A 72,089-nucleotide genomic window follows, 5' to 3' on the forward strand; every position below is an offset into this window, starting at 1 on the left:
TCTCAAATCAGACAGTTAGGTGGCTTCACTGAGAAAAAGCTTATTCTCTTTCTTTCTTTTTCTGTGTCATAATTTCCCATTGTCAACCTCTTGACATGAGTTTTAATTTCCCTGTGGCTGCTTCATAGGAGTGCTGTGAAGATTAAATGAGATAACCAGGGAAAAGAGTTTCCCACAGTGCCTGACATATACCGAGGGCTTAATAAATACTAACTACAGAAATGATCATTATTAGAGATCTCATCTTTCCCAAGTAGGAGCAGAGAGGAGCATTCTTCAAGCCCTTACACCACCTCTTCACAACCTACATTTCATGTTCGTATAATTGGTGTCTCCGTGAGGCAGTGGGCTTCCTGGCTGCCATTGGCTGTCCTCAAAATCCCACAGAGCAAGTGGGATTTTGCAACCCCTATTTGTTGTTTCTTTTTCTCCTCAAGGCTCCTGGTGGAGGAGGTGCTTGACCAGGAACAACTGATTTGAATTAGGATTAAATCATTTTGTATCAATAAATGACAGCAGGAAAATCAGGGTTGCTCAGGAGAAATGATTTGTTGTTGTTTCTCTGCTCAAAGAAAATGTTTTGATGGTTTAACTACTTTATAAAAGTGTATAACGTAAGTCATATTATTGCAGTTAACACCTTCTGATCAGTCTAGGGCAAATTGTGGATAAGTCATGTTTGGTTTTCCCATTCTCACCTCTTGTTCTTATTATTTCCTCCACCTTTCTAGCTATTCTGCATTTCTTTTACCTCTACTCTTAGCTGCCTCTATCGCTCCTTCTAAAGAACTAGATGATAAAATTTTAGAAGTGTTAATCATTTCAGTTATGTTTGAACTCACACATATTTGTGAAATAAAATGAAAAAGAAAATTCTTCGGGTCTGGACTCCAAGAGGACACCATTAACATAGTGTGTTTACATGTAGTTTTCTCTCTTTTTCCTCCAGAAAATTAAACACAATGTCTGGGAATTTTGCTATAGATATGTAGTTTGCCATATCTTACAATGCATCTCCATCGCATTAGAAATGGTAATTGAATAAAGCTACATGGACTCAAGCAACTCTCTGAACTTCTTAACTTCTTCAAGTTTCATTTTAATCATGTGTAAAAGAAGGTAGTTACACTAGGTGACTTTGAAGGCCCCTCACACCTAACTTTCTCTAGCAGGATGATCCTTAAATATTCATTATCTCTAGATGGCTATTTGGTGATCTGCATACCAGGTAGACATAAGACTTCTAAATCTAAAACTTTTTTTCAAAGATTGTGTGTGTGTTTATGTGTGTGTGAGAGAGAGAGAGAGAGAGAGAGGGAAGGAGACGGGGAGAGAGAGAGAGATGATGATGATGATGATGATGATGACGATGATGATGATGTCTGCTTAGGGTTCCTCTTACTGGGGAAGAATCTTGCCTCTCATGGCCAGGCTTTTGCCAGTTCAGTTTCAGCATCTCTATAGGACATATAATGACAAGTGGAAGGCTTTCTTAAGAAGGACTCAACCCAAATTCTGGAATGAGAATTATGTGCAACTCCAAATGCTACATGATATTATTATCACGTTGCCCTTGATGTCCTCCTTAATTCGGACCTGGTTTGCCTTTAGTTACTGTGGCTAACAGGATAGTCTGGACATTCTCTGGATCCTGTGAAAATGCCAAGGTACTTAAACATTTACAACAGGAAGATTATTTCTTGCCTGGGGACCAAGGTGAAAATCATCTTGCTATTCCCTGGAAGTGGCAGTTTGGGACTTTCATAACCATTTCATGCCCATATCCTTGAAGGCTGTGCTTGCTTCAGGGTGTAGAAGGTCCTTAGGTTGTGTCCTAATCCAATCTGACTGGTGTCTTTTAAAGAAGAGGAGAGTAGGGCACACGGGGTGCCAGGGGTGGGCATGCACAGAGGCAAATGATATGTGTGATGGTTAATGTTATGTGTCAACTTGGCTGGACCATGGTGCCCAGATATTTGGTCAAACATTATTCTGTATGTGTCTGTGAGTGTATTTTTGGACAAAGTTAACATTTAAATCAGTGGATTTTGAGTGAAGCAGATGGCTCTCCATTATGTAGGTAATCCTCATCCAATCAGTTGATGACCTGAATAGAAAACTGACTAACCTCTTCATAGAAGGAAGGAGTTCTGCCAGCAGACAGCCTTCGAACTTGAACTGCAACACTGGCTTTTTCTGGTCTCCTGCCTGCTGGTCCACCCTGTAGATATTGGGCTTGCTCCATAATCTTGTGAACCAATCCCTTAAAATCTATCTATCTATCTCTCTATCTATCTATCTGTCTACCTATCTATCTATCTATTTATCTATCTATCTATCTATCTATCATCTATTGGTACATCCTACTTGTTCTGTTTCTCTGGAGAACTCTGACTAATACAGGGTGGTTACAGGAAGGAGTGGAGAACTGAGATCCCTAAATGCAGTTTTCTTCACTGCCCGTCACAAGCTAAAAGAGGAGAAGTCCTGGAAATAGTTTCATTAACAACCCAATGCTTTAGTCTTCAAAACAGGTTGCACAGGAAGAATTGCAAGGGGGAAGAAAAGAAATAACACATACTAAGAAGAAAGAAATTGTGAAGAAAATGGAGAGCAGGCTGAAGTTCTGTTAGATAGTGAATTAACAACTATGACAATATATTTTAAAATATTGAGCCCATGCCAGTTTAACTTTGAAGTAAAAAATTGGGGTTTCAACAAATAGCTTTAAATGAAGGAGATAGCTTAGGTAAAAACTCAATGCTTTTCCTTATCTAGGATTTCGATTTTCTTTTCTCTGAAACCATTAGTGAGTGTGCTAGATAGTGAAAGAAGACAGGGTACCATTGGAACGACTTGAGTTTGCTTGCACTAGTGTGCGGATTGGCTAAGTACAAATAAACCTTCTGCTATTAATAGCTGAAGGAGTCTAAGGTGATGCCATGAAAGGAATAGGAAGTTAGTGTTTAAAATTCTTATCTATTTCCAAAACAACTCGTTTGATAAAGCTTGGAAATTTCTCTAACTCAAATCTAATTCCTTAGGGTACAGAAAATGGTGAGAGAAAAATAGCATTCTAAGACTCTCTCTAGGAAGAATCAAAACTGAATAGACCATGAAACAGAACAAAAACAATATTGGAAATAGGAAATACTTGAAGGTGACTTTCAACGGTGAACTAGAATTTCTAGAATGGATTCAAACTTTAAATATGATTCTAAGGAAGATGCAGCAGATTGACATGAAAGGGAGAATATTTCTTTTTTGTTATTTTTGGAAGACGGATATTAGGAGTTGTTTCTGAAATATGCAAAGTAAATAAAAGATTTCAGAATGGCGGGACCTCTGTATATATTCTCTAGTGTTAGAAAACACAGAATGCATTTATGAAGATGAAGAGAGCAAGACATTTCTAACACAGGAACCCATAAGATAAATAACCTCTTGAAACAAAGATTCAAAGTTAAATGGATTAGTATGAAAGAAGTCTTCATTATTGACAGGCATATAAATATAAAGAAGAATATAATACTATATTATGAAAAAAATAAGCCTGAGTCCATCTCTGAAGTTTGTAATAAAAAATAGTTAAGTTTACATTTCCTGGTCCTAAATCTTGGAGTTAAAGAATTGGGACTTTATGTATTGCTGCCAAGTTGCCAATTAGATAAATATCTTGGTAACAAGATTTGTGTCATTTTCTTAACTCTTGAAAGCCCTGCAGTCAGAATTTACTTCATACATCAAACATTTGAGAAAATAGATGAAAGAAAAGAGAGTGATGGTTTAACACACCAAAGAGGGCGATTTTAGCTTTCCTTTGTCATGGAAAACAAGCGGGGTCCTGTCTTTTAGCTGGTGGCATTAAATCAGTGATGGTGTTGTGACATCAAGCAGTTGATGGTGCAAGAGTTTTGCCTGCTGACACCACACATAGCATAAGAGGAATTGCCCACCAGAACCCACAGGTCTACTCAGCACGTGGGCACACCAGATACCTCAGACATTTCAGTACTCTGTTCAGGACCTAAAAAAACCAAATGGAATTTTAAGTCAATGTATTAGTCACTAATACAGAAAACAGATTTGCTTCTGTCCATTTTTTTTTAACATCCAGAAAGAAAGTTGGATTATACATCTTCTTGGAATTCCTCAAAATGTAGTTGCAGTCACCCTGAGATTTGGAATGTGCTGCGAAATACATAAGGTTACTGATTGTCATGAGTAACGAGAGGTGGATTGTAGACTGTGCTATGAAGAAGTCTTTTACGTTGGACTTACTGACAAAATACACCATGACGGCTCTTGAGTCACACCATCTCTGTGCTAATAAGCAAAGCATTATACCTTATTATTTTCCCATTTGTTCCTCTTTTGCATCTTCCTTTTAAAATATTTGGATTCTTTGAATAAAATAACCTAGAAAAATGTTCTGATTGAAATATACAAACCATTCAATTCACACAAATATTATCTAAAATGTAAATTTATTACTCAATAGTGCAAACAGCAGACCTGAATAACTAATAAATGTAAATACAGTTATTTTTCTGGAGCGCTGATTGAAAATTCATTTTATGCTCATTACTGCTGGTTAACTATTCCTTCACAAAGACTTTCTGGATTTTTCCTGATCCTAAAAACAATTGTAGAAAATACGGAACATGCTAAAAACAGTATAGAGCAATATAATAGAAACAACCTATAACCTCAACAATCAGAAAGAACAAATACCTATCCTAGATTAAAAGAGTGAAAATCAGGTTGGATGGAGGAAGAAAACACAGCAGCTCATAAATCAGGCCCCAGGACAGAGGTAGATAAAGCCAGCTGCAAAGTTAACAAGAAACGTGGTTTCTCATGGATCATGCATCAACTGTGAAATGCCATGATGACCCCCTCTTGGGGTCTATTTTCTTGTCAATGATACCACCAGACCTGCTTTGCTTTCCCATAATTACTAGAATACCATTGCTAAACTGCTCTCACTTGTCGGTATCCAATTCCTAATTAGTCCCACTTCTATTGCTGCCTCAGAAATAGTAACCAGCAAAAAGTACAAACTTCCAGTTATAAGGTAAATAAGCCCTGGAGTTGTGACATCCAGCATGGTGACTATAGCTAGCAATGCTTTATTGTATATTTGAAAGTTGCTAAGAGAGCAGATCTTAAAAGTTCTTATCACAAGAAAAAAAATTTTCTAACTATGTGTGGTGATAGATGGTAACTAGACTTATTGCCATATTGTATATATTGAAATTTCTCAATATATACACGTACAAATTCATAATGTTGTACATCTAAAACTAATCCAATGTGATATATAGCAATTATATTCCCAAAACCCATTAGAAAAATTTAAAAATTATATGATGTGATTGAAATTGCTATCATATTTGAGATGGGGCATTATACAATTGCTGCTCTAACTTTGCCTTTAAGTCTCATCCAATATTAAAGCATGCAGTGGGCACTTAATCAATGTTGGACTTAATGAGTGAAAAAAACAATGAATCAAGAATGGATCCTGCTCCCCTTCTGGCTCTTTCAGGGGAACTCGAACTTTACAAAAAACACCTCCTTCTCTCTTTTATCTTGGTTAACACTGAGGTTCTCCTGGAGTGTCCTTTCTCACTGTATCAAGTCAATAAATCTACTTTTGCATTTTTTTCTATTCAATGGCTTTCAGACTAATATTTAATGACAAAATACAAAGTACTGAAAGTTAACTGGAAATATAAGGCAGATTCTTAGTGTCAGCATTAACATGGTTTCTAGATAAATGGAAATCATACTTGGCTTTTTATTTTTATTTTAAAATTTTTTTTATTTTTTCTTATTAATTAATTTATTTATGGCTGTGTTGGGTCTTCGTTTCTGTGCGAGGGCTTTCTCTAGTTGCGGCAAGCGGGGGCCACTCTTCATCGCGGTGCGTGGGCCTCTCATTATCGCGGCCTCTCTCGTTGCGGAGCACAGGCTCCAGACGCACAGGCTCAGTAACTGTGGCTCACGGGCCCAGTTGCTCTGCGGCATGTGGGATCTTCCCAGACCAGGGCTCGAACCCGTGTCCCCTGCATTGGCAGGCAGATTCTCAACCACTGTGCCACCAGGGAAGCCCATACTTGGCTTTTTAAAACTACAGCAAGGTGAAATCTTATCATTAAGATATCAAGAAACAATTATGAGGAATGTATATTTTTCTAAATGAAAAAATATATAGTTGTTTTTGTTATAATCAAACTAATTAACAGAAGGGAATAATAAGAAAGGGTATGGCAGAGTGAGAAGGATGTCTGTGGAATTAGTCAAACCTGGGTGCTATAGACTGAATGTTTATGTCTCCACCCACTCCTGAAAATTCATATGCTGAAGCCCTAATCCCCAACGCGAAATATTTGGAGGTGAGGCCTCTAGGTACGTCATGAGGGTTGAGCCCTCATGAATGGGACGAATGCCTTTATAAGAAGAGACACCACCTTGAGCTCCTCTACCCCTGACCATGTGAGGACATAGTGAGAAGGTGGCCACTTGCAAACCAGGAAGAGAGTCTTCACCGGAAACTGAATCTGCCAGCACCTTGATCTTGGACTTCCCAGCTTCTACAACTGTGAGAAATAAGTGTTTGTTGCTTAAGCCGCCTGGTGTATGGTATTTCTTATAGCAGCCCTAACTAACTCAGACACTGGATTTAAGTCATAGATATGCAACTCATTACTGTGTGATTCTGGGGGGAGTTCCATTAATTTCTCTTATTCCCAGTTTCCTTCTAGATAATATCTGCCTCTCCAGGTGGTTTGTAAAGTAGAGAAAGAATGTGTGCAAAAAAGCTAACGTAGTGCAGTTAACCATTAGGGAATGGATAAATGGCATGTTTCCTATTGTTATAACCATAAGGTTAGCAATCATTTGTGCACATTTACTTGCAGCTCTGTGTGCATGCACACACACATATCAACACTCAGGCTTTGTTCTTCATGAGATCAATGACTTAGCATGCACGTACACACATTTACATCTTCTTTCCAGCATTTGAAGACATAGTTCTCATTTCTATAAAAGTTAGGCTTTTAAAAAGCAGAGAGATGTGAAATCCAACACCTATTGTATAGCTTTTTGGACTTCATCTATTCAGTGATGCAAAATATGTACTATAAGACAAAAGTTCCAGAAGGTTTTAGAATTTCTATCTTTAGATTAGTTTTAGAATCAGGAAACCTGTACTACTTGCATAATTATTTCCTTTCAACTAAGAACTCACCTTGTAATAACAGAAGCATTATCAATGAAAATGTATTAACTAGACAATATTATACATTAGCTATACATTAATTAACTTAAGTGGTCTTTATATTTCATACTATATTGACAGTTTATTTTCTAGTTATTGTAAACACAAGTCTCTAAGTAAGTTTGGTTTTAGTTATAGATGATTAGATATAATTTTCAGGGTGTGTGGGGAAGAATCTTCCTTCCTCTCAGCATTGACAATTCTTTATTCGCTCAATAACTGGTGCCTACATGAGATTTGCTCATTTCTTTTAGAATTTTGGGGTATTTAAAATGCGAATCTCTGTGGGAAGGTAGCTCTATATGTGCTATAATTCTTTATTTGGTACCTGAGAGTAAGCTTTAATTGGAGAAAAGGAGAACTAGTGTGAAGATACTGGACATCAGAGAATGGTGGACTAGTTCTCTGACTACGGGAAGAAAACTTTTTACCAAATCAGTCAGGTGATGACTCCAGAATGCAATCTTCACTATTTCATAATTTACTGGTGAATTTCTACTTCAAGAGGTATTTTCTTTTTTTTTTTTTTCTCTTTTAATGTGTTGTTGGATTCTGTTTGTTAGTATTTTGTTGAGGATTTTTGCATCTATATTCATCAGTGATATTGGTCTGTAATTTTCTTTTTTTGTAGTGTCTTTGTCTGGTTTTGGTATCAGGGTGATGGTGGCCTCACAGAACGAGTTTGGGAGTGTTCCTTCCTCTGCAATTTTTTGGAAGAGTGTGAGAAGGATAGGTGTTAGCTCTTCTCTAAATGTTTGATAGAATTCACCTGTGAAGCCATCTGGTCCTGGACTTTTGTTTGTTGGAAGATTTTTAATCACAGTTTCAATTTCATTACTTGTGATTGGTCTGTTCATATTTTCTGTTTCTTCCTGGTTCAGTCTTGGAAGGTTATACCTTTCTAAAAATTTGTCCATTTCTTCCAAGTTGTCCATTTTATTGGCATAAAGTTGCTTGTAGTAGTCTCTTAGGATGCTTCGTATTTCTGCGGTGTCTGTTGTAACTTCTCCTTTTTCATTTCTGATTATATTGATTTGAGTCCTCTCCCTATTTTTCTTGATGAGTCTGGCTAATGGCTTATCAATTTTGTTTATCTTCTCAAAGAACCAGCTTTTAGTTTTATTGATCTTTGCTATTGTTTTCTTTGTTTCTATTTCATTTATTTCTGCTCTGATCTTTATGATTTCTTTCCTTCTGCTAACTTTGGGTTTTGTTTGTTCTTCTTTCTCTAGTTTCTTTAGGTGTAAGGTTAGATTGTTTACTTGAGATTTTTCTTGTTTCTTGAGGTAGGCTTGTATAGCTATAAACTTCCCTCTTAGAACTGCTTTCGCTGCATCCCATAGGCTTTGGGTCTTCGTGTTTTTATTGTCATTTGTCTCTAGGTATTTTTTTATTTCCTCTTTGATTTCTTCAGTGATCTCTTGGTTATTTAGTAACGTATTGTTTAGCCTCCATGTGTTTGTCTTTTTTACGTTTTTTTTCCCTGTAATTCATTTCTAATCTCATAGCGTTGGGGTCAGAAAAGATGCTTGATATGATTTCAATTTTCTTAAATTTACTGAGGCTTGATTTGTGACCCAAGATGTGATCTATCCTGGAGAATGTTCCGTGCGCACTTGAGAAGAACGTGTAATCTGCTGTTTTTGGATGGAATGTCCTATATATATCAATTAAATCTATCTGGTCTATTGTGTCATTTAAAGCTTCTGTTTCCTTATTTATTTTCATTTTGGATGATTTGTCCATTGGTGTAAGTGAGGTGTTAAAGTCTCCCACTATGATTGTGTTACTGTCAATTTCCTCTTTTATAGCTGTTAGCAGTTGCCTTATGTATTGAGGTGCTCCTATGTTGGGTGCATATATATTTATAATTGTTATATCTTCTTCTTGGATTGATCCCTGGATCATTATGTAGTGTCCTTCCTTGTCTCTTGTAACATTCTTTATTTTAAAGTCTATTTTATCTGATATGGGTATAGCTACTCCAGCTTTCTTTTGATTTCCATTTGCATGGAATATCTTTTTCCATCCCCTCACTTTCAGTCTGTATGTGTCCCTAGGTCTAAAGTGGGTCTCTTGTAGACAGCATATATATGGGTCTTGTTTTTGTATCCATTCAGCCAGTCTATGTCTTTTGGTTGGGGCATTTAATCCATTCACGTTTAAGGTAATTATCGATATGTATGTTCCTATGACCATTTTCTTAATTGTTTTGGGTTTGTTTTTGTAGGTCCTTTTCTTCTCTTGTGTTTCCCACTTAGAGAAGTTCCTTTAGCATTTGTTGTAGAGCTGGTTTGGTGGTGCTGAATTCTTTTAGCTTTTGCTTGTCTCTAAAGCTTTTGATTTCTCCATCAAATCTAAATGAGATCCTTGCCGGGTAGAGTAATCTTGGTTGTAGGTCCTTCCCTTTCATCACTTTAAGTATATCATGCCACTCCCTTCTGGCTTGTAGAGTTTCTGCTGAGAAATCAGCTGTTAACCTTATGGGAGTTCCCTTGTATGTTATTTGTCGTTTTTCCCATGCTGCTTTCAATAATTTTTCTTTGTCTTTAATTTTTGCCACTTTGATTACTATGTGTCTCGGCGTGTTTCTCCTTGGGTTTATCCTGTATGGGACTCTCTGCGCTTCCTGGACTTGGGTGGCTATTTCCTTTCCCTTGTTAGGGAAGTTTTCGACTATAATCTCTTCAAATATTTTCTCGGGTCCTTTCTCTCTCTCTTCTCCTTCTGGGACCCCTATAATGTGAATGTTGTTGCGTTTAATGTTGTCCCAGAGGTGTCTTAGGCTGTCTTCATTTCTTTTCATTCTTTTTTCTTTAGTCTGTTCCGCAGCAGTGAATTCCACCATTCTGTCTTCCAGGTCACTTATCCGTTCTTCTGCCTCAGTTATTCTGCTATTGATTCCTTCTAGTGTAGTTTTCATTTCAGTTATTGTATTGGTCATCTCTGTTTGTTTGTTCTTTAATTCTTCTAGGTCTTTGTTAATCATTTCTTGCATCTTCTCAATCTTTGCCTCCATTCTTATTCCGAGGTCTTGGATCATCTTCACTATCATTATTCTGAATTCTTTCTCTGGAAGGTTGCCTATCTCCATTTCATTTAGTTGTTTTTCTGGGGTTTTTTCTTGTTCCTTCATCTGGTACATAGCCCTCTGCCTTTTCATCTTGTCTATCTTTCTCTAACTGTGGTTTTTGGTCCACAGGCTGCAGGATTGTAGTTTTTCTTGCTTCTGCTGTCTGCCCTCTGGTGGTTGAGGCTATCTATGAGGCTTGATCAAGAGGTATTTTCTGTCCAATGAACAGAGACGTTGGGTTTGTCCGTAAGACATGATTATTTATGTATAGCTGCCTATGTGTAATGCTGCAGACACCACCATAGGTTAATTTTCATCATTTAGAAATTTTACCAACATTATCTTCCTGGTAGGTAATATCTATATAGTACTACATTCTAGGCATTAGGATAACTATGATGCAGATATTTTCTCAATAACACTACTTGCAAATAACTCAGTGAAGAAGGTATATATCATTCTCAGTTTACAGATGTGGACCAGACACAGAATATTTACATAACTTGCTATTATTATCACGGATATAAAGTGTGAACACTAACCTAATTGTATATGAATACGAAACTTGTGTGCTTTTTTTTTTACCACCTTGATATGCTGTTTTATCCCCTCTGATAATTTCCTTCAATCTGATTTCATTTGTTTAAACCTGAAGCTATGTCTCAGAGTTAATGCCTGGGAAATGGGGTTTGGAACTTTACCATTACTATGCCATCTTGCTGGGAAACCCACTTCATTCTTTTCATGATATAATACTATCAGATTTACAAAATACTTATTTGAATAAGTGTTTTGAATTTTCAGTGAACTGCAGACTACTTGAGACAGACACCAAGTGTTATTCATATGTATCTCACTTTCATCTAGCAAGAAGACTTTAAATTAGATGGTGCTGCAGAAATCCATTTCTATTTATTCATACGTATCCGTGTAAATTCTAATAATGGATGGATCTAGGTGAGCCTGAAATTTTGCCTAAACTGAGGCTACAAAACCTTACATAATGTGGCTTGATAACATTCATCTTCCTTCAGGAAAAGATCTCTAAATAGGATGGATAGGAGTTGCATATAAGTAGATGTAAAACAATAATTAATTTAAGGCCCTTTTTTGAAATGAAGCCCAGAAACTGACAGTGAGTTAGTTTCAATGGAACTAATCAACCTTTTATAGAATGTATTAACAGTTTATTCTGATAAGACTCAGAGTGATCAGTTGTTCTCATGTATTTCCTAGAAAATTAAAGAACAAAATACCTGGTAACTTTGCCAAGAATGGTCTGTAAGTCTTTGAAAGACACATAGTTCATGAGTGATAAATTAGTGCAAAGAATGTCATGAATATACAATTTTGGCTTAAGATTTTTCCGAAATTTAAAAAATATGATACATGCCTTTTCCCTTCATATAGTCACATATCCTTAAACATGTAATAATTTTATAGGCAATAGATACAATTTAAATCATAGAACTGGAAAGAGACCAGTTAGTATAATCTCTTCATTTTCAGATGGGAAACTGACATCTATAGAGTCCAAAAGACCGGCCCAGGGTTACAGGGCTAATTAGTGACGCAACAACTCACAATTTCTGACCTCTAATTCCCTATGCTTTTGGCTATACCATACCAAATAGAAAACCTTATTAAAGAAAATGTTTTTACTTGTAGTTTTGCTTTACTTTTTCTGTAATACATTTTACCCCAAACTTGGTCCTGATCCCCTCTTGTATGTTACAGGCCCATAGACCTTCCCTCAATGACACTCATTTTTGCGATCATTTGCTTGGTCTCCCACTGTCCTCACTAAACTTTAAGCTCCAGGAGGGCAGCAAGTATGTATTCCACCATCTATTGCTGTGGAAATATCCTCTGAAAGCTTAGTTGCTTAGAAGACCAATTTATTACTATTCCCTGTAGTTCAGGGAATTGATGGACTCCACTGGGAAATTCATGCTTTGGGTCCTTCATATAGTTGAAGTCAAATGTCAGGTGAGACAGACTCATCTGAAGACATCTTCACACAGTATGGTGCTGGTGCTAGAGTAGCCAGAGACTGACCAAGGCTGACCCCTGCCACCCCCATCCCTGCCCTTCTCTGTTTCTCTCTTCCCATGGTTTCTACACATGGCTAGCTTTGGGCTTCCTCAAGAATGGGAACCTCAGGATAGTTGGAATTCTTACATGACGGGCTCAAGATTCCACAAGCCAGTGCTCCAACAGGCAGGAAGTAGAAGTTTTCAGTCTCTTAAAGCCTGGGCCCAGAATCTGTCACCATATCAATTTTATTATATTCTATTGGGCAATTATTTAGAGCCTATCTATATTCAAGGGGAGGGGAAATTGATTCCATCTTGCAATGGGGAAAATGAACATGTGGGGAGGGAAAAAACTGATGACGGCTATCTTGAAGACCAGCTACCATAATCTGTTTAGGGTAATCATTGTATTGTTAGTATCTAGCACTGTACAGAGCCTGGAGAAGACACTCAATGAATATTTGTTTAATAAGTGAATAAATGAGAATACTGAATACCAGAGCATTTAGGTGAACAGCACAGGGTCTGGCATCTGGTAAATGGTGGGGATAAGAAAATAAGTCTTTTCACCTTAAATCTAATGCTATTTCCATGACACTGTACTGTATAGCTAAGGGGTCAGTGACGTAAGGATGATCTGAAAGAGTTTAGAGACATTCCTGTGAGATAAATGCTTGAGCTGGGATTATTGTTAGACTATCCAGCACAGGAATAGACTAGAAAGAGGCATGGAGACAACAAGAGTCTCAGGGAACACTTACTTAGCACAATACTCTTTTTCAACACTTTCTCCCCCTTCAATTAGTACAATAGGCACTACCCACAAATTCCTTTAAATGGTTTCCCCCTCAAAGGAAATTGATGAGATATTATCTATTAAACAGTTCAAGTCTTCAGACTGGAACACTGAGTGAAAGCATTATTCTCAGCCAGTGAAGGTAGCAGGATGTGTTGCTCACTCTGAAATTCATATCCTTGTCTATAAACCAACCCGGACTCCACAGGGGAGGAAAGAGTATAATGCACTGTTCTTACATAGGATGCAGAGCTTAAGGGCTGCCTGTGAAGATTTTCCCAATTCATTCAAATCTGGAAATGTGAGAGACCTTTCCAAAAACCTGTCCTTGAAAGATTTCTGGCCTAGTTTGAAAAAATATTTCATTGTGTGAAACTTCCAGCTTCATGAGCTTTTAACCAAACCAAATTTACTCCCAGGAAATTGTCACATGGCCAATAAGCATTCACTTTTGCCATCATGTCTTTTGTTGGGGATTTGGGGGAGATGAAAAGGAGATTTTAAGTGGATAGTGCTTGTAAATCACCACATTTGACACTTTAAAACATCCTCTGACTGATCATGCCAGATTTCTTTACAAAATGTAGGAATTAATCCCCATGAATAGCAGGGTTACATGGAAATAGAGGTCTGTAGATGTTGCTCTACTTCACTCAAGCAGAAACTCTTGTTAGTCTAAGCACTGACTGGGGAGCATTTTAACTGAGCCATTTATGTTTACTGATGATGTGCAGATGCACCCATGGGAAACATAAAGCTCAGTGTCCCAGATTGGAAACTTGAAGGTCAATGTCAGCTCTAGTATATTTGTAAACTACTTTCATTCCCTAATTCACAACCTAGTTTTGCTTCAAAGAACAACCTGTAAAATCCCAGATTTAGATTTTTTTTTTTTTCTTTTGGCAAAGCAATACTCACCAGGGCATCAAACTGTCTTCTACGGCTAAAGAACAAGATGACACAGGAGGCTGATTTCCATGAGGCAGGTGGATCCTGCCTAAATGATCCACCCTCATCTTGAATGCAGTTTCAGATTTTTCAATAGCTGTCTGAGATATTCCTAATATCTGTGATGACATGAATAGGATGTCTCAGGAACACAACCTGCTGACCAACATAAAATAGCTTTTAGCACAGATGGTAGTCTGTTGAGTCAACAGTGATAAAACCTCATACCCTGCACTTCTTTGTTGGAAGACCAGCATACAAACATTTGTGCTCCACGTTGAAAGGTTTGCTCATATCACAGCTAAGCTTGGGCACTGCTGCTAGATATTTTCTTGGTAATAAGGATGCATTTTAGTTTATATAGAAAGAAGTCAGAGAAATGAAAAACGTTCCCACTGGTTTACAGAAAAAATTCTGATTGATTTGCAAACTTTAATAAAAATTTCTATACATTTTCTAAAGGCAGATGTAACTAAGGGGTTCCTTCAAATTGCAGTCTGTGGTAAAAAGACGGGGGGGTCAGTTTCTTTAATTTATTCAGTCAACAAATATTTATTAAGCATCTAGTATATACTCACTGTGTTATTAGAGTTGCTGGAAACTACAATGTGAATAAGATACAGTCCAAGACAAGAAAGGGTTTATAATCTAATTAGATCATTAAATGAGTTACAAATTTAAGGTTAAAAATTTATGAGTCATTTTATAAAGTTGTTTCATACGTATGATTTCTTGTGGTGTTCACTACCTTTTGTGATCTTAGTAAAACAGATATAATTCCTATTTTATGGATGAGGAAAGAAAGAGAAATTAACCTTAATGGTGATACCAGAACTGGAGCCAAGCATTAGTTTTTCTTTTTTTAAAAACAATTCTTAATATTAATTCTTTTAGTTACAAAAAGATAATTATATTACTCTAGGTTACATCAGGAATATGGTATTTTTTCAGGCATAATTATTTTCAGCCACTCTTTTTTATTCTTAAGGTAAAAAAACCCAATAAATTTCATAAAATAACACAAGCATATTCCATAGAATCTGTCATCTTTATAGCTAATAATTTTCTTAACTTTAAAACTTACCTTTATTGAGATCTAACACATAGATAAGATAACACTCCTTTAAAGGGTAAAATTCAATGGATTTTGGCAAATGTATACACCCCATCTAACCACCTCTCAAATCAAGGTGTAAAATATAGGACACATTTTAATCTTTGAGTTTTCCCACTGTCCTCTCTTGGACTTGAACTCAGTGCTTGAATGTAGGTTTCTGAGGACCATATGGAGCAATAACTCTGGTTACCCATTGCTTAAAAGGAGATGAGCTCTCTCATTTTATCTTTTTCTGTTTGGAGACACATATAGCAGACAATTTTAGATAGGGAAGTGATAGGTAATTGAGGTGATATTTCTGCCAAACACAAATGAAAATATACCTGTAGGCAGGAGGTTTAGAATGTAACTGCTGACCTACCATCAGGAAGCTGTTCTGCAAATTATTCCTGCATGAGAATGGGAATTACAGTCTTTTACATGAGATGTCAAATGAAAGTAATGTGCGAGTCATATTAGATGACTCACAAAGGAAAATTCTCCCCGCAAACCAAAGGAAGTCAACCAGAAACAAAGAGCATTTCTATAGTAGTAGCATTTGTCACTTAAGCAAGCAACATGAAAGTTCTGCCTGTCCTTCCCTATGCGTGAAAATAAGATATTTCTGCTGTTGCAAACGTGCACTGCTGCTTGTTGATGAAAAGCAAATGAGGAAAACTTTGACTATCGATTACATTCATAGCACATGAAGTGGTTATTATTTACTGTGAAGCTAGGAGTGGGAAACACACATGAAGCATGAAAATAAAAAGCCTTTGTTTTTGCTCCTTTATAAAATATACTAAGCCCACCAAGGGGATCATTTCCAAAGATGTGTCAAGCTGTGGACTGAGCAATTGAAACGAGAATTAGGAGATTAAAAATAGCAGAGGTGATGTTCTGCATTTAAGAAGAGATCATGATGTGTTCTGTAAATAGAAACAATAGAAAGGAAGGTCTGTTTGAAAATTGATTACTTGGACTTGAAAAATTAGAACTTTTCCTTCCAATTATCTACATGAGATATACTTAACCTATGTTTTCAAGAGATGTGATAGGCTTCTTAAACCATAATTGATAGCTTTAGTTTTTAAAAGCAATATAGGAAAACTATATATAAATATAAATAAATATATATGGATATATAAACATATATAAATGCACAAATATATATGAATATATGTGTATATATATATGCACACACATATATAAAGATGTCTAAGAGGCCATATTATTATCGAAATAAAAAGAACACGTGCATTATTAAATACAAGCAACTATATCTTTATTTTATTGTCCATATCATGTTCTTTTCTACCCTTCTGATTTCAAAAATGAAGTGTCTGGGATAATTTGAGTGAAAAATCTCAGGAATTTCATGTATCTAACTATGAACACTCAGCCCAGCTAAAGTGACATTGTTGGGTAGTTGAGGTTCGTCTTTGTCAACCCTTCAGCCTGTGCACCCTCCTTCTTTGGGGGTAGTATTTTGTACATAGTAGATGCTCAGCAAGCTGTATTATTAGATGTGTTCTCCCATATAAACTTGCTCTCCCAATCTTTACACATTTTACCAAAAAAAAAAAAAAAAACTTTTTCAAAACTTCTTCATTCTCCTTAAATCTACCACCCATTCCCATCTCTACTTGTACCCTTCATAGAAAGTCTCATCTTTTACTCCACAGAGAGAACAGAAATCATGAAACTGGAGCTCTCTCCATTCCTGCCTAAACATCCTAAAAGTCTTCCTGAGTTCATACTTGTCTGACAGTCACTGCCGCTCTTGTCCCTATGGGACAAGCCTCTCTCCTCCTTTCTATTGAATGCTAAAAATGTCCCAATGCTAAAAAAGGTGAGAAGTTTTCCTCTGTGCTAATGTGACCATATAAGAGCTCACCCCACGGCATACTACAAGTTGATCATACCAGTTCTGAGACTTGCCACCCAACTGGCCTAACCAGTAGACTTAACCAGTAGAGAACAAACAGCCTAACGATGAACCCCCCTAAAAAAATGAAAAAACCCTGAGCAAGACTGAGATTCCAAGCAAGAATAAGAGATGAGTACTGTACTACTGGATAGAAACGTGCTGTAGAAAACCACCCATGCATATTTGGGTCTGCTGTGCATGGAATTTGGGGAGAGCCTCATTGGCACATCCTGGAGTTGGGGTGTACGTGAACACCAAGACAGGTACCTGATACTCTGGAGAATTCTGTAAGCAGGAGAAGAAGAACAAGTAGCATGCAGGCAGCCCATATTCCTGCTATTTGTGATGGCAAGAATTCATGGATTTTCCTTGGTCTTAGTGGACACAAAAATTACAGCTTGTTCCCTACCCAAGAGGATGGTCTGCCAGCATAAGGAGACTCCAGCTTGGAAGACCATGGTATATACTTCCAAATACAAATCAAGGTGGGAGAGTGATAAAATAATGGTCACAGATCACGTTGGCCACGTCAGGAAACTGTCCAGATCAGAGCTCCGGAAGAGCTTCTCAAGGACACTTAGTCCTGGCGCCCATGAAACATCACTGTTTCCCAGAGGATATCAAACGTCAAGCACAGACTCCAGCAGGTTGACAGGAAGCAGTGAATTTTGGTCCTTTTCTTTAATCTTGTTTCTCACCCCTTGGAGGTACTAGAAGTAATGAGATGGAAGAAGAAATACAGAACAAGGAGGAATAATTCAAGAAAAAAGAGGCACATTCTTGTCTATGATATAACTGATAGCGACACTTGGACCAGATCCGTTTTTTAACACCATCCTCCATATGAAAAGGTTGTTTTCAGTAATAATACTTTTGAAAAAAATTATATGGCAAGAAAAGACATGCAGAAAGTGAAAATTTTCTTTAATTGAATTTCATATATATGTACATAATCAAGCCAATTAAAAAAATTAAAGAAATTAAAAATTAAATAAATGTTAAGATACAAAAGAGGAAAAAGTAATGGATTGATACATTTAAATTACATTACTGTATTTTTAAAAAGAAAAAACCTACACCAATATATTAGTCTATCACCGTAATGAATATTATAATTTCAGTTTTCTCCAAATTTTCAATGACTGTTAAAATTATTCTTTGCCTAGATATACTCATATCTGATTGATGAATGCATGTTATTCATTTTAATTATGAAATGTTTCTTTCACATGTAGCAACAGATCTAAAAATAGTTAACAAAAGTCTTAAACATAAGTATGTTTGGCAGAAATTCATAAAAATTCCAGAAGTTACAACACTATTTAGATCTTTATTTCATCAGAGTCAATTCTAGAAGCAATCAAATATCTCTATAGTTGAAACATTTCCACTAAAATATCTTAGCCAAAAATTCATTTTACACTTCTGTTATATTTGGAAGAAACCTCCACCTGTTCTTTCTTCTGCAAAAGGCAGAATAAATGGCTAAATGACTTTACTTGGTTCATTAATTGAGAACAAGTGTCCAGTTTTAGTGAAAATGATCAAAGCGTTTAAACATTGTCTTTTTGATATCTCTGGCAATGCAAGGCCAGCACCTTTTGTCATTTCTCCTGGCATTTTTGGAAATTATTTTCTGAATATAAATTCTGTTTCCTTACATTTATTGTTACATAGTGACATTCTCCACAAGGAACATTTTTAAAGCCCAATGTATCACTGTACATTGTTCAAGTTTGATTCTGGCTGTTTGCAAATTTGTGTCTGAATAGCCTCGTCTAAAACTTCACATTGGAAGAAAAAATAACTTAGAAAAAAATATAAGCTACCACTTATGGTAGTATACATCTACCACTATACTGAATCTCCTGCTCACACCCAAGAATACGTAGGGTTTGGAGACATGAACTGTGCCTAATCAAGCCGGCAAAACTTCCCTAACTTACTCTTGTAACGAATGTGTGTCTCTGAGGCTGTGTGTGTTAGGAGTCGACGCCATAACTGGAAGTTCCCCAAGTTAGCTTCCACGTAGAATACTATGTTTATTAATACCATATTTACTAAAGGAAAGTAAGACACATGTGCTCATTTGAAGCTTATATGTGTATTATTAAAACTTGTCAGTAACCTTGGCAAGTGTTTACATGTTGGAAGATTTTTGGGGGACAGGAATATTTCATTACTGGTCTTGTTTAAAATTACTTATTGATGGTGATTGAAAAACTGAATTTTCATTGGTTGTATTATTGCCTGCATACTGTTCTCATCTCCTTGATCAAAGTATTCCACTGCCTCAGCTCACTACTGGTCCCCATGCTGGACTGAGCTTGAGCTGCAGGTGGTGGAAGATTTGGACTGGATGTGTAAAGGAAGTTTTGACTTAGATAAATGCACCTTTTATATCTGAGATTTGGCATTAGCACAAAAATGAGACTACTATAACTTAGAGTTATCAAAAAGCTATAACATCTACCTGAGATGTCATCAAGAGATAGAGAAGAAAGTTACAATAGAGCAGCGATGCATGTAGTGAAAGGGAAAAAATGAAGACTTTTCCTGTGAATTATTATTATTCAATAAAATGATTACAAAACTATACTATTTTCTAGAGTTGCAAAGTATTTTCTAATCCTATATCAATTATTCTACCCACATGAAGCATAAAATAAATGTCAAAATTAAAACATATCAATAATGTTAACTGGAATGTTAGTATTCCCATTCTTAATTCCATACTATTAAATCATCATCGTATGGTTGCCTAATAACAAGATATAAGTGGAGAACTTAAAGAGCTTTCTAGATCTTTAGGGTCAGGATCAAAAGTAAAAGGGGAAAGTATTGCTTAATGTGTGTCATAAACTGAGTATGTATTTTCAAATAATGGACCATAATATTTATGTATGTGCCTGGGAGAAAAAAAAGGAGAGAGGGAGCAAGCTTGATTGACTAATGACTGATTTATGGGTAAACAATATATATTTGTATAATAGTTATCAGATAAAGAATCTCTAACCAAGTTGTCTTCGGCAACTTTTAAAGGTGCCTGTGCTGTTTACTCTCCATTTGTTGTCCCCTCTCCCTGAGATCTATTCTCCACCCTTCTCTGCCCTGGTCAGTGCCCCAAGGAGACTGACCCAAACATATCAACTTATCCAGATCCCATGACCCTGCTTTGACCCTAGGGAGATTTCTCCGCATCCCACGTTGATTTCTTTGAGCTTTCCCATAACTCTTTTAATACTCCATTCCTTAAGGTTGAGCCAGGATCTCAGCTGAAAACATCTTCTGTCTCCTGCTGGGACTCTGATTAATGCAATGCCTTTTGTTCCCTTTCAGCAATCCCTTTATAAGACCCCTGATCTGACTGCCTAAAGGTCTCTCAGTTATAGCTATTCTGTCTGCCCCTTAGATGTCATCTCTGCTACATTCTGGGCTGGATCCTTAGGCAAAATAAACTCTTTGAATGTCAGTTTTCTTGTCTGTCCAATGGAAAAAGTGATATGTATCAAGTAACAAGGATTAAATCGGATAATGCATGTAAATACATCTATCAGTGTGTCTGGTACCTCAGAGGTCCTGAGGGTGGAGGAAAGCTAGCTGGTAATATTACTGTAGAAAATCCCAAAGAGCCATCTTCAATACCTTACGTTGTCCTCAGTTTGAAACACCCTACTCCATTTCTTTGTTTTGAGTCTTAGTTCCCTCAGCCCCTACAAGGATCGTAGTGTTTCTTCTTTGGAATTAAGGTGCACAAGAATTGGGTAATTATAAATTTCATGGTCATGGCACACTGTCTTCATTTGGCCAACGTATGGTCCCCTTGTATTTATTTAGTCAGTTACTTCTAATGGTATAATAAGCACCCTTAAGCTGACCACTCGGAAGTGAAGTTCTTGATGTAACAGTTGATACATCTAACCTTCCGGTCCATCCTGCTTCCACCCATCTGATATGAACATTATCTTGAGTCTAAAATCCATCATTCCTTTGTTTCCACTTTTGTCTAGATTTAGTACATCTATATATACTTCTGAAAAAGTTAGTACATTTTATTTTAGTTGTTTTTAATTTATAAAAATGGTGTGTGGTATGTAATATTTTGATCTTTTCAGATTCTTTTTTTCACTCACTTTTATTTTTCTAAGATTCTTCCATGTTGTTGCATGTCGTTACAGTTCATAAATGTTGACCATTATGCAGCATTCCAGAGTATGAACAGTTCATTCATTTACTCTCTTTGGGTGGACACTTGGGTTGTCTCGAAGTTTTTATCGTCGTGAACAGTAATGTTATTGATATACCGTTACTGACTCCTCTGGTTCTTGTGCAAGAATTTCTCTTGGGATATTCCCAACAGTGAAATTACTGGGCCTTAGGTGTATGAATATTCAACTTTAGGAGGTATTGCCATGATATTTTCCAAAGTACTTGAACCGATTATCACTTCTAGTAGCAATGCACAGAAGATTCTGTGATTCAGAATCCCATTCAGTCTTTGGTTTTGTCAGCCTTAAAATTTACCAATTGAATGGTATGTACTTATATCTCATGAAATGATAACAAGTCATTGTGTTTATAATGTACTTTTTCACTAATGATGTTAAACATCTCTTCTTAGAGATGTTTCTTAGCTTAATGGAATTATTTTTTCCTGGAACTGATTTTTTTAGAAATACTTTTCTTTTTATTGTGTTATTTGTGCTTTTAAAATTGAGTTTTAGTGTTCTTAAAGTTCTTGGAGTTAGCCCTTTTTTGGTTGTGTGTACAGCTTGTAAGTCATGTTTTTTATGTTCTTTAAAGCATTTTTGATGCACAAAATTAATTTTAATGCAAACAATTGATTGCTATTCCCACTCAGTGAATGTTTTTGTGTCACGTTTAAAAAAATCTTTCTTTACCTGAAATCTAAAAGATATTCATCTATATTTCTGCTAGGGGGTTTAAAATGTTGTTCTTGACATTTAAGCAATGACCATCATTTTAAAAACAAAAATTAGGGGTATCTGAATACACATTTTCATTGCACAGTAAGAAAGCTTGTAAAATGTAGCTTGAATATCCAGATATAATAATTTTAGACACGTGTTGATTTGAGAATAGAGCTGATTGTTGAAACTATAGTTATCACTGTTCCTATTTGTGAATGATGATAAACATTTGTCTAATTATTAAGCAAATATTTAAGATTTTAAACATTTGTCCAAATGCAGTCATATTCTTTTGAATTTTCCTATGAGTATTTTTATTTATTATGACCATTAGATTGCTCTCATTTCAGCTCACTTAATGCTACTGAATACCAATTCTGGGTCATCACAGTTCCATTAAATGCCCATTAAGTCTTGTCTCATGGTTAATGAATACACCTGTATTTGAACTAATCAAAAATTTTGTATGAAAAAAGAAATATATTTCTTTTCATAGATTTTCAAATTTGAAATGCAAATTTTTTTTAATGCTGCAGCTGAACATATTTGAATATATTTTGGAAGAATCAGAAAATAATTACCTATCTTCCAATAGATTTTCCTTACTGCTTGGTCCTCCTCACTTCCTTTTTAGTTCTTATCTTTCTTCAACCTATATTCATATGTGCTTTTCTTTTTTTTTTTTAACATCTTTATTGGAGTATAATTGCTTTACAATGGTGTGTTAGTTTCTGCTTTATAACAAAGTGAATCAGTTATACATATACATATGTTTCCATATCTCTTCCCTCTTGCATCTCCCTCCCTCCCACCCTCCCTATCCCATCCCTCTAGGTGGTCACAAAGCACCGAGCTGATCTCCCTGTGCTATGCGGCTGCTTCCCACTAGCTATCTATTTTATATTTGGTAGCGTATATATGTCCATGCCACTCTCTCAGCCTGTCACATCTTACCCCTCCCCCTCCCCATATCCTCAAGTCCATTCTCTAGTAGGTCTGTGTCTTTATTCCCGTCTTGCCACTAGGTTCTTCATGACCTTTTTTTTTTTTTTTTTCTCCTTAGAGTCCATATATATGTGTTAGCCTACTGTATTTGTTTTTCTCTTTCTGACTTACTTCACTCTGTATGACAGACTCTAACTCCATCCACCTCACTACAAATACCTCCATTTCGTTTCTTTTTATGGCTGAGTAATATTCCATTGTATATATGTGCCACATCTTCTTTATCCATTCATCCGATGATGGACACATAGGTTGCTTCCATGTCCTGGCTATTGTAAATAGAGCTGCAATGAACATTTTGGTACATGACTCTTTTTGAATTATGTTTTTCTCAGGGTTTATGCCCAGTAGTGGGATTGCTGGGTTGTATGGTAGTTCTATTTGTAGTTTTTTAAGGAACCTCCATACTCATATGTGCTTTTCTAATTGTAAGTTTGAGATGTACAAAAAAATTCTTTAATGCAAGTACTTCAGTATTTTTTCATTTTGTTGAAGGTGATTATTTTAATCACCTTTTGATTATTTTAATCTACCTGCTACTGAGACTTGATGAATCAACAATTATATACATAAATAGATGCAGAGCATTTGTTTATCAGATTCCTTTTCTAAGACAAAGCATTCTTTTTAACAAGAATTCACTTTATCTAGCTACTGGTCTGAGTTCTGAGATAACTTTGAAATAGAATTAAATGAAAAAACAAATAAAGTTGTATTCCATTATGATATATTTAATGTTTATAAAGTCAAATAGTTTAATTTTCATGTCAAAAAATGGCAAGGATCAGACTATAGTTCGTACCATGTGCTGAACTTCTGAACCTAAACACGCACGCACACACACACACACACACACACACACCACACACACACATTCTCAGAGACTGAGATTGTTCTTGCCAATAATTTATTTAACACAGGTTCACTGAGGGAATTATAATAATTTCACAAGCCAGTAGCATACAGAAAGATGGTTCTTAAGCCAATAATGAAATAACATACTCCAAACAAATAATAGATTAATTATGCTATTATTGTTCCAGGCAAAGGAAGATGAAAGGAATACAGCCCAAATTTAATTTGCGATGTATCTTTATATGAGTTGGGACTAGGGAGAGGCAGCTTAACCAACTAAGAGCTGATGTCCAGCTGTCGGGAAAGGAAAGTGAAAAGCCTTCTGTCGCTAGAGAAAGTTGCTAAGGAACAATGACATGGGCATTGACTGGCAAGATGATCTTCATGGTTTATGGGGCTGCGGCACAGTTTTCACCGCTGCTGGTAAAAGAGTCACTTTTACCACGGTGGGAGCTAACGCAAGGCTTTTAGAGAGCTATTTAGATCAGCAAAGGGTGGCCTTGCCCAGACTGGACACTCTCAGATTGTCCTAACAACTCTGGGTATTTATAGGAAATAACGATGTATACTTATTGTATATACAAATAAAATTATTTATAGCATAATTTAAATAATATTTCTATTATAAATAAATATAAAATATGCTGGGTCTCCTAACCATAGTTGCTTCTTCATGTTCTTATTTTTGGTAAAAATATATATATTTATTTTTTTCTTGAAGTATAGTTGATTTACAATGTTGTGTTAGCTTCAGGTGTACAGCAAAGTGATTCAGTTTTATATACGCATATATGATATAGTTCCCTGTGCTATACAGTAAGTCCTCGTTGTTTATCTATTTTACATATAGTAGTATGTGTCTGTTAATCCGAAACACCTAATTTATCCCTCCCCTTTTTCCCCTTTGGTAACCATAAGTTGGTTTTCTATGTCAGTGATTCTATTTCCATTTTATAAATAAGTTCATTTGTATCATTTTTTTTTTAGATGCCACATATAAGTGATATCATATGGTATTTTTCTTTCTCTTACTGATTTACTTGACTTAGTATGATAATCTCTAGGTCCTTCCATGTTGCTGCAAATGGCATTATTTCATTCTTTTTCACGGCTGAGTAATATTCCACTGTGTATACATACCACATCTTCTTTATCAATTCATCTGTCGATGATAAGCCCCCAGCAGGACCTTCAGCAGCTGAGCCACCACAGATGTGGCTGATGACATCCGGACACACAATACAAAATTAAAGGAATAGAAAAAAACTTTTTTCTTGTGATGAGAACTCAGGATTTACTCTCAACAACTTTCATATATAACATACAGTAGTGTCAAATATATTATCATGGTGTATATTACATCCCAGTACTTATTTATCTTACAACTGAAAGTCTGTACCCCTTGAATACCTTTATCCAATTTCCCCTCCCACTATGCCCTGCCTCTGGTAACCACAAATCTAATCTCTTTTTCTACGAGTTTGCTTGATTTTGAAGTACAATTGACCTACAACATTATGTTAGTTCCTGGTGCACGACATAGGGATTCACTATTTCTATAACATTACAAAATGTTCACCACAATAAATCTAGTTACCGTCTGTCAACATACAAAGATATTACATTATTCTTGACTGTATTCCCCACACTGTTCATTTCATCCCCGTCACTCATTTATTTTATAACGAAGTTTGCACCTCTTAATCTCCCTCACCTGTTTCTCTTATCCTCCCCACCCCTCCTACCCTCCAGCAACAACCTGTTTTAAATGTTTGTTGAGTGAATGAAGTTAGGAGCTTAAGTGCAGAGCTTCTAGGGCAGAGCAAGCATGGCACGTTTGGGGGACCTGAAAAGAGGCCAATATGGTGAGAAGGTGAAGAGCCAGCGTGGTGCCAGAAGAGGCTGGGAAGGTAAGCAGGAAGCCCGGTCAGGGTCACAAAGTGGCATGATTGCGAGAAGGACCTTCCATATTATGGTTTATGTAAATGGCACTCCTGGAGCACGACTCAACTGTGAATGGCGCCCTCTGGACTGTATAATGCAGCCTACCTGGGACAGGGGATGAAGAAGGGGGAAGAGCACCAAGTTACTTCCAGACCCAAGGAAATGAGGCAGAGACATCTTTGTTGCAAGGGAAATCTCATAGGCTGCTGAGGGCATCTTTTCCATACCCATCATTGTTTGTGGTTGACCCATTTATCCATTCTGAATGCACACATAATCAGCAATTGCTACTGCCAGGAACCATCAACACATGTGATTTACTTTAGCACATACAGAAACATTTATGTATGCAATCCAGTTTTCAGGACTACAAGATGCCAAGTGTCCAGATGCAATGAATTCTCAAAAGTAACTAACTAAATAATTAACTAACTAAATAAAACCATTCTACATGCACTGCTACAAACTAATGGCAAGGCTCCCAGTAAGGTTTTGAATGAGTTTTTGTATTTTTTTGTTGAGAATATTTTTTCACACTTCACTTTCAACTCTTTTTGGTCTATTAAAATGAAACCATTTTATTGCCTCTCACCTTCCTTACAAATATTGCCAAAAAATCATAATAAAACCCACATGTGTTTCCTGAATGTTATGTAACTTTCTAGTAAATAAGCAGAGTAAGATACGCAATCTCAACTTTACTCGCTCCTGAAATTATTTGCCTGATGTGTGTTCTTCCATGAAAGAGCTTTTAAGCAATCATATGTGAGATTAGCACACGTGAAAAGAAGAGCAGAAGTTTGCTTTTCCACTAGCTTAACAGAGAGTTGCACTGGTGACTTAAAGAGAAATCCAATTTCTCTTTGTTTTATATAACCAGTGATCTCTCAAAGGACATTCTTCACTCATTGAGTCAGAGTAAAGTTAATTCTTTGGCTCATTTGCTGCAGTAGCCAAATATATCTAGGTTCAAATTATGCCTCGGCCATGTTCAACCTCTATCACCTACATTTAATGCTGCTTAATCTCAGTGCCCTCAACTGTAAATGGGGATAACAATGATATTATTGTAGGGTTTTTAACAGATGTGAAAATATAAATACCTAATGTAGTGGTTGGTATAGATGTTATCATTTTATTACTGCATTTAATGGTATTTTATCTATTTGTAACTAAATTGCAAACATATTCCATTTATATGTAGTACACCTGAAACTAACTTAATATTGTAAGTTAACTATATATATTTTAAAATTCCATCTATTATCTAAATCTTGACCCCTTTGGGATATACATGTATCTTAGGATGTCAAATCCTGTCCTCTTGAGCATATTCTCCCTCCCAACTTGATGTGCTTCTTCAAACTGAAGATTTTTAATTTTCTTTCAAGAATCAACAATTCTTAACCATATTGATGCCTGCCTTGACATCTTTTTCTTTTTATTCTGAAATATAGAGCATGTCAAACCTGTCGTCTTATCCTTTGTGTTTCTTAATCTTGCATTCATTTTTTCCTTCTCTCTTTTTGTGCTACATTCTGTTAATTTCCTCAGTTACAGTGTACAGTTCACTAATTTTCTTTTCTACTCTAACATACACAAGGAATTTTAATTAGTCAGTGGCAAGTGTATCATGAAGCTATTTAGGGATGGGCAAGGTGGTGGCTTTCAACCCTGACTGCACATAGAACCTCTTTAAAAGTTCTGATTTTAGGGTTTCATCTCAGACAATGAAACAGAATCTCTGGGAATGAGGACCCAGACACCAGTAGTTTTTAAAGCTCTGTGGGTGATTTCAGTGAGAATCCAATTGTGAGGATTCCTGGCAAAGCAAAGAGGAAGGTCTAGTTTCCACATCATAGTGTGCAGGTGACCCAGTGGAGACTAATGACTAACCAAATAAAAGAGCAAAATCCACTTAACTTGAGCTCTTACATTTTTCAAAAGATAATAACTGACTTCAAAAGTATTTATCATGTTTTTCAGCATGTAAAAGGAAAAATGTTCAGGAAACGTTTATTTATAATTTAAATTCCTTTTAGATCTACATTTCCCCAGATGAAAATTCTGTATTGAAACTACTTTATTGTGTTATGATTTTCTTCCTTTAACTCCGTGGATATGATGTTCTGCTATGTTAGAGGAAGTTTTAGGTACATGACTGGAAAGTTTAGGGAGAGTAAAAATAATAGTAGTAATCGTAGTGTTTGCGTATCTCCTGTATGTCTGACACTTTATATGATTTCTTCTAATTTTTACAAGAAATTGAGTGTTATTATTATTGTCTTGTTTTAGAGCTGAGGAAACAAACATGCAAAGGTTCAGCTAATTGTTAAAGTTTGCACAGCTCGTGAATGGCAGAGCTCTGATTCCAAACCCAACCTTTATAACTCCAGAGCCACCTCCTACCCCTTCAGTTGGTATTGGCCTTGAAATAAGGCCAGTCTTGGTTTGAAGCTACATGCTTATACTCATAAATTCTGTACGTGTAAATTGTTTAGCTTTCTGAGCTTGGGCTTCCTAATCTGTAAGTGGGCTTAATAACAATGATCTTTAAGGGTTGTTTTACAGACAAAAAATCAGCATATGTAGACTGCCTAACATAAATAACTTCTCAAAATGTGGTCTCTATGTTCATGGTTATGTTTTGACCTATGAAGTTAATAAATGTCTATAACCTGCTGACTTTTAGAACTGGAAGGAAATTGATGTATTTTCTGCAGAGATTTCCATCACGTATTCTGGATGGTCTTTTAGTAGCATTGAGCACAGTGGAACTCTCACTGGAGCTAATTGGTAACATAAAAGATTTAAATTATATATATATATGCAGTTAAAAATTAAAATTACTTCTGACTTTTGTTCAGAATTTTGTGCTTTTTTTGAGACTAATAATACTTTTTTATTATGCTTATTTGCCTAATAAAATACCTGCCTGGATTTTCACTAAGTGACTTAAAATAAATATTTTTAGAAAAAAGAATAGTCATGATCCCAGGTCTGATAGATAGAGAATAATTTCCTATGATTTTCTGAGCAAAAACAGGAGAAAAAACATTGACCTAAATATGAGAGATATACAAAGAAGATAGTTTAACCAGTGACCCCAAGCAAGTAAATACTTAAGCCCTTGTTCCCTTTCTCTTTCTGCAGTCCAAGTTTTTTAATGTTAATCTTGAACCTGGGAAATGATTTATAGGTTGCTTTAGCAGATTTGCTCATAAAAAGTCTGACATTTCAATTGCATTCTGAACACATTCCTGTTTAAGGCCACCGAAAGTTTTATTTTATCTTTGGAGGAACTCCATCTTTCCACATTCTATTATTTCAGTGACAGATGTTTCTAGCCAACCCAGTGAATCATCACATGTTTTTTTGTATTTGACTTTCATCACAATGTGCATATTCTAAAGCAATCCTTTATAATGGCAGCCTTGAGCCAGCATACTTCTAGTGGACTAGCTTCCCTTTGAAACCATGTGGCCTTCCATTAAAAAGCCAGCTAAAACACTAGGAAAATACAATCGTTTTAAGTAGGTTTTCTGGGAAGGCAAGTCTTTTTTCCCTGAATTTACTGGCATTTTTATACCGTTACGTCATGTGGTAGAACATGAGGCTAGTCAGATATGTCTGCTTCCAGGGATAATTTCTTATTTTTATAGCATTTAGCTGAGTTTACCAGTATGCCTAATGGAAACCAACCACTAGCTCAATTTTTCTCTGTTTAGGGATGGGAATCCAATATGTAGGTTTCTTAAGTGAGAAGGTTTCTTTCCTTGTAATTATATAATTTATCTCCTTGAACAACAACTTTCACCTGTGCATGGTTTCCTCATCTTCTCCCCCTGCCTCTTTATTAGCTGTAAGCAATATCTTTAATTTTATGTTTATCCGTTCCCAGCTTTTAAAAATAATTTTATCATATATATAATTATGCCTAACAATATAACAATTAATTTTTCTTTTTTTAATGAGTCATATGTAATCTCCCATGATTTGCATTTTTAACTCAGTATATTTCTAAAATTCATCTAAGTCATTTGTACATGAGACCCATTCATTTTTACCACCGTGTAGTACTCCACGGTGATTATACAAAATTTATTTGCTTCTTTTTCCTGTGGATAGGCTTTTGCCACCTAAGCATTTGGAGCATTCTTGTACCCTTCTTATGGCAAACATATGCAGGAGTTTCCTTAGGATAGGAATTTCCTGGGCCATGTATATACATGTCTTCACAGCTACAAAATGGAAAATGAGATGTTTTCCAAAGTGGTCGTACTGATTATAACCTCCACAAGAGTACCTGTGTTTTTGTTGCTCCATGTCCTTATCAGCATTGTCAAGTTTCTAAGTATTTGTCAATCTAATGAACGTAAAACCGCATCTCACTGTGATCTTGACTCACATTTCTTAGTGTACTAATGAGATTGAATGTCGTTTCGTATGTCAGCCATATCTATTTACTCTTCTGTATAACGCTTTTTTCATGTCCTTTGTGCATTTTTCTGTTGTGCAACCTATTATCTAATATTCATGTGTTGAATAATTGTTCCATTTCTTAATGATCTTCAACGTTATTTCTATCATATATCATAATTATTGTTTCTGGACTCTGTGTTTGAACTATTTGGGAATTCCTACACCAAAATTAACTATATTAATTATTATAGTTTTATAAGCTTTTATTTCTGATAGAACCACATTTTACTCTTTTTTTCTTAAATTTAGGAATGTTTTGAGTATCCTTTTGCCCTTTGCTTTTCCAAATAAATTTTCAAATAATTTTGTCAAATTTCACATAAAATGCTATTGGAATTTTTATTGAAATTATATTGCATATTCAGATCAAATTGTGGAGAATGGAAAAATGATTCTACCTCTCTAATAAAATAAAATATCTATTTGTTAAGGTCTCTCAATATATTTAAATAAAACTATATAACTTTTTTTCACATCTTTATTGGAGTATAATTGCTTTACAATGTTGTGTTAGTTTTTGCTGTACAACAAAGTGAATCAGCTGTATGCATACATATATCCCCATACCCCCTCGCTCTTGAGCCTCCCTCCCACCCTCCCTATCCCATCCCTCTAGGTCATCACAAAGCATTGAGTTGATCTCCCTGTGCTATGCAGCAGTTTCTCACTAGCCATCCATTTTACATTTGGTAGTGTATATATATCAATGCTACTTTCTCACTTCATCCCAGCTTCCCCTTCTCCCCCTGTGTTCTCAAGTCCTTTCTCTACGTCTGTGTCTTTATTCCTGTCCTGCCGCTAGGTTCATCAGTACCGTATAACTTTCTTGATATAGGTGATGCCTATCTTTTATTAGATGAATTATTTGCTATATTTCAATATTTATGTTTATTATAAAGGCTATATATTTTTAAAAATTTCTGTTTGTTGCTGCATTTAGAAATGCAATTGAGTTTTCTATATCCATTCTATGTCCAGCCACGTTTCTAAATTATCTTTACTATTTTACTAATTTGTAGATTTTTGTGGTGTTTTATGTACATAATCATATCATCTGCAGATTAAAAGTTTACTTAGCTTCCAATTGTTTTTTTCCAATGTTTATGCTTTTAGTTTGAGGATTTAATTTATCTTCATGGATGGGTGTTTAGCATATATATATATATATATATATATATATGTCATGTTTTTCATCAGTTTAGAATATTTGCAGTTTTTATATTTTCAAATACTGCCTCTTTTTTCTCTCTTCTCTTCTTAAGAAACCTCAGTTAGATATACATACCCCATTCTAATTCTAGCCTTATATCTCTTAAAGTTTGTTCACATTTGCCATTTTCCCCACTCTGTATGTGATACATTCTGTATAATTTCTGTTTTTTTAAAACATTGTTTCAATTAATCCTCCCAAGAATCCTGCTCAGTATTTATTCAATAGTCCATTCTTTAACCCATTGATTTAAAATGCCACCTTTAACATAAACTGAATTTCCATATATACATCAATTCTGTTTTTAACTCTCTATTCTGCTCCACTTATGTGTCAACTATTTCTGCCTCAATACCAAAGCCTTTGTTATGAGTTTTTTTATTGTATATTTTTCTGTTTGATATCATTACACTTTTTTTTTCAAAAACATCTCTTTTTTTAAGTAGATCTTCCCCATATGAAACCTATATTTTAATTTTATTTAGTTTGTTGTCTAGGGAGCAAATACGCTTGGTGCTATATGCAAAAGACACAGGAAGGTAAACAATGAGTAAATAAGTCTCTCCTATAACGTATCACTCAGTTCTGTCTCAAGAAGTGACTGATGTTACCAGCTTCTTTTCTCCCTTCTAGAAATAGTCCATACATATGAAGTTTAAAATAAGTTTATTAAGAATTCAATTAATAACCAAATAATTCAATAAAAATTTGATTAGTATTGAGTTGAATTTATAGATTAATTTGAGGCAAAATTGACAACTATACAGTAACAAACCTTCTCAACAGCTAGAATGTCTTTCCACTTCTTTTGTTCTTCTTTTGTGTCCTTCGATAAACTTTTACAATTTTATTTATATCTTACATATTTCTGATAATATTTATGCCTAAGTATACTATTATTTTTGTATGTGTGGCAATAATGAATAGAATCCTAGTGAACTGATTTTGTATCTTTCTTATAAGTCTAGTAATTTCTGACAATTTTTCATTTGACTTTCTTGCATTTTCAATTCAGATGATCATACTGTTTACAAATAATGACAGTTGAGTCCTTCCTTTCAGTCTCTATACTACTTTATTGATTTAGTAAGACTTTTAGTATACTTTAGAATGATAGCAGAGGTAGAAGATAACGCCCTGTTTTCCCTGTCTTTGTGGAAATACTACTTTTACATCAGTAAATATCATGTTTGCTGTGTGCTGTCAGTAGTTAAGTTTCTATTCCATCAACTAAGGTTTTTTTTTTCTTTTTACCTTTTGACCCTCTTAATCCATTTCTCTCACTCCCACCCCACACTTCTGGCAACCACCAATTTGTTGTCTGTATCCATGAGCTTTTGTTTGTTTAGATTTCATATATAAGAGAGATTATACAATGTTTATCTTTCTTTCTGTAATTTCTGATATATCTTCTGTTCTATATCCTCTATTTCACTAAATGGTTCAACTATTTCTAAACTGATAGTTAGGATATCCACTGAATTTTTTAATTCAAAAATGTATTTTTTGTGTCACTAAATATTCTATTTTTAAGTAATTCTATCTGTTCTTATGATCTCTTATTGCATGCTCATCTTCGAACCTTTTATTTCTATAATACTTGCACACATAGCTGTTTGATATTCTGGACCTGACAATTCCAATATCTTTGATCCTTGAAGAAATAAGAATATCATTTTATATTGCTGTTGACTCTCTCATGTATTGGGTCTCATGGTTTTTTTGGTGCTTGTTGATGTTTGCAGACTTATTGCTTGGACCTCATTTGTGGAAGATCATTATGCTTTCATTGGGATAACTTTTCTCTAAAGAGGGTTTGCCCCAGCTTTGTCAATAGCCAAGGAACATCCCCAGTATGGGTCTTTTTCCACCTCCCTCCCCACTGTGACTCAATATGGGATTCTCAGGCTCAGATTTTTTACAACCTGCCGCTCAAGGCTCAGTTTTCATCTTCCTTAACTGAGTTACTGCTGGCCTCTGCCCTAAATATAACCCTTCTTCCCTCACTGTTCACTGCTCAGTCCCAGCTACTTGATCTGATTCCAGATCACATTAGAAAAATAAATCTTGTGTGATAAAATGAGGAGGAAGATTGGGGGTGAAATTCCTTACCTCTTTTGAAACTGTATAGACATGTATTTTCTGCCATAAGACTGTATCTCTATTCAGCCGTACTATTGAACACAAAAGATCTACATGAGAATTATTTGAGCAAGTTTCGATGGTTTTTCCACATTTCAGTGAATACAGGTTTGTTTAGAAAATTATATTACAGTATAATAATAATAATTAGAATTTATTGAATGCTTCCTGTATGCCAGATGCTATCCTCCACACTTTTCATTATAGTTAATTTCTCCAGCAAACTTATAAAAGAAGTGCAATTACTGTCATTCCAACTTGAACAAAATGTGGAAAATGATACACAATAACATTAAATATCTTGCCCAAAGGACACCTCTAGTAAGTGGGGTGAAGTGAAACCATTGTTTCAACCTGGGTAATCTGACTCCAGAGCCAGCTTTTTTGAAACATTGTTATACATTTCCTAAGAAACAAGTCAAACTAGTCAAACATCTTGGGATTCTCCAGAGAGGGAGGTGCCAGTGCAGAGTTCGTGAGCATCCTCAAACCCAAGGAGGTGTGTATGGGCTTTTCCAAAGGGCTCACACCCAGGGCTCTGTCCATAGTGGCCTCAAGTGGTGGATATGAGTTTCTGGAGCCCTTCAAGATTCCACCTGGTGGACAAAGGCTCCTCTTCCATGCCCAGTGGTAACCCCAGTCTCTCTCAAGTGTTCATTTGGAGGCCCTCTCACTAGCTTGTGTAAGGTTCACAAAGCAAAATGGTGTGTGCAACCACTTTCCAAACAGTAAAACTGCAGGAGTACAGCAGGAAACGTCTTCCTTTTTTCCCCTATACCTCTACTTTAGAAAATTAAGACTATGGATGAATTTATATATTACTAGTTTTACAACAGCATATTAGTTTGCTAAAACTGTCATAACACAGTGCTACAAACTCGATGGCTTAAACTACATAAATTTATTGTCTCGCAGTTTTGGGGGCCAAAAGTCTAAGATCAAGATGTTGGCAGGGCTGGTGACACCTAAGGACTGTGGGAGAGAATGTGTTCCATGTCTCTCTCCCGGCTTCTGACACTTTGCTGGCAATTTTTGGCCTTACTTGGCTTGTAGATCATCACTGAATCTCTGCCTCCACCTTCACATGGCATTCTCCCTGTATGCATATGTGTGTCCAAATTCCTCCTTTTCATGACTCTAGTTACAGTGAATTAGGGGCCGACTCTACTCTAATACAAACTCAATTAATTATATCTGCAGTAATGCTATTACTATATAAGGTCACATTCTGAGCTATGGGGGTTAAGACTTTAATATGAATTTTTAGGGAACACAGTTCAACCCATTACAGTCGATATCCTTCCTTTCTTAAGTGTTTCTCCCCTGCCTCAGACATAATAATAATTAATAATAATAATAACTATAACAATAACTTACATTTAAAAAATACCTATTATGGGGCTTCCCTGGTGGCGCAGTGGTTGAGAATCTGCCTGCCAGTGCAGGGGACACGGGTTCGAGCCCTGTTCTGGGAAGATCCCACATGCCGTGGAGCAACTGGGCCCGTGAGCCACAACTACTGAGCCTGCGCGTCTGGAGCCTGTGCTCCGCAACAAGAGAGGCCACGATAGTGAGAGGCCCGCGCATCACGATGAAGAGTAGCCCCCGCTTGCCGCAACTAGAGAAAGCCCTCGCACAGAAAGGAAGACCCAACACAGCCATAAAATACCTATTATGTAGTAAGCACTCTTGTAAGTGTGTTACATATGGCGACCAATGAACTGTTACCACCATTGAGGTAGGCGCTGTTGTTATGCTCAGTTGACAAAGGAGAAAACTAAGGCAGAGAGGTCAAGAAGTTTGATCAAGGTCATAGAGCAAGAAAGGCTCTATGACAGGAAGCATACCTGACATTGGCTCCTGGCGCTTGCTCTTCATCACTAGGCAATACCACCTTTGTGCATCTCTCCCTCCATGTATAACACTCAGCTTTCGGAAGAAAAGGAGTTGTGGCTATGGCTGGCATACCATTACTGTCTTTAATTGTGGGCCTTGATAACAATCTCTTTTATGTGCCATAAATGTTGCTGATCTAAATTTTTTTGGAATGCAAGAGTTTTTGAAATTAATCTTATTATGTTTCAACACTATCTATGAAAATTATGTGACTTTGGTAGCTCCTTTTTGACTTTTGTATTTCGATTTAGTGATGCATTTCCCTTTAGGACACAATACTCTTTAATCCTGGTTTAGGATTTTTCTTCCTAGTCTACTTTCCATTTATACTCATGTAAGGAATGCTTAAATTAAAAATCAGGACTCAGTTCTCTACTTGCCCCCAAAATATGCAATTTTCTAAAATAAAAACTGTGTAAATAAACATATTTAAACCAGAAGTCTCATAAAAACATCTTAAGTTATTGATATTGTCCTATGTTTTGAAATACAGTGAAGCAGGAAACCGTGAAATGAATTTGCTTTTTAACAGGTGCAAGTAATTAAAGCTGGAGACTGATGAAAAAAGAACTGCTCACTGTAACACTTAGGTGGAAAAATATTCATTTGAAGCAGAACTGTCCTTCTGAATTCTAGCCCAAATGTGATATATATTTCAGTGTGTGACTTTTATTTAATATATTTTCCTATAATTTGATCTTAAGACCACAAGACATATTGAAAACATTTATCATAGAATTGAAGACATTTTGCAAGTCTTAAATTACTATTGAATTTTAAAGATAAAATCTAATCATTTTATGAGAAGAGATTTAAAACTAAGGTATAGCTATTTACTTTACTAGAGTGACTTGACCCAACCATTATTTGTATGGAAATAAAAGTAAACTTTTCTAAGGAAATATTCTAAATACATTTTTTTTTTTGGCTGCTTTGGGTCTTCGTTGCTGCACTCGGGCTTTCTCTAGTTGCGGCGAGCGGGGGCTACTCTTCGTTGTGGTGCACCGGCTTCTCATTGCGGTGGCTTCTCTTGTTTCAGAGCACCGGCTCTAGGCGCGCAGGCTTCAGTAGTTGTGGCTCGTGGGCTCTAGAGCACAGGCTCAGTAGTTGTGGCGCACGGGCTTAGTTGCTCCACGGCATGTGGGATCTTCCCGGACCAGGGCTCGAACCCATGCCCCCTACCTTGGCAGGCAGATTCTTAACCACTGTGCCACCAGGGAAGCCCTCTAAATACATTTTAAAAAATTTTGACTAAGTATGTGATTTCAAGTGAGGGAATAATTCAATGTTTAAATAACTATAAACTTCAGCTGCCATTTCATATTTAACTGTAACATAAATACTCATACCATATTTTCTAGATCAAAAAGTTTATAAATGCTGACATATTTACCCTCAGCATAAATATTAGGGTCAACTAGTGCATCCCTAGAATTATTGTAATTTTGGTTTAACTCTACTTGTTGTTTTCTACATAATTAAAGAGACTTAATACATTAAAAAAATTAGTGTATATGTTTTGGACACACAAAGCATAAAGGTGGAATCTTATGACTTTGACAACTGAAAGGGAGTTGGGATAGAGCTGTATAGGAGTAAAGTTCTTTTGTATGTGATTGACATCAAGCTGGTATAAATTCAAATAAAAGTGTTAAAACTCTAGGATGTTAAGTGTCATTCCCATAGTAACCACAAAGAAAATAGCTAGAGAATATACAGAAAAGGGAAATGAGAAGAGAATTCTAAAATTTCATGATAAAAAATCGAATAAACACTAAAAAGACAGTAATGCAAGAAATGAGGGACAAAAAAAGCTGTAAGGCATATAGAAAACAAATAGCAAAATACAGAAGTAATTACTTTCCAAAACAATCTTGAAAAAGGATAAAGTAAGAGGACTCAAACATCCTGATTTCAAAATTTACTACAAAGCTACAGTAGTCACAATGGTGTGGTAATGGCATGAGGATAGATATATAGCACAATAGAATAGAATAGAGAGAACAGAAATAAACCTTTGCATGTGTGGTCAAATGTTTTTTGACAAGGCTGTCAAGACCTATCAGTGAGGAAAGGGCAATCTTTTCAACAAACAGTGTTGAGAAAACTGGATATCCACAAGCAAAAGAATGAAGACCAACAAAATAACAATCCAATTAAAAAATTTACAAAGAATTTAAATAGACATTTTTCCAAAGAAGGTGTATAAATGGCTCTATACACACTTGAAAAGATGCTCAACATCACTAATGGTTAGGAAAGTGAAAATCAAACCCACAATAAAAACACCTCACACCCAATAGAATGGCTACTATTAAAAAAAAAAAAAAAAACAGAAAATAACAAGTGTTGATGAGGAAGGATGTGGAAAAATTGGAACCCTTGGCACTACTGGTGGGGATGTAAAATGGTGTGTCTGTTATGGAAAACAGTATGGTGGTTCCGGAAAAAATTAAACATAGAATTACCATATGATCCAGATATTCCACTGCTAAATATATATACTCAAAGGAATTGAAAGCAAGGACATAAACATATATTTGCATACCCATGTTGATAACATTATTTACAATAGCCAAAGAGGTGGAAGCAACCCAAGTGTCCATTGATGGATGAATTGATAAACAAAATGTGGTGTAGGAATAAAATGGAATATTCAACCTTAAAAAGGAGTGAAATTCTGATACATGCTGCAACATAGATGAATCTTGAAAGTACTATGATAAGAGAAATAAACCAGACACAAAAATAGAAATACAGTACAATTCCACTTATTTATGGTACCTAGAGTGGTCAAAGTCATAGAGACAGAAAGTAGAATAATGGTTCCTAACAGGTGAGGGGAAAGGGGATGAAGTGTTATTGTTGAATGGGTATAGAGTTTCAGTATGGGGTGATGAAAAAGTTCTGGATGTGGAGAGTAATGATGGTTGCACAACAATGTGAATGTACTTAATGCCAATGAATCGTACTATGAAAAATGGTTAAATAATAAATTTTATGTTATGTACATTTTACCCCAGTTAAAAAGATAATATTTTTTAAAATTTCAAAAATAGTAAATGCTTGTTAAAATTTGCCAACAATACAGAGGTGCATAAAGTGAAAAGAGAAAGCCTTACTTCCCTTGCTCTCACTCCTCCAACGATTCTTTACTTTTGAAATGGTAAGATGTAAACCAATTTTATAATATTAGCCTAGATTTCTTAAGTAAAGAATACAGGCAATGTGTAGGAAGTGCTAGTAAAAATTAACAAAAATATGGGACTTATAAAGAGGAAGATAAAAGTATCCATGACAAAAGAGCAATTAGTTACATGGGATCATAAGTGTTTATCCAAATATAGGACTCAGGCAGAACTTGAGTTCTTTCTAAGATGGTTAATAATATCTGGAGCACAGATGGGACTTCTTGGCTCCTAACCCATGTAAAATGTGATGTGTGTTTATAAGACAATCCCTTATGCCACGGAAAATAATATCTCTATTTTATATAGAACTTATTTTCACATTTAATAGCTCCCTAATTGTGAATTTTAGCCTTAGAAATATACTCTGTGACAACGTTTAGTTGAACAGATTTTCACCATAGGTTTGTTTACTCACATATGTAGTTCACCAGGATAAGCATTGCGTTCAAAAGCCAGTGTGCTCTTAATTACTATAATTCTCATCCTCGAGTCAGCCAAACTTCATCCTTATTATCCAGAGAAAGTGGTTTCTTCTTCTTGCATTTTTTTGGGCATATTTTTATGCCTCTCTATTGTCCTAACTTGGTATTTCCTCTCTTGCCCTTAACTCTAAGTATTCTATCCCATCTAAGGCAGAATTTTCCTCTGTGAAGACTTCTCCATCTACTACATGGGATGTGCATACTCTTTATCACAGTACTTGGGCCTATGGCCATTGAAATGTTTATTTCTTGTAACTTTGCTTGTTGCTTAGACACTTCATGTGGGTAAACCTTGTTGCCTCTATAGACTGTCCAGACACACACATAACAGGACATTACTGCCACACTGGATAATACATAATACATAATCAACAAGTACATGATGATAGTCTATGATATTAATAAACATTCTTTAATAATGTTACCTACCACCTTCATATCTGCCTATTATAATAAAAAACTTATCCAAATCATTATTTGCATATGTTATATAGTCTCTTAGACATGTTCTCTCAATTTCCCTAAACTCTACCCATAAAACTGTATTCACTAAACTGATTTCTCTACTCCTGTAATTGGTTTGAGATTGTTAATCCATGCTAAGATTCTATTTTCCAGGATGTAATGTTTTTAGAAAATGTAAAACATTATTATCCTTCTCATTTTACATATTCAGGAGTTTGGGAAAATGCAATATTTGATTGCATTTACATTTCTTAAAGTAATTCTTGATTTTTTTGAATGATCTGGGCTGGCCAGCATTTTGAGTTAAAGTTGATGTGTTTTACACAGATAAAGTGTTTGTTACTTTATAATTTGTTTCCCTATACATTTGACATGATGAAACACATCAAAAAATTGATTTTAAAATTATGAAGATTGGCATTGATTCAATGCATGTTTCTACTCTGAATGTGAGGCCAGTATCAACCTTTGTCTACAACTGTAGGTGAGGCCAGTGATAAACCTTGGCTGCATCTACAAATGAGATCAACACTAATGCTTACCTATGACTGTAAATAAGCCAGCAGTCAGACTTGACGTCACCTGGAACGTATGGAGTTTTGTGGTAGAAGCTGATGTTTGTCTTCCTCGGTGGTTCTCAAAGTGTGGTCCCCGGAGCAGCCGCACCAGCATCACCTAGGAAGTAGTTAGAAATGCAGGTTCTCTGGTTCCACATCAGACCTTCTGAAGCAGAAACTCTGGGGATTAAGGCCCAAGATCTGTATTTTAATCAGTACTCCAGATGACTATGATGAACCACATGGTGTCCGAACAACTGACCTGCCCAACATTTACTGCTAATGTAAATCCTACTTCGTTCAGTAGCAACAGGCTCAGGCCTTTCCTCCAGGCATTGAGACAAGTCCTGACTGGTCTAAGCCAGTCTTGTGCATGCTACTTATCTTTGGCAGGATTGTCGTAGGGGACTAACTACTTTTAGCCAATGCATTATAAAATTAGCTGACTGTTCTCTTGTAGGAAAGACTCTACTCCCTGATAAAAGTGAGAGTCAGCCCTGTGAAGAAAAAGCTATTTTAACTACCAACACATCACCTACCCCCTGCTTTCTGCATGAATATAGTTGTGTCTGGGATAGCAGCTGCCTAATTGCAGCTAAAAAGGGAAGGCTAAGAGAAATGCAGAAGTACCAACTCAGTGGCCTGATACTGTAGAGCTGCTAAGAAACCTGGAAACCACCTGTCCCAGAGTTCATGGTAGGTAAGATATACTCTCCTTATGGTTTAAGCCACGGAGAGTCAGGTGTTCCTTCATTTTCAGTCAACAAATCTTAACTGATAAAAACTGTGAATGCTGACATTTTGGCAGACATCATACCAATGGCAGCAGTTTATAAAGGGATTGCCAGCTGAATTTAGTTTTAGATCTCTTATGGCTCATAAATAATTATGAAGAAAGCATCCAGATTTGGAGATTAATTTTAATATTCAATGCCCACCTTTTCTAACTGTGCTTCAGATTAAACAAATTTTAGGGATGTGGCAGAGCAGTACATTTGTGAAGGCAGTAGGAGAATCGAGGAGAGAAGCAGGCCCATCTGGTGAGTAGATGTAATGCATGACTCCCTTCTGGGATGGAGAATATGGCTGAATTCCAGTGGGCAAGGGAACAAGGGAACTGAGATGAGGTTGGGGAGGGAATAGGTAGGTATTCATGAGGCATTGGAATATTAAGTGCAGTGGGTTGTAAAGGCAGGTTTTTTTTTTTAACATCTTTATTGGAGTATAATTGCTTTACAATGTTCTGTTAGTTTCTGCTGTATAACAAAGTAAATCAGCTATATGTATACATATAACCCAATATCCCCTCCCTCTTGCGTCTCCCTCCCACCCTCCCTATCCCACCCCTCTAGGTGGTCAGAAAGCACCGAGCTGATCTCCCTGTGCTATGAAGCTGCTTCCCACTAGCTGTCTATTTTACATTTGGTAGTGAATATATGTCCATGCCACTCTCTCACTTCGTCCCAGCTTCCCCTTCCCCTTCCCCGTGCCCTCAAGTCCATTCTCTACGTCTGTGTCTTTATTCCTGTCCTGTCCCTAGGTTCATCAGAACTTTTTTTTTTTTTTTTTTTTAGATTTCATATATATGTGTTAGCATATGGCATTTGTTTTTCTCTTTCTGACTTACTTCACTCTGCATGACAGACTCTAGGTCCATCCACCTCACTACAAATAACTCAACTTCGTTTCTTTTTATGGCTGAGTAATATTCCATTGTATATATGTGCCACATCTTCTTTATCCATTCATCCGATGATGGACACATAGGTTGCTTCCATGTCCTGGCTATTGTAAATAGAGCTGCAATGAACATTGGGGTACATGACTCTTTTTGAATTATGGTTTTCTCAGGGTATATGCCCAGTAGTGGGATTGCTGGGTCGTATGGTAATTCTATTTTTAGTTTTTTAAGGAACCTCCATACTGTTCTCCATAGTGGCTGTATCAATTTACATTCCCACCAACAGTGCAAGAGGGTTCTCTTTTCTCCACACCCTCTCCAGCATTTACTGTTTCTAGATTTTTTGATGATGGCCATTCTGACTGGTGTGAGGTGATACCTCATTGTAGTTTTGATTTGCATTTCTTTAATGATTAGTGATGTTGAGCATCCTTTCATGTGTTTTTGGCAATCTATATGTCTTCTTTGGAGAAATGTCTATTTAGGTCTCCTGCCCACTTTTGGATTGGGTTGTTTGTTTTTTTGATACTGAGCTGTATGAGCTGCTTGTATATTTTGGAGATTAATCCTTTATTGGTTAGAAAGCCCAGAGATAAACCCACGCATATATGGTCACCTTATCTTTAATAAAGGAGGCAAGAATATGCAATGGAGAAAAGACAGCCTCTTCAATAAGTGGTGCTGGGAAAACTGGACAGCTACATGTAAAAGAATGAAATTAGAACACTCCCTAACACCATTCACAAAAGTAAACTCAAAATGGATTAAAGACCTAAATGTAAGGCCAGACACTATCAAACTCTTAGAGGAAAACATAGGCAGAACACTCTATGACATAAATCACAGCAAGATCCTATTTGCCCCACCTCCTAGAGAAATGGAAATAAAAACAAAAATAAACAAATGGAACCTAATGAAACTTGAAAGCTTTTGCACAGCAAAGGAAACCATAAACAAGATGAAAAGACAACACTCAGAATAGGGGAAAATATTTGCCAGAGAAGCAACTGAAAAAGGATTAATCTCCAAAATATACAAGCAGCTCATGCAGCTCAATATCAAAAATACAAACAACCCAATCCAAAAATGGGCAGAAGACCTAAATAGACATTTCTCCAAAGAAGACATATAGATTGCCAAAAAAACAAATGAAAGGATGCTCAACATCATTAATCATTAGAGAAATGCAAATCAAAACTACAGTGAGGTATCACCTCACACCAGTCAGAATGGCCATCATCAAAAAATCTAGAAACAGTAAATGCTGGAGAGGGTGTGGAGAAAAGAGAACCCTCTTGCACTGTTGGTGGGAATGTAAATTGATACAGCCACTATGGAGAACAGTATGGAGGTTCCTTAAAAAACTAAAAATAGAATTACCATATGACCCAGCAACCCCACTACTGGCCATATACCCTGAGAAAACCATAATTCAAAAAGAGTCATGTACCCCAATGTTCATTGCAGCTCTATTTACAATAGCCAGGACATGGAAGCAACCTAAGTGTCCATCATCGGATGAATGGATAAAGAAGATGTGGCATATATATACAATGGAATATTACTCAGCCATAAAAAGAAACAAAACTGGGTTATTTGTAGTGAGGTGGTTGGACCTAGAGTGTGTCATACAGAGTGAAACAAGTCAGAAAAAGAAAAACAAATACTGTATACTAACACATATATATGGAGTCTAAAAAAATAAACTGGTTCTGAAGAACCTAGTGGCAGGACAAGAATAACGACACAGATGTAGAGAATGGACTTGAGGACACGGGGAGGGGGAATTTTAAGCTGGGACGAAGTGAGAGAGTGGCATGGACATATATACACTACCAAATGTAAAATAGATAGTTAGTGGGAAGCAGCTTCATAGCACAGGGAGATCAGCTCGGTGCTTTCTGACCACCTAGAGGGGTGGGATAGGGAGGGTGGGAGAGAGGGAGATGCAAGAGGCAAGAGATATGGGAACATATGTATATGTATAACTGATTCACTTTGTCATAAAGCAGAAACTAACACACCATTGTAAAGCAATTATACTCCAATAAAGATGTTAAAAAAAAATAACCCCCCACAACAAGAACAAAAAAAGACAATGATAAAATTGTAAAAGTGGCCATAGAAAAATTACTTATTTCTAGCGGAAAATAATTTGAATGACAGCAGATTTCTCATCAGAAACCATGGAGGTCAATATTTTTCAAAAACTGAAAGAAAGAACTGTCACCCTAGAACCCTATACCTTTTGAAATTATTCTTCCAGAAGAGGAAATTAAAACATTCTCAGAGGAAAAAGAACTAAGAGGATTTGTCATCTGCAGACTCATTCTAAAAGAACAGCTAAATGAAGTTCTGTAAACAGAAAGGAAATTATAAAACAAAGAACCTGAAACCTCAGGGAAGAAAAAAGAATATGCAATAATAAAAGTAAATACAACCAGCCCATATTCAATGATGGTGTACTAGGACAAGAGTGTCCATAAAATTCATTTGGTACATATTATATGCTTCCTGAGAGATGCTAAATTTCAGAAGTAGCAGGAATTTTGAAAACATCTAGTGTCCCTTCCTTTAAAGAGGAGCAAACTGGGCTGCAGAGTGGTTCAGTAACATTTCTAATTTCACACAATTCAGGGCTCTTAGTTGCATTGGAACATCAGGTTTTTTACTTTCAGTGTATCTTTTCACTATATTATACTATCTTCCTTGTTCAGTTACTTTTTTGTATAATCTCTCAATTTTTACATCCTTTAATTTCAAGCATCATTCTCCTCACATTTCATTTATATCCTTAAGTAATTAACTTTTAAAGCAAACTTTTACTGAGCACTTTATATGTTCAAAACACTGAGTTAAATGCTTCACATGAATTACTTTCTCATTTAATTCTCTCAATGCTTGTATAGTATAAGTACTGCTAGTATCCCCATTTTAGAGGAAAGGAAATCGAGAATTAGAAAATTCAAGTAACTTGTACAGGGTCACATACTAATATTAAAACAAAAAAAAGAAAATTATAAACTCTGCATTTTAAAGTTCAGTCTTGAACATAAGCCTTTGTATAATTCAAAGCAAAGGAAGATTTTTGATACAGCTGCTTCCAGGAGACAAATGTTCAGCCATCATAGATTATTTAACCAGATAAGGAAAATGTCAGTGAATATTTACATAAAATTACCACAGCAATTATTTTAGTCTATATTTGTTTTGTTTAACCACAAATTTCAGTTTCTACCTAAGTTTTCTTTTATAAGAAGAGAGAAGAAATTTTTTGTATAATTAAAGGTTAGTTTTAAAAGTTTAAAAGACTGTTTATTCTATTATTAAAATTCAAAATACTTTTTAAAGAAAACTGCATTTGTTAAAATTTGTTTACTCCAAGTTGTAAACTATATCTTCCAAATAAGGTTGATTTTATCCATAAACCTTCTGAAAATTAACTCATTATGCACTCCATAATCTAGCTCTAATAAAATAAATCCGTATATCTGTGAAGATTATTTTAAAATTAGAATCATAGAGGTCATATCCTCTTTGAAAACTGTACAAATTAAAGTAACTGTGGAAGATTAACTTAAAATGCCACACAGAATTTCAATATTCTGTGACCCAAATAAATTAGAAATTTGGGATTTGGGCTTAGTCAGTCTGATTACCATAATTTGAGTGGCCTGAAATTTTGTTTAAACTTGTTAGTGGGCAAGGGTCATTTAAAAATGCTTCCCTTCTAGGTCAAAATATTAGACATTTAATATGAACTTCAACATTGTACATTACCATGGCAATGACTAATTGGAAGGTGATAAACATTTTGGGGTAGAACTCTGCCAATGATGCTATATTTGTAGCTGTTAATTTCACAATTCTGTGTCCAGCTCTACTTGCCAGAAGATGACCTTTGGTGACTACACTTTTACGTAATTGATAACAATATATTATTTTTATGAATTTTAGGACATTTGTGATATGTGTCAGCTTTTTAAAATATGCAATTTTGTTGTATTTTCTTTTTTCATTCTTAATAACAATTCACTTTCTAACATAACTTTGTATTTATAATTCTGTATTCTTTTTGTAAAGAGGGCTCTACAATTGTATAAATTTTAAGCCTCATAAAACTGGATATGCCCCAGATATGGACCACTGACTATTTGATAGTATGGTTTATTGTTCTTTTTCCTTTTTCTCTAAGAGGAACCAGGTCCCATTCTCTTGTTAATTGATTGGTGATAATAGCCTCTTAATTCTTTTAACTCTTTCCCCCTCCCTATTAAGTATATGTATATATGCAATACCTTCTCTGAATCACACAATATCTGACATCAAGGAGTGGCATCACTATTCTTAGTAACAGAGGAAAAGATGTCAGAGGGTTTATCATATGTTGCTGATGCCCCTCTTCTATGGCATATAGTATATACTTACAGAGTTTTTATTATTTTGAATTTTTGCTAAACTCAATTATACTTATTCATGGTGCATTAGTTTTTAATGAGATATATATTATTTGGGAAAATAAGTTATTCCTGGGATAGTATTCATCACTCAACAGAAAATGTAGTAAACCTCGTTAACAACATAACTAAAAGAAAGTTGTATTGAATAAATGTTATAAAATATTAATGCAGATTAACAAGGGTTAATTTTTGTGTGTGGGATAATAGGATAAAGGCCATTGTCTCTGTCAGGGATGACCTCCTGTTTTGATATATTCATGCACTGATCAACTTCTAGCCTTATACTGATTGTACGTAGGTTGTAAACAGTGTTACTCTCAAGTGTCAGCTCTGATTCATGGGTCAAAACTGCCTGAAACACTGTACTGAGATGAACTAGGCAGCCCAGTGGGAAAGAGTGCTATGACCCATGATGAATACTCTCCATGGCCAGGTAAGACGGAGCGGCACCCCATGTACTCATCTTGACCAACTCGGGATTGTGACAGTCACAGCCAGGGGCTCGCACTCCTTAGGGGTCAGGATTCTCTCTTGGACGCTGCTGAATCCCTTACATCTAACACAGTACCTGACTGAGGATGTGGTCAAAAGGCAGTTATTGTTCATTGGATCCTCTGTGACTCTGTCTTATTTTTTCCATAGTACTTAGCACATTCTCACATAGTGTATTATTTACCTACTTACTATGTTTATTTTCTGTATCCTTATACTAGCATGCAAGTTTCACAAAAGCAGGCATTTCTTATTTTCTTGCTTTCTTCACTGATGTAATCTTAGTACTTAGAAAAGGGCTTGGCTCATAATCAGCCTTCAATGCATGTTCATTGAATTAATGAATTAATGAATACAACTGGTGTTATTTCACCACCTTACACATCAACTTTTATCCAAGAAGTTAGACTGTAGGGGAGAAGAGAGAAAGTTCTATTCAACCACCATAAGACGAAATCTACACAGCCACACAAAAGAGTCACCTCCACTGTTCTCTTTTTACTCTGCTAAACAGAAACTTTTTGAATTTTTCAAGTGCCCTCATAATAAAACACCATGTTTTGTTCCCTATAATTTTCCTGATGGGAAAACTACTCCACATGTACCCTGAGTAAGAAACCCAAAGACAGAAATACCATCATCTGATCATCAATTGACTGTGCCACCCATCTTCTGGACCACACGTAGTACATTCTTTATTTCTATCTAAGAAGAAACAACTCAGGCAGAGAAATTCTAATCTTAAGGTTCACCTGCTTATTTCAGATGTTGAGTAATCCTTGTGGGTGGGTTAGGAATGGAGGCATCTTGGACAGAAATGGTCCAAGGAAGCTAGAGAGAAGGAAAACTTTAGGAAAGTATCAGCCCCTTCTAGGCAGATTCACTGCCTTAACAGCGAACAGAGGTCTATTTAGTGTATCTTAAGGCATATAACTAAGTGTGTCTCAGGCTTTTTAATCTCCAGGAAAGTTAATCCTGCCACTTTACATGATAAGCTCTCTAAGTGGTTTCTTTTGTTTTGTTTTTGTTTGGTTTTTTTTTTTAGTTGGAACAACTCATTTTTATTAAATTATTTGTGTAAGTGTAAGGCCAGGCACTATAAAACTCAGAGGAAAACATAGGCAGCACACACTATGGCATAAATCACAGCAAGATCCTTTTTGACCCACCTCCTAGAGAAATGGAAATAAAAACAAAAATAAACAAATGGGACCTAATGAAACCTAAAAGCATTTGCACAGCAAAGAAACCATAAACAAGATGAAAAGACAGTCCTCAGAATGGGAGAAATTATTTGCAAATGAAGCAACTGACAAAGGATTAATCTCCAAAATATACAAGCAGCTCATGCAGCTCAATATCAAAAATACAAACAACCCAATCCAAAAATGGGCAGAAGACCTAAATAGACATTTCTCCAAAGATATACAGATTGCCAACAAACACATGAAAGGATGTTCAACATCACTAATCATTAGAGAAATGCAAATCGAAACTACAATGAGGTGTCACCTCACACCAGTCAGAATGGCCATCATCAAAAAATCTCCAAGTGTTTACTATGCACAAACTAATTCATTTCTGATTGACTTCTGAATTACAGAATATTGAAACTCTTAGGGCTTGAGTCCTTGACCTTTGTACTTTGGAGACACCAAGTATTAGAAATGACTTTACAGTACTTTGCATTTTAAAAGATTTTTATACCGAGGTAAGCATTACTACTAATAAGGTAACGTTTGCCACTGGCCAGAGTGGCAGAGTACTGAGAGGGAGAAAGAGTGGAGTTTCAATTCACAGCGGCTGTCTTCAGTGATGCACCCACACACACACACACACACACACACCCCGCTTTCCTGTCCCCCCTTCCTAACCCAAGCAGCACCTTAGCATCTTTGCCAGCTCTGTCACTGCAGTCAACAGAGAGAGCTTTTCGGTGCCGAGCACCCGTCACTTGGGTTGGAGCTGATTCCAGTTCTTTGCCTACAATCCAAGGATGTGCCACTATGCTAACCCCCAGGGAAGGCCTTTGTTAAAGTTAACAAAGGGTATGTTTTTCCTCCCGCCTCTCCACCTGTGACTATGATGTTCAAATCTCAGGCTTTTACTATGCTTTTGAGATGTTGAGAATTTGGTCTAGGGATGCATTGCATCAAAATTTTTTGTGGCCTTTGGGGAACACAGATTGCCCGGCACAGCTACAGATCTATTGAGGTAGGATCTCCAGGAGTGGGACAGGTGAGCAGGATTTTTTTATGTGACCTCCCCGATATTTAGAATATATTTCCACGGGCACCGAAACTCTGAGAAATAACAGGAAACAGAAGAGTTTGGCTTAATGACTCACAGAAAGAGGCAGATACTGCATTTCTTTCTGTTTCTTTCATCCACACGAACATGAGAAGCTGTGCTGTGGTTTCTGACACTTGTCAGATCTCACTTTTGGTACAAAGAACTAATTTCCTCTGTGAGTCTGTTTATACTGATAGGCTGCCCAGGAGTTTCTGCAGAAATACTCAGTAAAAAATCATGTTAAAATTGTCATGCTCTTCTTAGTCAAGAATCCTTTGAGAATTCAAGCTATTTGTAAAGATGTAAATTCAGCAGATTATGACACATTCTCTTCCCTCTTTTTTTTGTGCATTCATGCTGAAAAATAAATCTCAGTTTTTGATACTTATGAATAATTCACATACAGTTAAAAAATGCAAAAAGAAAAGAGTGTGCTGATATTTCCATATGAAATAACCCCGTGAGCTCCTGATTTGAAAGTCTCCCAATATCAGCCTTGGAATTCTACAACATCTGGATAGTCATGTCTTTAACGGCAAATAGAGAGAAGATTACCTTTTTATGTAATAAATCTCTCAAATTCATAATGTAATGAAGTCCATGTTTTTCAATTAAATTTGGCTGTTGAATTTAGGATTCATTTTTGTCTAGGAAAATAGAGATTGCTGCAGTTAGTAACTATCACCTGTTTTTGAAAAGAAAATTATAGCATTAAAACAAAACATAGCTGCCTTTATCCCTTTTAAATTAATCTATTTTTTTCCAGACTGTCTCAAGCTGCAGTTCAAAAGAGAATAGAATGTTCTATTGGGAAAGAAATATTGTTAACTGTTAGGTCTGAGAAAAATTGTGAAGCAGGCAAAATTTGGTGCTGGTGTTGTCAGCAGCTCTTTTATAGTAGCTGTTTCTCCCATCTGAGAAGCCATTACCTGCATGCCAGCCTTCAAGCACTAAATGGTTTCTTTCCTGCCTCAACTGTCTTCCAAAAAAAGGGGAGAGGAGAAGGAAGAAGGGAGGGAGGGAGGGAGGGAAAGATGGATTTGGTATCATTCATCCATACCTTCAATCCAATTTCATTCAACACTTTGATTTTTTTCCTCCAAAGATCACTTATATTATACTCATGTTGAATTATAAAAACAAAGAAAAGAAAAAGAAAAAATACTTAGCAGTCATGCGGCAGGAATCTAAGATAGGAAGTAATATTTTTGTTGGGAGACTCTTCCTGGGGTCATCCTTTGACGGTATCTATTTTCATTTGTGCCTCTTGTGTCTGAACTGTCCAAACCCCTAATGAAAAGAATATAGTCTAGCTGTCGAGGAAGACAGGGCATGGAAACAGAGATTGTTTATGTAAAATTATTGAAATGGTAGTAGGTCTTTCAGTAATTATCTTCCATCTGATTTCAGAGGCCAGCATTTATGAGGTGATATAATGAAGATTCCCCACAATGATTCTATTAAAGAGTTTTAAAAGGCAAATCCTAAGATGAAGCCTTTTTTTTTCCCCTTGGGAAAGCTTGTTTGTTCTTTATTAAAATGAACCAATGGCCTAATGCTTTTCTGAGCCTGATATTTAAAGTGCAGTTTTCTTGCTCTTCCTCCTGGCAAATGCAAAAGTGCTGACAGGTATTGTGGCAGGCATTATCACTGCTGGCTAGTTAAATACGCAGTTGTCAGAAATCTCAGCCAACCCTTTTCCATTGGCAGGCCTGTATTTTAATCATGCAGATTTAAATAAAGACTAAGCAAGCGAAAGCAGATAATTGTCAAGATGGGTGGACAGTCACCTCTCTTTTCAGGGCCCCCAGCATCTCCACACTTGCCCTACATACCTTGCCCAGGGCTCTCGACCACAAATTCAGAAGAAACCGGACACACGTTTTCTTTCCTTTTTAAAAAATTTCAGTATTATAGCTAGTTATATAATTATTACATAACAAGGAGATGGGAACTCTCTAGGGTATTGTTCATTTTTAAGTGTATTTTTTCCTCAGCATCAGGGAGATATGATTTCACCATACGTATGTTTAAAATCTGCATACATTAGATGTTATGTGAATAGAATTTTCAATTCACCATCAGGTACATTCCCTTTTCTAGCCCTAGATATTTATGTAACAGCTCAAAGATAAAACATCAACCTGACATCTTCAACAGGTAAGGATATTGAGCAAATTCATTACTTAGGGTCTATTCATACTTCTTTTATTCTCAACCAAGGGGACTACTAAAATGATTATAATCAACTCTAGGTTAGTTACCAATAAAATATTTTTTGACTTGAAGCAGATTATTCTAACAGTAAATACATTGGAAGGTGTGAGGTTTTATTTAACAAAAAATCTATTAAACATGTATAGCAGTACACTAGCTGTGTAGTTTTGGAACAAGTCATTTCTGTGTTTTTTTTCTCATCTGTCAAACAAGATTAGGATATGTAATCTCTAAGATCACTTTCAAATCTTATTCCCTAATTATGTTAGTGATTATAAACTGGGACTTAGGTATATTTTTTCAATAAATATTTATCAACTATATCTGTACCTGGCTTTTCTATAGTAAAGAGTGAAGCATTTATAGGCAATATTTAGCCTTGACAACAATTCTGTAAATGGGTATTTTATCCTGATATTATCAAGAAGAAAACGGAAGGAAACTGGGTGACTTTCCCAAAATTCCACAACTCTTGATTGGCCCAAGTGAGATTCAAACCCAAATATGTGTCTGTGTGGGTGTGTGTGTGTTTGTGTGTGTGTGTTAAACTTTGAGATCACTTTTTATCAAGTGCTTGTTATGAGCATAATGGTGTCTTGGACTTTATGACAAATATAAATAAGTAAAATACAAGGTCCCTTTTCTCAGGAAATTTGTGTCCTAGTTAATGAGACAAGACCTACAGAATGTTAAATAACATTGACAATAGATAATGCAAGCAGTTTCAAAAGACTGAGAACAAGTGTCAGATGAAAGGGAGAGATAATAAATGTCATGGGTTCCTGTGGGTGGGAAGATTGAGGGGAGTTTTGGGGGGACCTAGTCAACCTAAGAGAAGAAAGACTTGCTAAGGGCTTCTAGACTCCTCAGAGAGGATCACAGAGGGATTTCCTCATTCTGGAGGGATGATTCTAGAATAAGAAAAGCCTGTATTATTTTATTTCTTTTAAAACAGAGAATGCAAACCTTTTCTCAGAATTTGGAAAATGCCATAAAATACTTCCAATACTTCCAAAGCTGAGGCAATTGGCTTCATCCATTGCAATGCAGGATGCACCACAATTGCTCTCCCTTTAAATACATGTTTTGTGTCTCCTCCTCGGCCTTCCTGAAGTGAAATCCATGGAAAGTCCATGTCTTTATATGTGTATATGCTTTTGCTTTTAAATCAAGTAGATAGTAGTGCTTACTTCAGAAGGTTGGCATTAAGTTGAATGCTTCTATATAAATTATTAAAGCAATTATTGTTTGAATTGTTAAAATAAGCATGTGTTACTTTTCTAATTCCAACAACTGGCATTTAAAAAATGTTTCACTGCATCCTGTTGAATCTATTGAACTTCGCATTTCTGAACGAATATGAATATGTATCAAAGGAGTTCAGCATCCATTCTTATTTCAGAAAGTTCTAGGTGGCACAAAAAGAGTGAGGAGGGACTTGTGTAGAAGATACCCATGGCTGGTTAGCTCAGTTGATTAGAAAACAGAGTTACTACTGGCCAGGGGATCAGCTTAATCCCTTAGTGGCCTTTTACTTATGATCATATCCAAGGCTCAACCTGCCTGCCCGGACAAGCCCCAAACGGCCTCTTGACAAAGGCATGTCGTTGTTCTTAATGGGAATCAAGTGACAAAATGTGGATGGTTCAGTGAAATCTCAATCAACTGTGGAGAAAAGAGCCCCCTGCACATTAGGGATGGGAATCAGTAATTGCTTCATGCATGAAGAGAAGCAATATCTTTCTATGGTACAATTTATCTTTGAAATATTTCTCTGATGCATGAAGTGACAATCTATTTTTATAAATTATTTTGCTTACCCTTTACTATCAGAAGTATTATTTGAGAAGTCTTTGACCAACCTAATTTTCACAGAATGGATTGTCTAAGGTAGATTTTCAGACTCTCATTCCTAAATCCATCCCCAAACATAGTCAAGATTGGACTAGGGTGGGTCCTATTTTGGCTTCAGTCTGATGGCATTTTTATTAAGTTATGAAAGTCACTGGAAAAACATATTTATAGATTAATTAATTAATTAACTATTTTATGGCTGTGTTGCGTCTTCGTTTCTGTGCGAGGGCTTTCTCTAGTTGCGGCGAGCGGGGGCCACTCTTCATCGCGGTGCGCGGGCCTCTCACTGTCGCGGCCTCTCTTGTTGCAGAGCACAGGCTCCAGACGCGCAGGTTCAGTAATTGTGGCTCACGGGCCCAGTTGCTCCGCGGCATGTGGGATCTTCCCAGACCAGGGCTCGAACCTGTGTCCCCTGCATTGGCAGGCAGATTCTCAACCACTGCGCCACCAGGGAAGCCCAAAAAACATATTTGACCATAGAATGAAAAATTCACTTTTGTAAAGATGAAGTTTTCCCTATGCTGGTCCATAAATTCAAAGCCCTCCAGTTAAAGTGTCTATAGGAATTTGTTCTGTGGGATTTCATAAAGAAAAATTGTAGCTAAAAGTTTTTGGAAAAATAATCATGCAGAAATATCCAGGATTGTTCTGAAAATGAGAAGTAATAGGAGCAGGTCTCTGTTTCGACTAGACATTAGAGTGTATTAAAATTGTATATTAATTAAGACATTTGGAAAGAAGAAAGAGAAACAAGTCAGTGGAACTGAATAGAGACTTCTGACTGTGATATGAAGATTTTACATATAATGATTATGACATTTTAAATAATTGGTGAAAATTAAAACATTAATTTTATACTTTACACAAGTATATTTATTAAGGCCCTTTAACATAAACTAGAATGTATACATTCATAAGCATCAGAAGTAAATATGAAAGTGTATGTCGAAATGTGAAGTCAAATATTTGCAAGATGCTGGAAAGTTGTTCATCCCAACCCTTTATCTATTCGATCAGTAAGTATTTATTGCAGTCTTAGAATGTGTTGGTCATTATGCTACACAATAAGCCTTTGCAAAAACAAAGGTTAGCTTTTACTTGTCTCAGTAGTTAATATACATACAAGGGGAACACTCAGATATAGATGGTTTGACACACTGTAAGAAAAATTGTTTTATATATGTTTTATATTAAAATATGAGTCTTTAACCTTCTTAAAGGAAGCTGTTATTCCATCACTAGTGTTGTCAATGGCTATTTATACTCGGGGGCTTATTTTTCTGAAAAATTGTAAAGGTATTTCTAATTCTAGGGACATAAATATTACCTGTGTCTTTAGACTAGAAGAGAAGGTTGCTTATTTAGAAATCTATGTGTTGTGTCCTCTCAAGTGTCTCATCTTTCATATATTGATCAGTAATGGGTGTATATAGAACTAAGAAATTGAATTTTTCTGGAAAAGTACGTGATACACAAAGGGAGCTCAAACAGGACCCTTTCCTGGCAGCGCTGACCTGTACAAGAAGGGGCCTCAGACCCATGCAGCAGCAGGGTTGTGGTTGGGACTGGGGAGATCAGAAATTATGGAGAAGACCTTGGATGGAGGGGAGAAGCTAGAAGGATGCGAAGTAGGTCTGCCTGGAGAGAGGGCCACCCTGTGCTAACTGATTTGGTCCGCCTCCCACAATTGACAAGCCAAATGAGTATATTTATAAGATAACTGAATTTTAGAATTAGGAGGGCATTTAGCCTTACTGTTCCTCATTCTGAACAACCCAGAGAGTTTTATGCCTTGTTCCTACTCTTAGTAGGAAAAAACAGTATGAATTGCTTGCATGACTTCAAACAACATCTAGAAATTTCCTGCCTTCTGCAGGTAAATTTTTGTTTTTGTTTTTTGAAATCAAAAAACAGAAAGGTAAATTTATAGCTATAGCCACGGTTGTCTGGATTTTCTGTTTCTGGTTTGCTTGCTTGTTTGGATGATTCCAAGGCATTTGGGTTCTATTGATTTAAAACTCTTCAAGGAAAATGAGAAAATAGAATATGTGAGAGAGGAAAGAGAGTTACTGTTTATCTTTTCACAGTGGTTATTTTCTCACAGCGAGTAGCAGTTATTTGTCAACAATCCTCAATCCATCTAGGTGTTTCAGTCTGGATGGGGACAGGTGAACAAATTCCCAAGTTGAATAATTGTACCCAGAAAGCTTGAGAGCTTTGAAGAGACAAAGAAAGAAAGTGACAATATTAGTTATCATATCATTCTCCTTCCCCCTAATGGGCCCAACACACTTTTTGTAAAGTCCTCATAAATCTATTTTTATCAAATTCCTGTCCACGTACTCTTCCTGTTCAGGGACATAGTACTTACCATACAGAATGCCAAATAAGCCTAACATATTGGGTGTTCCATAGAATTAAGAACTATGCAAGGCACTGATATTCCTATTGAGCAGCTAAATTTTATAAGCAAAAAGCAGAAGAACAATGGGTCCCCTAATCAAGGCTTACCTTCCCATTCTGCCTCCCCTAATGAATTGCATGGAAATGAATAAGCTGTGTGGTAGAACTGTACAAACACCTGGGTATTTTCTCCATCACCAACTCATTAAGTTTGTTTTCCAGATGAGAAATTCAAACTTACCTACTCCAATTATATTTAATTTTGTTTATCCTAGTAATTTTTATCATGGATTGTCAAATAATAAAAGCTGAAACTTTACATAGTTTTAAAATACATACATACATACATACATATATACACACATACCCAGTGATCAAAGACTTCACTGAGTAGAAGGGTTTTACTTCCAAGTCTGGAACAAGAGTCCAGACTCTGGGGATGAAGTTCAGGTTAGGAGAAATGAGGGAGGTCTTTTTTTTTCTTTGAAATATAGTTGACATACTATATTATGTTAGTTTTAGGTGAACTACATAATGATTTCACATTTGCATCCATTATGATATGATCAGCATGGTAAGTCTAATAACCATCAGTTCCCATACTTTTGTATTATCACAATTTATTGGACATATTACTTAGGCTGCATATTATATCCCTGTGACTTATTATATAACTGGAGGTCTGAACCTCTTAATCCCCCTCACTTATTTTGCTCAACTCCCAACCTCCTCCTTTCTGGCAACACCCCATATGTTCTCTGTTTCTGTGAATCTGTTCTCAATATTTTTTGTTTTTTAGATTCCATATATTAGTGAGATCATGGGATATTTGTCTTTCTCTGTCTCACTTATTTCACTTAGCATAATACCCTCTAGATCCATCCATCTATTTTGTCACAAATGGCAAGATTTCTTTTTTTTTTTTTTTTTGGACTAACATTCATATATATATCTTTATCCATTCATCTACTGATGGACACTTAGGTTGTTTCCAGATCTTAGGTATTGTATACAGTGCTGCAATGAACAAGAGGGTACATATATCTTCTCAAATTAGTGTTTATTCTTTTTTTAGACTAAATACCCAAAGTGAAATTGCTGTATCATATGGCAGTTCTATTTTTAATTTTTTGAAGAAACTCCCTTCTCTTTTCCATATGTTTGCCTGTACCAATGAGGTTTTTCTTTTAGCAATTGTTATGTTTCTAGTTGTTGTCTTTTCTTTTCTGCTTAGAAAAATCCTTGTAACATTTCTTAGAAAGCTGGTTTAGTGGTGTTGAACTCTTTTAGCTTCTGCTTGTCTGTAAAACTCTATCTCTCCTTCAAACCTGAATGATATCCTTGCTAAGTAGACTATTCTTGGTTGTAGTTTTTTTTTTTTTTCCTTTCATTACTTTGTGTATTTTATGCTATTCCCTTCTGGCCCACAGATATCTGCCTAAAATTCAGCTGATTGTCTTAAGGGAGTTATATTGTATGTAATTAGTTGCTTTTCCTTTTGCTTCTTTTAAGTCTCTATCTTAAATTTTTGCAATTTTAATGAATGTGTCCTGGTGTGAAATTTTTGGGTTCATCTTATTTGGGACTCTCTGTGCTTTCTGGACCTGAATATCTGTTTCCTTTCCCAGATTAAGGAGTTTTTCAGCTATTATTTTTTCAAATAAGTTCTCTGTACCTTTAACTTTCTCTCGTCTCCTTCTGGGAGCCCTGTAATGCAAATGTTAGTAGACTTGGTGTTGTCACAGAAGTCTCTTAAACTATCCTCATTTTTAACCATTCTTTTTTCTTTTTTCTGCTTACCTTGGGTGATTTCTACTACTCTATCTTCCAGGTTACTGATCCATTCCTCTGTATCATCTAATTTACTGTTGATTCCTTCTAGCGTATTTTATTTATCAGTCTTATGTTCTTCAACTCTGTTTAGTTCTTATTTATATTTTTTCTTTGTTAAACTTCTTACTGTGTCCATCCATTCTTCTCCAGAGTTCATTGGGCAGCTTTATGACCATTACTTTGAACTCTTTATTGGGTAGATTGCCTGTCTCTACTTTGTTTAGTTCTTTTTCTGAGGTTTTTTCTTGTTCCTTCTTTTGAAACATATTCCTTTGTCTCGTCATTTTGTATACTTTTCTGTATTTATTTCTATGCATTAGTTAGTTCAGTTGCATTTCCCCATCTTTGAGAAGTGACCTATATAGGATATGTCTTATGGACCCAGCAGCACTCTCCTCTTTGGTCACCAAAGCTGTATGCTCTAGAAGTGTGTCTCTATGTGTACTGCTTGGACTCTTCTCTTGTGGTGGGGTCAACTACTGTGGACATGCTCATAGGTATGACTGGCTCCTGGCCCATTTGGCTGTCAGGACCTGCCTCATGCCATGGCTGCAAGCCCACTGGTGGACAGGTAAACCCCCAGCACTAAAAGGCTAGAGGGAGGAGTACAAATTGGTACTCCCCAGCACCAACGTCCTCATGGTAAAATGAGCTCCTCAACATAGCTGCCGCCAATTACTATGTCCCCAGGGGGAGTCCCAATTGCCTCCTGCTTCCCTGGGAAGCTCTCCAAGGTCAGTAAGTGGGTGTGACCCAGGCTCCTTTCAAATTACTGCTTCTGTGCTGGGTCTCAGAGCATATGAGATTTTGCATGCACCCTTTAAGAGTGGAGTCACTGTTTCCTACAACCTTCCTGTTCTCCCTGCTGACCTTCAAAGTCAGATATTCTTGGGCTTGTCTTCTTGGTGCAGGACCCCTGAGCTAGGGAGTCTGATGTGGGGCTCAGACTCTTCACTCCTTGGGGAGAATCTCTGCAATTGTGATTATTCTCCCATGTGTGGATTGCCTACCCAACAGTGTGGATCTTGACTATACTGTGTCTCCATCCTGCCAAGGTAGGTCTTTTAAAGCCAAAATATCACAAACTTCTTGTATTAGGAAAATGGAAATTCTGGGCACTGACAATTAGCTGGCCATCTTTGAGCTGTGGTCAGGTAGGCAGTGGCTGGCTGGAGATGCTGTGCTGTAGTCTAGGGGAGCCTTCCTGGGGTTGTGGTGACCAGAAGCCACTGCTGCATTCATATCATGTCTCAGTAAGTGTTATGGGGCCCAGGCAGGTCTGCACTGGTGTCAACAGGCTAGATGCCCTGGTCCAGGTTTGTCAGGGATGATCATGGGCCAGGCACTTCTCTGAGAGCTTTACATATATTTATTGATTTGATCCTCATCAGACAAATGGAATAGCTCTTTTTATTAAGCTTCATCTCACAAGTGAGAATATTGACACATAGAAGGTTCAGAAATTTGCCCAAGGTCCCGATACCGGTAGTGGTGGCTGCCTGGGTTTAGCCCAGATAATCTGGTTGCAGACTCTGTATTCACATTTACTGTGTTACCTACATATAAGAATAATAAATTAGATTTTTAACATTCATATAACTATTCTTTATTATATAGATGGGAAGAAAAAGAAAAGAATTTTGTAAGGAAAGAAAGCATAGTTTCTTGACACTTGAGTGGGAAATTGTTCTCTCTTTGTCCTCCTTCCCCTCCCCCTCCCCATTCCACTCATCACCTTTTTTTCCCCTAGATTTGTTATCTGGAGAAAATCATGAGAGGTTATTTTAAAATGGTAAACTTTTAGTTCCAGAGAGATAGAACTCTGGTTATATTTTTAATTATTATTGCTTCAGAGATCCTTGTGGGCCACTTAGCCCACTTCATAGCAAAATGAATGAAGAAAGAAAGCAGGTACAATTGCCTGTTAGTGGACAGAGTAGATTTGAATGTACAGACACAGCAGAGACCTGGTGACAGATGGAAGTGCTTCAGGCAGCAATTGCCATACACATTCCTCTATCCGTACCTCCATCTGTCAGCACAAGTGTGTTACTATTTTGGGACTCAATTTATACATTGGGAGAATCATTTTCAGGCTTGTTCTTAAGGTTAAAATGAAACCTGTAACTCACCAAGACTTCCTTTTAGCCACTGAATTCCTTCTCTTTTAGAATAAGAATTATTGGGGTGGGAAGATAAATATACATGGGGGGAAGGGTGTGCTTGGAGGGGGTGGTAGGATATTAAAATTTGACATTAATGCAAAATAAAAGCAATTGAAAAGAGGACTGAGTATATCATGCCTTCTGCAAGGAACACACTAATCTGAAAATGTAATCTGAGAATAATCCATGAATAGGAAAATCCAGACTCAAAACTAAAGGTTTTCACCATATTTATAAAGTCACTGTGAACCTAATTCCTGAATCTTAAAAGGAAGATTCAAGGAGTGAATTCTTAGCCAAATGACCTTTTTTTTCCCTCACAGCTGAGGAGCCTGGAAGTTAAATCAGCCATGGTTTTGTTTCCGTAAAAAGAGATGAACAAAATAATGTTTTGCCTGCTCCCTATAAGAGTGAAGTGTGTAAGTCTATAAGAGTGAAGACTCATTCTAAGATTATTTAGAAAACGGGGTTCAAAGAACACTATATTCTGTGCTTCACTCAAGGTAACAGCTAACAAAGGTTGCCTCACTTTTGCCTGAAAAAAAACTCAGGTGTCCTTCCTCTTTTGAATTAACAAAGAAAATAAAAAGCTGCAATAAATACAAAGGAATTAAATCTTATGTATTTAGACCTTAAGGTGAGCCCATAATGATGCTCTTAGACCAAGATGTCTTGATAGACATCTCAGACACTGGCATCAGGGTTCACATATCACTTATTATGAAGACTTTTCATTTCTAACTTTCAGCAGTGGAACTCCCCAAGGAAGAAGGGTCTATCTCCGGTCCTTCAAGGATACCTTATGTTTGCCCCCACCCTTTCTTGTGCTCCTCTTGCCAAAATTGCCCTGTCTTTTTTCTGCTGCTTATGTAAATCTTACACAGCCTCTGAATACACATCCAACTTCTTTCTCCTTCCATGAAGTTCTTCCTAATTTCTGTATTCTACACTTTTCTCTACTTCTAAAATACATAAAGTCCAGTGGTCAATCAGGCACTCCTAGTGTACTGTCTTGTGCCAGTTCAACATGAAGACACTGAGATGGGGTTAGGAATAGAGAAGTTTATTGGGGAGGGGGTGCCTGGGAAAGATCATGAGGAAGGACTCAAGATGGTGCAGGAAAAGCCTTCAGATTGTGATGTAGATCTGACATCTGTGAAAGGAAAGAAGGAAGAAAGCAGAAGTAGACAAGGTAACTCTCAGCTTTGATGCAGGTCTGACAGTCACACTCAGTGGAAAAGGGAATTGAGAGCAAAGATTGCCTATTAGAAGAGTCTTGTGTTGGGCAGAAATGTCTCTAGAAGCTCTAGTAGTCTTGTTGTGCTCAGTCATTGGCTGGAGATTGTCCAGGAAGAGCCTCACATTTGCTCCAAAGCTGTGGTGGCTACAGAAAGTACTGCGACTAAAGGCTGTCAGCAAAGTGCGCATCTTGCAAGCTCTTTCTTGAAGGGAAATCCTAATGGTATATTCCAGGTTGCCATGCTTATCACTCGCTGATTGTTGTTTTGCACTATTATTTGTGTCTCTTGTTCAACTTACCAGGTGCAGTAGGCTGAATAATTCCCTCCCCACCAAATGATAGATGTCCATGTCCAAATCTCCAGAACCAGTAAATGTGTGAATAAGTGAAAGGGACTTTGCAGATGTGAATAAATCAAGGATGTTGAGATGGGGGATTTTCCTGGTTTATCCAGATTGTCTCCATTATAGTCACAAGGATCTCTATAAGAGGAAGGCAGTAGTGTTAGAGGCAGAGTAGGAAATGTCAAGGTAAAAGCAAAATTGGTGTGATGAGTAGAAGCTTTCGTGAGCCAAGGAATGCAGATAACCTCTGTAAGGCCAAGGAATGCAGAAGCTGGAAAAGGCAAGAAAGTGGACTCTCCTCTACAGCCTCCAGAACAAACAGTCCTGCTGACCCTTTGATTTTAGGACTTCCAACCTACAGAACTGTAAGATAGTAAAATTGTGTTTTGTTAAGCCACTAAATTTTGTTGTAATTTTTTATAGTATTAACAGGAAACTAATACACAAGGTATTTATGACTTTTTTCCTTGTGCAATATGACCCTCTTATAATAGCCCAAGGAGATGAATGCCTACTAAATTTCTGAGAGATCATGATTATACAGATTTTATTGGCTCAGACAATAGCTCAATACCAGCTGCAAAGCTAAGGCAACCAGCTTTGCCTCACTGTTGGGTTATAAACGTCAGTTAATTAAACCATATTCATCAAAACGTTTGCAAGAGATTGGAATTATAGCCCCAGGATCCACTAGTGAAACTGTGTGGCTCTCAGAGAGAGAGGAAAAGAGGTCTTTTGCCGAGTGGATGCCAGTCACATTAGAAAATAAAATCCACTGAAAGGAGCAGAAATTGCTACCCCAAAATATGCCCCTTTGACTAAAGAATTATTTTAAAAGGTTATTTTTTGGAAATGGCGAACACAGGGAAAGCTCTGGAAACCAAGAAGTTACTCTTTTGTAAGAGATATGTGCATTTATAAGGGAAATCTCCATTTGTAAGGGAGTCTTACTCTCTATACCTGGAAGAGGAGGGTGACCACATCTCTAGAAACTCTTATTCATGGAGAAAGCTAGGATTTAAATCTGCATAATAACCATGTACTTGCTCATTGTGCTTTTCCTGGTTACCTCCCAAATCTGGTCTCTCCCATGCCCATATTTTGTGTTTTTAGCTGGAGACAGTCTTTAAGATGGCGGTTTGACCCATCTTGGGAGTTACTCAGCTATCAGGTGGTGGCTTGACCCATCTTGGGAGTAACTGAGTATCTCTGAAACTGAGTCTTTCTAAAACTGAGTTCTCCTGCCAAGTTTATGAATAACCTCTCTATCCAAAACTGTATTCCTTTTCTTGTGCCTCCCCTGTTCCCCTCACGATTGAGGAGTATCAATGAAAAGGAGGGATTGAAACTGAGCAGGACCCTGCAGGGTCCTCCCGGGTACAAAAGCCCCTCTGTGTCCCCTGATTCATGTTTATAGAAAAAGCCTTTAGTCTCCTAGGCCCTCCCTGAGTTCTGAAGAGCAAACTCAAGCAGATACTAACTAGAGAAGTGAGGGAATGCAGAAACAAAGGAAAACAGTCAAGTGAGAAAAGTAATAATAGCTTAAATAATAGTTTAACAGTAAGACAGAGTCTTAGTTCCTCCTCAAGTGATATACATGACAATCTGACACATATCTTTGAGTTTTTCTGTAGAAACTAAGATACCCCTCCCCCGGCCACCCAGGTGAAGGATGGTGACTACATGCTGACCACAAGCACACAGACCCCAGAGTGGCTGGAAGCAGAAAGCTGATGATTAAGATTCCCAAAACGTCACCCTATTACCTCATCACCAACCAGTGAGAAGAAAGTCACACACCCTGGAACCCTCACTCTAAATGTTACCTTTAAAAACCCTTCCCTGAAAGCCATTGGGGAGTTCTGGTTTTCAGCATTAGCTACCCCTTTTTCTTGCTTGGTGCCCTGCAGTAAATGCTGTACTTTCCTTCAGCACAACTTGGTGTCAGTAGTTTGGCTTTGCTGTGTGTCAGGTGAGCAGACCCAAGTTTGGTTTGGTAACATCTCTCATGTATACAGGAGGTATACATGTTATTAAACTTTTGCTTATTTTTCTTCTGTTAATTTGTCTATTATTACAGGGGTCTCAGTCAAAACACAGAAGGATGGAGAGAAAATGATTTTTCCTCCCCTACACCACAAAGGAACACCAGAATCCAGTGGTCCTATCAGCAGATTCGAGCCAGGTCCCTACCCCACTTTACACAAGGAAGTGAACAAGCTCCAAAGCAACCACACTCCTCCATGGGTCAGTATCCAGATTTCTTGCCCTAAAGGAGGCCCCTGAAAACGAATGCAAATGCAAATGTACTCCTTTGGTGTGGCTATTGCTGTTATCGTGTACAACCTGGATAATAAGGTTGCTAGTAGACCTCTCAGGCTTACCCCTGTCCCAGGAGATGTGCTGGAACAAATTCAGCCAGGTGCACAAATGCACCCAGGATAACTGAGCACCAGTTGCTGGCAGGCTGTTTCAGAAGGGTTTCAACTAGAGTGCCACCAGGCTTGGATTCTGAACCAGAGCTCACATCCCTTTACATGAGATGATGCCAATGGAAATGATGCTTAAATGAGTCTCTTTCTCCTTATACTATGCCTCAAATTATATCCCAGGTGGAATGGCTCTCCCAATGTAACCAAATCAGACCCTTCTGGCTGGCAGGTTTGTGTGTAAATAATCTTACTATAAATATAATGGGACAACCTCAGGATTGTAAAGCTGCCATCCACAAAATGTCCTTAACCAATGTGCCCAGAATTTGTATGCATCATGGATAGAGTCTCCACAAAGCTCAGTCAGGGTACCCAATGCTTCTTTGCAAGGTGAGGCCCTGATGATTCAAAGGAGCTTAATGAGATCGGCTCAAACAACGGTAAAGCCCATACTTGTAATTCCATCCTGAGCCAGGCTTCTAGCACATATCAGAACTTAACACCAGCCTGCTCCTACCCACTTTTCATGAGCCCCTACGTGGGAAGACAAGCTACCCATCCCCTCTCCTGGGCTGGCCTCTGACACCTTCAAGTACACAAGTGCTTCAGATGTTGTCACCCCAGCCCACAAGAGCAACAAAGGGAGACAATACGCCACAAACTTTTTAGATATTGTAATTCCTGCCTTCCCTAGATTGCCTTCCCACCAGGAGGGAAATGACCTGGAGGCCAGCCTGCGACAATGCCTCCAACTGATCCACCCTGAGGACCCCACAGAATACTATTTTTCTGAAATTGCTAGCTGCTTATGCTGTGAATCTTTCCTCTATCAAAATGCTTGCAAAACCCTAAGTTCCCTGACAACTGCCTGGCAGCACTAGATCTCATTTCACCTTTATGGCAAGTGAAACAATGTATTCTAAACCATACTTGGTATGATAAGGCACTTCCTTAAAAGACTGCTAGCTTAATCTGCTTAGCCCCATGGTTGGGTACCTTTTGCTGCTGTGTTCACTGCTCAGTGTCCTATATTACAGCTTTTGCTTTCCACCTGATGCGTCCACAACAGACTTTACTCCCCTAGATAACCGTTCTTACTTGGAGAGCATTTGGAGTCTCAACTGGCAACCCAGGATGTTCAGCCAGGTCTCTCCAGCTAGTTATATTCAAATTCCTTTACCTCCCCTCATGCTGAGATCTCTGAAATCTATGTTCATCTCGTCAAGCTCCCAGTGGCTGTTTCCTGCTAAGTCTTCCAAAGCTTTTCCCTGTACATGCGCAGGTGGGATTCATCCAAGGAACTGAAATAATTTATTTTTTTGGCAGATATTCAGGGCTCATTTTCTGCAGGTCCCTCCTCTGTAGTAATCTGCTCCCAACTGCCTTAGCAACCCAAACTTTAATCTCTGTTTTTTTTTTCCCATCCAGAAAGACTTCTGTTCTCTTTCTGTGTTCTATTTCTTTGCACCATAGTTATGAAGAATATTCTTGAATGGGAAAGCCAGATGAATGTGGGTCACCTGTTGTGCATCTCTTCTCTCAAGGACTTTAGTGTTGATTGCTGTCCAACGTTTGGAATATTCAAACAGTATTACAAAGCATACATTCAAATGTATTAGTTATTTGCAGCAGCGTGGTAGGTCAGATATTGGCTATTCTATCATGGCCACAAAGTTTTTTCTCATTTGCATAAGTCTATGTACCTATGTTCATGATATCATTATAATGTTATATTCTAGCTGTCTTTTTTTTTTAAGTTTTTTTTGATGTGGACCACTTTTAAAGTCTTTATTGAATTTGTTACAATATTGCTTCTGTTTTATGTTTTGGTTTTTTGGCCGGGAGGCATGTGGGGTCTTAGCTCCCTGACCAAGGATTGAACTCTCACCCCCTTCATTGGAAGGTGAAGTCGTAACCACTGGACCACCAGGGAAGTCCCTTTAGCTGTCTTAACTTTTTTAAAAACCACACAAGCATGGTGCAGTTGCTTGTACTACAGTAAATAAAGATACTATGTTTCTTTGTACACAGCCTAGGACTTCAATTTTTAATGTATCTACATCATCTTCTTCTTGACTTTAGCTAAGTTTTGAGTATCTTTTCCACAAAAGTTGATCTTAAAAAGGATCTTTCCCATTCAGTCCTGTATGATTCACTTTGAATCATCTTATTTTAGGGCTGTATATATACTATTGTTGAATTTTACCTCATTAATTTTGTACCAAGTTTTCCTAGAATAGGATTTTCTTAAAGCTTAGTCTGCCATGTGCTGAAAGGAAATTTACCAATATTTAACAAATATGACCATTAATTCATATTTCAAACCAAAATACAGTTTGTCAAACTAACATGTGATTAGTTTAGTCAGTAACGAGAACTGAAATCTAGCTATCCCCAAAGGGCTATGAAACTGTTTTTAGCACTAAGACATGCCATCTACAATTTTAGCAAGTGCTATTTCTGTCTAAATGTAAGGTCAAATACCTGATTGATAATGCTAAGGAATGACAGCAGAACAGAGATAAGGCAATTAGTGAATGAAAACCATTAAAGTAATTTAGTGGCATACATGAAATTAACTCTGTTAATTACTAGAAAATACTAGAATGATTTGGATTTAACACTTCTTTTAGCAGCATAATTCTGTCCCTCATTAGGATCAAGAAAATGGTCACTTAAAGAGTACAATTTTGATGATGATGAACATTATTAATATTTAAAAGTTATTAAATTAATAAATATTAATGTAATATCTAATATATACAAACTACTTGCAAGTACTGTTCTACAAAGTATCATGATGTTGGAAAGCAAGAGGATGTATCAAGACATGTTATCTTATAAGTATATTAGCATTAGTTTGAAAAATACATTAATTTACTCTCTACATTTTTAAATAAACTCCTTAAAAATAGAGGTCTATTCTCTATAGAACCATGAAAATGGTTTCCATAAGGAAACTGCTTTAACAATGTACTTCGAGAGTAGATAAAATGGTGCTCTGTGCATATAACTACTTTCTCACTAAAGATGGTGGAAAACATAATTTTCAAAAACATATTATAATAAAAGTTGTAAACAAGAAACATGATGTCATTTACTGCTTGCCAGGGTACATTGAGGTAGGTAATACCCACATTTTTCAAAAGGGAAAACTGTCTTGGAGCAGAGCTGGGATTCAAACCCGATTCTGAATGACTGCAAAGCCTGATCCTTAAACATTGTGCCAATTTTTTTTAGTGATTTATCTGCTTTCTCTAAGATGGCAAGACTTTTCCATTCTCTACTCACTGAGTGAGTTGTTCAACCCATGTAACCTCCTGCCTTTTACAGTCATTTCAGGGCTTAGCTTGTTTCAGGGAACATTGCACAGTAAGAAGATCTAAACTAAGAGCTCCTATTGAAATGAAAGCTAATAAACTAGTTTTAAAGGAAACTATAGTTCATTGAATACTTAGATAGCATTTCCTTTTAACTGCAAATTAATTTGAAAATTATTGTGACATATGTCAAAATCCATACTGTAAAAGTATCATAAAATTTGCTTCCTGCATGAAATTAGTTTACTTTAGAATAACTACTATTTGTCACAGATTTTATTGAATTCAATCATTGTTGCTGATTGCATTCACATTTTCAGTGATATAACCTTGCTATTCACTATCAAGAGATGGAGTTTACTTTTCCACCCCCTTGATGTCTGGGCAGACCCAGCAATTCCTCTGAGCAAAAGAATTGAATAAAGTGGCACTCTGCAGTTTCTACGCAGCCCTTAGGAAGGCTCCCTGCCTCTTGGAACACTCCCTGTGTGGAACACTCCCCCTTGGAACCGAACTGCCATGCTCTTAGAAGCTCAAGTTACATAAAGAGACAGTGTGTATGGGCTCTGGTCAACAGCTCCAGCTGACCTCCCAAAAGGCATCCAGCAGAAGCTGACAGCCACATGAATAAGCCTCCTTGGACATTCAGCCTAATCTAGCTTTCAGATGACTGCAGTCCCATCTGTTATCTGACTGCAACTGTCAGCTTCTCATTTCATGAGAACCACCCTGCTGAGACCAGTCAACCCACAGAAACACGACAGATAATAAATTGTCATTTTAACCCACCAAGTTTTAAGATGGTTTATTATGCAGCAATGCATAACCGGAATAGTCATAAAGACTTTTTAGGTTTTTATTTTTCCCTATAGCCCCAAGGAATATTTGAATGGCTCTACATTCAAGTGCTTTGCATAAGGCTACTTATATAAGAAACCTAATTTTAAAGCAGCAGCATGAAGTGGGTTACTATTTTTATCTTTAGTAGATGTTGAAAATAGATGTAGAAAAGCAATCACTAAACCAAAGTATTGGGCAAATAGTAACTAATTATATGCTAAATTTATATGAGGATTTAAGTAACCTGTAGATTCCTTAGGCTCTGTGACCTCAGGATAGAGCCAAGGTTACCAGGCACTAGAATTTGATTCTTAGAGACTCATTTGAGGAATTCATGCTTCCTAGCCTTGCAATTCTAGTTTCTGAAGGTGTAGTAGTCCTGGTTCTCAGAGCAGTAATGATTTCATTAGGAAACACAGCAAGGGTGTTATCAGTTGTAAGCTATACATGCCACGTGGTTTATGCCACCTCCTGGAGGAGGTGAAGGAAGCAAGTGGATCTGAGTGGTGCAAGTGTTGGACAATAGTGAATGCTGTTCTATTCTATTTAGATTCCCCTTTCAAGTCTGAGTGACTCATTCCCTTAGATGCCAGAAGTGTTGCCTGCTGGTGGCTCATAGCTGAGTCCATCAGCAGAACTTGCACACGGTCTAAAGGAACCTCATCCAAATACATTCTCCCTGAGGACAGTCCAAACACAGAGGCTACTCAATGCAGGTGAGATGAGTTTAAAAGGCCTACCTCCTTGATTAAATTCAGTGAATCTCTGAAGGGCCATCTTAGCTTCCAAATTCCCCTTGGGATCAGCCGAAGCCTGTGCTAAAACTGCACTGAAGTGTAACTTCTACTTCTGTGCAATACCGTTTCCCTCACTCCTTCAGGGGTGCTGCTCCTGAGAACTGTCATCTATAAACTTCATTCAAGCAAATCTCTGTTTTGAGTCATTTTGTGGAAAATCTGACCTAAAACTTACCCTAACTGGACCCATTTTTTATACATCTCTCACCCTCTCAAAATCCTGTGCAACTTACAGACTGTCGTTTGTAACATGTATTTATATCTTTAAATGTTTCTCTGAATATTCCCTTTACCTTATGGCTTTCATTAGAATGTGAGAATTTTTTGAGGACACTGTTTGCTGGGCAGGTCTCTCAAGAAATGGATGTTCCCGGGACTTCCCTGGTGGCGCAGTGGTTGAGAATCTGCCTGCCAATGCAGGGGATGCGGGTTCGAGCCCTGGTCTGGGAGGATCCCACATGCCGCGGAGGAACTGGGCCCGTGAGCCACAATTACTGAACCTGCGCGTCTGGAGCCTGTGCTCCGCAACAAGAGAGGCCGCAATAGTGAGAGGCCCGCGCACTACGATGAAGAGTGGCCCCCGCTCGCCGCAACTAGAGAAAGCCCTCGCACAGAAACGAAGACCCAACAAAGCTAAAAATAAATAAATAAATTTATTAAAAAAAAAAAAAAAAAAAAGAAATGGATGTTCCCATCTTCCCCTGCCCCCTACCATACAATTTACAGAGATTCTTGAGATTGGGTAGATATCTTCTTCCTCTTCCTACATTAACAATAAATAAATAAATGCAAAGGTAAAGAAAAATTTAAAAAAACATAATTCCGTTGAAGTAAATGGAATAATACTCTCTACGCATTATTCTCACTCATGGTGATTGCCTACCAATACCACAATATCTCTCTCACATCACTGAAGATTGGAACACCTGGTCTCACCATCTTTCTTTTCATTACTAATCTTTTACACTTATATAAGTGAATGAAAAACACCCTACCCTAGATCCAGTTCCAATCTTATATTTGATGTTTTATTGCCATGTCAAAAACCTCTATTTTGACCATCTTACTCTTTTTTACCACATCCAGTCTTTCACTCACTCCATTATCTCTATTTGAACCATCTTTGTTTCACTGTCTCTAATCCACGGACTCTTCAATTCTCCCATTGTCCACAACTCCCCACATATCCTTATTTCATTCCTTAAAAAACTTGGATTCCATTATTCAACATTATTACCAATGTTGTGAAATCACTCTCAACTCCTTTGCCCCTCTCTCTCTTTGTGTTATGAAAGCGGCAAAATCTCCACCCTAAATAACTCAACTCTCACTATTTTGCCTATGTTTAAAAAACAGCAGAACTCTGATATTCTCCACCCTATAGAAGAAGAGGAGCTAGGCACAGAAATGGAGAAGAAACTGCCAGAAATGTAGAAGGAAACCCAAGAGAATGGATGGTTTCAAACAAAGAACTTCCCACAATTTTGTGTATTTAATTGGACATTTCAGGAACCCTATTTTTGGAAAGTTCTTCCTAAGCAAAATGGTCGAAGCAAAAGGAGTGATCAATGGTGCCAAATGCTCCTGAAAACTCAAGAAAGATGAGTCATGAAAATTGATCATTTAGTTAGTTCCTTCTCTCTTAGCCAAGTTCTCTATGTTGCAAAAAATTGTGTTTGCCTTGCCAACCTGGGAAGAATGGCTCTGCCCTTAATCTCATGCCTCTCCTTGTATAACACAGGGTCCTCCTGACAGGTCCAAGATCAACCTTTTGCAGAGTGAAGATAAGGGAGGGTGGGGTCGAAGTGAGATGAGAGAGCTGGGGGAGTTGCAGGATTGAGATGATAAGGAGATCCCAGGACCACTTGTAGACAGGGTGTATGAAATTGGGAAGAGACAAAGACAAGAAAGGCAAGAGGTGTTGGAGCAAAAACCAAGAAGGCAAGTGAAACTGGTGACCAATATCTGAAATAATGATACGGCACCAAGAATAACCTTGGTATTTACCTGCTTTAAATTAGCACTGATGCTGCAATACTGGAGAGCTGAATATTGAAGTTCCCTCCACGGTATTGAAGTGAGACCTAGGCACTCTGGATTAATTTATATTGATTGTTTGTTTTATCTAACCAACTTCTCTTTACAGTATCTAAAGCAAAATAGATGTTACTCTCTACTAGCTTATGTCCATAAAGAATCTGAGTTTCACTTTCATTTTCTTCATGTTTTTCTCCTATCCCTGAGTTACATAATTCAGCTAGACTAAGGGGTGCTCTGAGCATTGAAATAAGCTGGTCAGCCTCATTTCCTCTACCATGTGAGTCAAGTCTCATGTGACTGGTTAGCTGAGTAGACAAGAGCTAATGAGTTCATGACATAGGGTTTAATTTCTCTGGGGATCTGTAGTGATTACCAGATTTCTTCGTCAGGGATGACACACCCATTTCTTTCCCCCGTCAACCTTTGGGAATATTAACTCCTGATTATAGCTCCATCCCTCACTGGGAGTTGCCTGCAGCATAAGAAACTTTCTCAATCAGGGTTATAGCCTCTCTCTGGGGTGACTTGCTGCCGATGACTGGCTGATGCAATGATACAAAGATCTAGCCACATTTTCTTAATTTGGGGCAATACCAAAGGTCTTTCCCAGCTCCAGAGCTCTGCATAGAATTGGCTAAAGCTTCAACTATGACAGCAGTGCAGGTCAGTTTGCCCTTTGCCCAGTCCTGCCTTCCTCACTTCCTTATAGGTATCATCCAAGAATAACCCCTAATCCATCTGTACAGGGTACTTGTCTCAGAGTATGTTTCTGGGAAACAGTGTAAGGCAGGTAACAGGACCTGACAATCATTGACATGGTCACAAACTACACCTGTAAAAACTTGGCTATTTTTCATGAGAAAGCTGGGAGAGATGCAAGCCCATCTTCTGCCATGGACATATTCTTCCAAAGTCAGGCAGGATATTCAGCATATTTCTCAGATGAGGAGAACAGAAGATAACTTCCACTTGCACCCAAACAATACAAGGGACATTAACAACTAGGGGTATTTTAAATTATTATTACCACATGGCATTGTTTGCCAGCAAAGAAATGTGGAAAAGTAATCCAAATTGTTGGTGCAGCAAATGCAAATGCAGATTCCAACACCTACTGAAAATTTCCAACATAGAAACTGCAGAAAATAAACTGCTATTTTAGATTTCATTCCATATGTTGGGCAAACTAAGGAAGAAGTTGTGAAGTAGTAAGTTTAATGTGTAGTAGAGATAAAAGACTGAGAAACTGGGAAGAGGCTAAATTCAACAATCTTTGCTAGCATTCCAGGACTCCATCTTTTACTGACATATTTATTGTTTTTGTTGTTTTTGTTATTGCCCTTATGAAGTTA

This window comes from Balaenoptera ricei, chromosome 7 (genome assembly GCF_028023285.1).
Source record: "Balaenoptera ricei isolate mBalRic1 chromosome 7, mBalRic1.hap2, whole genome shotgun sequence".
Lineage (NCBI taxonomy): Eukaryota > Metazoa > Chordata > Mammalia > Artiodactyla > Balaenopteridae > Balaenoptera > Balaenoptera ricei.